The sequence below is a fragment of the Eschscholzia californica genome, unplaced genomic scaffold, assembly GCF_041429995.1.
Source record: "Eschscholzia californica isolate CP2 unplaced genomic scaffold, dmEscCali1.0.p SCAF_2, whole genome shotgun sequence".
NCBI lineage: Eukaryota > Viridiplantae > Streptophyta > Magnoliopsida > Ranunculales > Papaveraceae > Eschscholzia > Eschscholzia californica.
In genome coordinates this window covers 33847925-33899994 of record NW_028238309.1, presented here as the reverse complement: position 1 = coordinate 33899994, position 52070 = coordinate 33847925, and the positions used below count along the sequence as shown (strand labels likewise).

The following is a 52070-nucleotide window of genomic DNA, read 5'->3' as shown; positions in this document are numbered from 1 at the left end:
CCAACTTAGGAAAAGCCATTTTCTTCTAATTCATTTCTTGTTTTTGCATGTTTGCTACTTTTTCTTCTTATTCAAGTACTGCAATACCATATGAGATTGTTTGAAGTTATTCTTATCAACTTAATTGTGATTTGTAGTTTTTCAAATTTTAAAACCTTGTGTGATATTTGATTTTCATTAGAGACTCGATGTCACTTGTATATGGCATCCTTTAGCTAGATATCATCACGAGATATACACAAGTATTTAGGTTACCTACCTTAGAGTGAAGAATAGCTCGTATCTGAGATTTGGACCAAAGTGAACACACATTATTGCTTCAAGATGGATTCCTAAAATCCTCCACCCGTCTAACCCTTCGGAAGACCGTAGATTCTTTATCCTTGGTCGCATCTTGAATAGCCTAGTTCTTTACTTGTCAGGTTGTTTGTTCCTTTTCTTCCATTTGTCACCTTTTCATATCAAAATCCCCGTTACTTTTTCCATTGTAACTTTTTAGTCCGTTCTACCCATTTTAGCTCGTATCTTAGTTGCACTTGTTGCACCATGACTGGCTTGAGCATCGGAGCGGTTTTCAAACCCTTTTCAGGTTTCCCCCCTCGGGATCAGACGAACAGGAGCAAGAACCAGGAGCAAAGAACAAGGAGCGAGGAGCAGGAGAAGTAGAGAACCAAAATTGAAAGCAGATTCAACCGCTAGAGTCTGACCTGACTTAACAAAACAATCAACTTAACGGAGGTTGTCATGCATCAACTCCTTGTTTCATGCTGATAAAATAGAAAGTCATTTTTTGACATCAACATTGGGGAGGCTGAATTAAACAACAAAATCTTATTTACCTAAAGAGGTTAACTAAGAAATAAAACTTGAAAACAAGCAAAAAGAAAAATTATATCATCAATGTCAGGAGATAACCATTATAAGTAGGGGATGAATCAACTAAGACATTAAGTTCCAAATGTACAAATATTTGCAAGAATACAACAGGATCGTATAACTGGGCAAGGGGGGCCATATTCTGTACGGTGCAACATTATATGGACAGAGAGCCTCCTCGTTTATAGTACACAAGCGTATTACTCATAGGATTTGCATTTCCTGTGCATATATATTTTTCTGGTACACTAGTCACGTAATGATTTTTCACTAAGCAACTTGATGAGTACAATAGTAGTATACCGATTTCGTTCGTGTTGAATCCTTCCAATTGATGTTCCAGCAATAAAAGACGATATAGAAGTGAAAAAGTCCCGCTCCAACCTGCATAGACAAAGTGAAGAAATCTTCTACTAAAACATATAAAACAGTAAGTAATAAATAAAATAATTTGAAGTATGTTTCACCGGAGAGAAACCTTGCATAGATGTTCCCAAATACTTCTTCGGGAAAAATTTCTCTATTACTTCTGGAAAATATTTGAAAGGAAAATAAGAATACGTAATCGTATATTACGGGTATTCCAATTAACACCATAGCATAGTGCGTACCTACGTGAGTGATTCTTTGTTTGACTGAGAAGAAATTTTTTTCGCTAACCACTATAGGAGAAAGAAAATAATAAACAAGTGTTTGAAAAGTTAGGACTTTCAAGATGAGGGAAGCTCTGTATGTATAGGACAGGAAACTCTTTAAATACATTAGATGAAGTGTCAAATAGACAAAACTTGGAATGGTTGCAGATATTCCGTTACTGAAAACTTACTGTTTTAGTGATTTGGATGAAGAATATTCATCATCTTCATCTAATGTATTTGCGGCAATGAAATATTCATCTTCTTTAATAAGATTACTTTTTACAAAAGGAATATCCATCTCCTTTAAATGATAGCATTGAAGACAAAGGCAATCAATATAAGAAACATTAAAAGTACTCACCAGGAAAAAAAAATTGAACAGAAAACTTTAAGATCTTTGGAAGTATAAATGAAAAGGAACTGAAACAAAACAATGGGCAGGAGCGTAAAACATCACCAAATTTTTAGAAAAATATGGTGCCACTGAAAAATTTTTGAGAGAGGAAGAAGGTCAATTTAAATCTTTTAGAGGGAGAAAGGGGAAGAAAATTTTCCCAGATTTAAGCGGAAAAATGGGAAAGTTTAGGGTTTATGCAAGATTGGCATCTCATGAATGGATATGAATTTAATGTTTAAGTTGTCTTCAGTTAGAAATAGAAGAAGCTTGGGGATGTCCCGTCCAAGGGCAAGAGGGGAAGAAAAATAAGTGTACAGACTCTGACATCTGGACCTGTTTTGAATTTTTTTTGGGTCTGGGTTGGGTCCTTATTACTCCCTCAAATTTTGGACCTCCAACTCATTTTTCCTTATAAGTAAACACCTAATCTATAATAGTGATATGAATTTGTGATTATCACAATACCTGTAGTGATTCAATAATTCTAAATTGAAAAATGGCGACACAGAAATAAGAATGTTTACTTTAACAAGAATTTCAATGACCTATTCTTCATCTTATATAGGTTTAAAAGGTTGCAAGTACACATAAGTTATATCATATAGAGTTCGATAATTTATGATAAATATAAAAGAATCCATAGTTGAAATTATAACACCTATATGTTTATGTATTTGATTTTGTAAAAATGGATGAAATATATGCTTTCGAAATCTTGATCAGATGTAGTTCTAAATCTTTCAAAGTGGATAATGTGATGAGTTCAGCTAGGAATTCTATCAAACACTTATTGTGTCAACTGTTTGACTTATTACAAGCATACAGTAGCTAACCAGGAAATACGCATGTTTGTCCCAGTCAGTACACACATATTGTCTTAATCAGTAATATGATCATTAGTTTGGCCCTTATCATATTGATGTTTTGCATTAGAGATATATTATAAATACATAATATATATATATATATATATATATATATATATATATATATATACATACATATATATATGTGTGTGTGTGATTGAGTGTGAGTGATTGAAAATGAAAGTGTACAAGAAGTGTAACTAAAGTAAATGAAAAAGGAAGTGCCTACAGAATATATTAGGTGCCTCAAACTTTTCTTAAGTAACTCTTTTTCTCTCTTGGTTAACAAAATTACTTAGCCTGTATATACTCGAGTCACTGTAATAACCACAGGTTGATTTTAATAGAATTGAGTTTCAACTCTTTGAATCTCATCTAATTGATTATGGTATATGATAAAAACTAATTCTCTTTCTCTACCTGAAGCATTTCATCTTCTTCTTTGGTTTTGTTTTTAGTTTTCCTCTAAAATCAGAGTAAGTGAATCTTCTTCGTCAAACTTTCTTATTGACATTAATGGAGTCTGAATATCATCATCGTCTCCAGGGTCGGCCCTGACTTTGTGGTGGCCCGAAGCGAAGTCTAAAAATGAGGCCCCTTATATTACCATAAAATCGAAATTCACTTTAAGTCCTCGTGAACCTAGGCCGACCTTAGCCCCTTGTACTAGAAGAATTATTAAAATGAGATATCTCCAATAAAGATGGTCATTTAAATTTATCTAGAATAAAATGAAGTTTATCTAACTTAAATTCTCGGCATCCATTGATGAGAAAAACATAATTTGTTTGTAAAGAGGAATACTATTTGGAAGGGTTGAAAATCCTAGTGTTTTTGCAACTCCCATTTGATATATAACTCAACAGAAGGAAATATGATGGAACCATACAAAAACAATACTTAAGTTAATTGTATTTTAAAAATATAACGGAATAAAAACTATGACAACTTTAATATATAATAACAATAACGATAATGAACATTAACGAAATAAATGACGAAGTCAAAAAGAAAAATTATAAAAGAGAAAAAGGAAAAGTAACTAAAAACAGTAAAACTATGTATCTACTAAAAACTTATATTTTTTTATTCCGATTACAGAAATGAATATTGTTATAACATTACTATAGACATTCTATCTTAACAAAAAAAAAAACTATAGACATTCTGATAAAAGTACATAGAGATCTATTAAAGTATCGTGAAACAAATAGGGTAGCTCATATCCTAGCAAAATCCGCTTATGCTACTGTTTTAAATGAAATTACGAATATGAATCAAATTCCAAATTCTGTGGTAATTCAGTTAGAGACATATTATTTCAATATGGATTCAAATTCAAGTATTTTTTTTTTTAGATGAAGGAAATTCAAGTAGTTAATAAATTAAGATATTAACCTCTTTCATAAATTCTCTAAAAAAAAGATGGCTCTCAACTCTCAACAAATAAAAAAACTTCTTTCATAACTTTAAAAAAATAAAAAATATAGAGTGGTGGAGATTGGGATGGGGGTAGATTAGTGACCTAGATTTAAGTGATAGATAGGAAGTAGAGATGGAGAGGAGCCCGGAGAGATACACAATCACAACTTGTTAGCAGACACGTGTCAACATTCACAAGGTTAGATATTTTTTGAAAAAAAATTGGTGGGGACCCTTTTTGAAAAGATATAAAAGCAAGGTTGCTGCATGTTGATTGTGGGTGCTCTCATGCAGTAGTTACGAGATGGGCCAGGTTAAGAACAATTAATTGGTAGAAGTGGTTACAGGCACTTTTGTAAATATGTGGCCCCTAAAAATTTGTGGCCCAAAGCGAGCAATAAAATTTGTGGCCCAAAGCGAAACATTGCTCGCTTTGGGCCAGGGCCGGCTCTGATCGTCTCCAAGTTTTAATTCAAATACGAATATATTTTTTTTTTTTTTTTTGTTGAAAGGGACAATTACAAGCACCGGACTAGACATTAAGATCGATCAACAAGTTCTCCTTCGACTGCCAAGTACAACTGACCCCTCGAGTTCTTGCCCACTTTGCTAGAGCGTCCGCAAGCTTATTGGTTTGGCGTGGGCAGTGTTGGAATTGAATGTTGTCGAAGTGGCGGAAGCACTCTTTGATATTCTTCATGTGATGGGTTGATTGCCAGTTGAGAGAGTGCTTTTCATCTTTAAGGTGTTGGATGAGATTGTTGTTGTCACTCATGATGAGAATGTGTTGGAGCTGGAGATCAGTCGCCCATTGAATTGCGTTCAGGATCGCTAAGCATTCACATTCCTCCGCCGTCTGTCCTCGCACGGGTTCAGCTTTTGCCGTCATGAAATCTCCGGCCGTGTCATGAATAATGCAACCAATGCCCGCCATCTCAGATAGTTTGATGAAAGAGGCATCCACTTGTATTTTGACCAGATGATTGCTTTGATGTTCCCGACCCGCGGTGATGATTCCACTAGTGGAGATTTGCTTTTCCTGTAGGCTGGTTGAGTAACATAGAATCTGCCTGATCACTTGTTGTGGTGTGTGAGCCTTCCGACCAAAACTTTTATCGCATCTCGCCTTCCAGATGAACCACATGATTTTGGCGTGGATCTCTATAGTCGACTCGTCCCAATGTTGCCATGTCATGATCCACTCGTAAGCCGAGGTCACTGCATCCGCGCGAATGTTGAAAAAGAACCAAATAGATCGCGCAAAGGTGCAGTGGAGGAGCAAGTGAGTCAAAGATTCCCGCTCCTCACAGAATTCACAATTAAAGCTATTGCCGATATATTTTCCGATTTTGTCCTTGACAGGTAAACTGTTAGTGCAACACTTCCAGAGGAATAGTTTGATTCTCGGGATTGTTTTGATGGTCCAGATGAAGGACCAGTCAATCGTACTGCTTGCTTCATTTTCGTTGCTCAGAAAATTGTACATGGATTTGACTGTGAAATTTCCAGAGTTGGTGAGAGACCATATCATCGTATCCTCTGCCCCGACGTGCAGATTAATACTAAGGATGGCATTACTTATGTCATTATTAAAATATTGATGAATTAGATTCGTATCCCACTTGTTATCGGTAATCAGCTGGTTCACCGTATGGAAAGGACAATTGTTTAGGTTTGGGGTAGGTGGTTTGTGGTTGGGAATCCAGAAGTCCTCCCAAATGTTGATATTGGTGCCGTGGTTGACATCCCAAAAGATAAGGTTGGTAGTTTTGCTAATTGGGATAGCTAGAGATTTCCACACCCAGGAATGGTGAAGCTTCGGGGTAGACGGTTTGGTAGACTTGGAAAAGTATTTGGCTTTTAGGAGTTGGGCCCAGGGCGCATGAGGAGTTTTGAGTAGGCGCCATCCCAGTTTACAGAGAAAAGCTTCGTTGTCAATGAGAGGTTGTCGAAGGCCAAGGCCGCCCAACTTCCGAGACCGGCAGATGGCAGCCCACTTGATGGTGTGGATGGATTTAGATTTTCCCCACCAGAATGACCGTTGAATGGTCTCTATGCGAGAGCTTATGCCTTTTGGGATGGCAAAGCATTGCATCTGATATCGGGGAACCGCCGCAGAGATAGTCGAGATGACCACCGTGCGACCCGCTTGAGAGAGGAGATTGGTTTGCCACTTAGAAAGTTTATGGTTAATTTGATCAATGAGGGACTCGAAGGCTTGTTTTTTTTTGGCTCCAATGAACAGTTTGGTGCCTAAGTACTTGTCCAGGGAGGAGGCTTGGTGCACTTTGAGGGATTTAGTGAGCATCCGTTTGAACTTTGGGTGAGTGTTTTTCGAAAAGAAGATGGTGGATTTATTGTAGTTTATGATCTGGCCCGATTCTGACCCGAAAAGAGTGAGTATGTTGATGAGATTAGTAATATTATCAAGGGTGTTCCGCCCAAAAATGATACAATCATCAGCGAAGAGAAGATGTTTAATGGTGAAAGAGGAGCGAGGGATATTGAATCCAGTGAACCTGTGGGGGGAGTCCGAGGAGTCTAACAATCTACTGAGGCCTTCCATGGCCAGGGCAAAAAGGAAAGGGGAGAGCGGGTCACCCTGTCTTAATCCTCTAGAGACATTGAAGGTGGGGCCAGGCCTACCATTGATGAGCACAGCCAAGGACGAGGAGGAAATGCAAGAATGAATCATTTTGATCCAATGGTTGTCGAAGCCTAAGCTATCCATGATCTCCTCGAGATACTGCCATTCGACCCGATCAAAGGCTTTAGACATATCCAGTTTTAGGCCAAAGAAACTTTTTGAACCTTTCTTGTTTTTGAACGAGTGGGCTATCTCTTGGCTCATGATGATATTGTCGGTGATTTGGCGACCTGGGACATAGGCCGCTTGAAAGGGAGAGATGATATCTGGAAGAGTGAATTTCAGACGGTTTGCCAGGATTTTGGTGATTATTTTATAGGTGGTGTTAAGAAGGCTGATGGGGCGATAATCGGTCGTGGATTGTGGGTTCTTGGTTTTAGGGATAAGGCAGATATGGGTGTGATTCGTGGACGGAGGGATGATGCCTGTTTGGAAGAAAGACCTCACCATCTGGCCTATATCCCTGTTCACAGTGTCCCAGTTGGACTGGTAGAAGAAGGGGGGGTAGCCGTCCGGACCTGGAGCTGCCTCGGGTTTAAGAGAAAAGGAAGCTTTGCGAATTTCCTCATCGCAGGGAGTCGCTAAAAGAATATAGTTCTGATTAGGTGTGATCTGATGGGAGAATAGCTGTTTAATGGTACCTGTGGATAGAGTGGGGCTGGAAGCTGAGATGTTGCTGAGGTTGGTAGTGAAAATGTCATAAATCTCTTTGGTGTCAGAGCTCCAGGTGTTATCCTCCCTTTTGATAGAAGTGATAGTGTTTTTCCGATTTCTGGTGATGGCTTTAGCATGAAAGAATTTGGTGTTTCGGTCACCAAGCTGGATATGGGCCACTCTGGATTTTTCTTTCCATATACTTTCCTGAAGATTATAGACTTCTTCCAGCTGGGACATGAGGAGATGAAGGGTATCCGGGTCACAAGTGGTTTGGATGGATGTGGTGAGCTGCCTTATTTGTTGGTCCACATGCCCAAAAACTGCCTTATTCCAATGAGATAACTTGATTGCTAGGTGGTTTAGTTTATATTGAATATGATTGGGGTTTTCTATCCAGTTTTCCAGAATGAATTTTTTGCATTCAGGGTGTGACATCCAAGTTCTGATAAATTTGAAGGGCTTTGATCCAGAAGGGTAAGGGGGGTTGGTGGACAGAGTAATGGGCAGGTGATCCGATCCCACTCCCGGTAGATGTTTAATGCGGGAGTGGGGGAAGGAGGACAACCACGACAAATTAGCTAGGGCTCTGTCTAGACGCTCCTGGATAAGATTACCGTGGAATTGCCTGTTGGACCAGGTATAAGGAGTGCCACTGTAGCCTAGGTCTTGGAGTCCTAATTCCTGAGTGATGGAGAGAATTTGTTTAGCTTTGGAGGGGAGGGGTTTAGGGGAGCCACTCTTATCTGCCGGGTTCATAATAGTATTCAGGTCTCCAATGACGAGCCAGGGGGTTGGTGGGCTAGGGTTAAATTGTCTAAGGAGGTCCCAAGGACCGAGTTTATCCTTGTTATATGGGCAACCATAAAAGCAAGTTATGAGCACATCCATTCCCTTCTCATCGATTTTCAAGGAAATGTGAATCATATTTTGGTTGGCGTGGAGCACAGTGAGATCAAAGTTTGGATTCCAAAAAAGAGCCAGACCCCCTCCTTTATTGATAGGTTCTATAGTGAATTGCTTGTAAAGGCCGTGTAGGTTGAGAAGTCTGTTGATGTTGGTATTCATACATTTAGTCTCCGAGAGGAAGACTAAATCAGGTTTGTTTTCTTTGATCAGGGTCCAGAGGTGTTTACGATTGAGGAAATTACCACACCCCCTCACATTCCAAGCAAGCATGGAAAGAGGCAACGTATGGTAGGGAACAATGTCAGGAGCCGAGAGGGAAGTCAGATGGGTCAAGGGGTCGGTTCTAAGAGAGTCCATCCGGAAAGGCCCGAGAGCTGGCCACCCGAGACCGAGAAGGAAGAGAAAGGAAAACCGAAAAAGCGCACGACAAAACAAAAACAGAAAGCAAATAATAACAACTACTACCAGAACAAGGGCAAAGACAAAAAGGCCTCACACACCAGAGGCGCCCCTAAGAGAGCCCAGGACTATGTGGCCCTACCCAAGTCTAAAGGCACCACAAAGAACCTAGGCCCCGACAGACCCACAAAACTAAACTAAAAGTGCTGGTTCACCCGCAAGAGACTACAAAAGGTGGTAACGAACCCCACACTAATCACCCAAGGGGATAGCTCTTGCCAGTGAGCCAGTACCAACACAAACCAACAACAAAAAATAACGACAAAGGACAAAACAACCTGCACGAAAAGACCAACAAAAGAAAACTAAACAAAGACATGGTAGACTAATCCAGTGGTTCACGGGCTCCCGCCTCTCCTTGAGTAGTGATTACAGATAGGCTTTGATAGAGCATATTAGATTCATCCAAGAGGGCTTGGGCTTCACTGTCATTCACTAGACGAGCTCGAAGTGGTGGGGAGTGGGTTGATACGTCCGAGGAGCTAATGGACAGGTGGGAAGAGGTGGTTCGGGCTCTCTTACCCGTGGTTGAGATTCGCAGATTAACATGGTTCATGGGCTGGACCGGGGATGAGGGTGGGGCTCGAAGGATAGGTTCATCAGGTGTAGGGTTGTGGGGGTCCTCCTCCATATCCTCCATAGGTTCATAACTAGAATCGTCTTCATCGTCCGAGGGTTGACTTGGTGCAAATTCAGGGCAGTGGTTGGCTGGATGTTCGATAATCCTACATAATTGACAAATGGCACCCGGAAACTTTTGGTAACTAACATTGATAGAGCATTCACTATCCGCGAACAAGAAGTTAATGACTGCAAGTAATGGCGTTCGGACATCGTACATGAAATGAACTTTTATCACTTTGTTGTTTATGAATCCCAGGCTTCTAGGAGTGATCTCGATTATCTTCCCCATTCTCTCGAATATCACATCCAGGTCCTCCTTATTTTGGATGGCAAGGGGGAGCTTGTAAAGTGTACATCTCATTGGTTCATAGAAAAGATCATCGACCTCTTCGTTGAGTGGGAGCTCCACTTGTTTAAGAACCAGCAGCCGACCTCTCATGATCCAGGGACGACCAGCATTGATGGTGTTAAGCACGAAGAGGCTTTTTGGTTTGATTAGGAAGGTGTTGCTATGTCCCTCAATAGTGGAATAGTGGCAATCCCTAAAGAAAACAGTGAGGGGGTAGAGCATCCGACGGATTTGAGCAAGAGATGCCTCTACTGGGCAGCACCACCTTGCTACAAAACCCTCATTTGTCTCTTGGAGTTCATGGTTTATTGATGGCTTTTGGTATCGAAGGGAGAGGTGTCCTCTGGGGGAGATTGCAAAGTGGGTAGCCATGAGATGATTAGGAGTGAAGAAAGGTAGAGGGTGGAAGATGAAAAGGGGTTCGGCTGGCAGAGAAGGTACAGAGAGGAGTTTGAGGAGATTAGTATGAACACTGAGGTGAGAAAGGAAGTTAGAGGGGATGGTATATATAGTGCTAACAGTGAAGAACCCTAGGACGAAAGACGGCCAATAATCACCTTGCATGCTCAAGGATTGGTTGGAGCCCAACCACCGAGTAGTCTACTCGTCGGACAAGACGAGTGACATGCCGGAATGACACAAGAAACAGAGAAGAGAGAGAGAAAACGAAGCAAACAAATGAAATCGACTCAAAAACAGAACACTATAAGAGAGAGAAGGAGAGAGGAAGCCGGAAAGTCAAAGAAGGTGAAGGGGTTAAGTATGACGCACCTTGAATGCTTGCTTACGCGTGCTGGTGTTGTTCTCGAGCTTGCCGTCAGCTGCCTTGAATGCAATCACGACATGATACTCCACCAACGAGCTTGAATGTCTTGGGGGGTGGAAAACCTTGCATGCAGAGGTTAATGATACCCCTGGTGGTTGAGCCTAAAACTATTGGGTGGAAGTTTAATCGTTAGCTGAGATGGAGTAAGGATCTAGTGGAGTGATTAATGAAGGATTTAGGGGTTATTATGAGTGTTTCTTGGATTGAGTAGAAGGATAGCTGGACTGGTAATGGCTTAGGGTTTGCAAGAGGGAAGCTAGTGCGGCTGGGAGTGAAAAGGGGAGAAGAGGGCTGACGTCACACCAGACCTTCTCTCTCCTCAAAAAACTCAACATTCAAATACGAATATATTGATATCGAGTATTCTAGCTTTGTTTTCTGAGAAATTAGAAGAAGCTAATTATTTGTTATGGAAAGACCAATGAGAGACTATACTTTTGAGTACAGACCTTCTAGGCTATGTGGATGGTTCGATTCCAATACCAAATAAGTTCGCCAAATGAAGAAGGGTCACAAATTTTGAATCCTTCGTACATCACTTGTAGGAAGGTAGAGAGTTTCGCGAAGTGTTGCAAGAAATCTACTTAGACTAGCTCAATACCTCATTTGTTCTAGGTCTAACTACAGCCAGAGAAATCTGGAAGTTCTTAGAAATGATGTATATTGAAGAATACGAAGCCAAGATCTCTGCTCTAGGAGAGCAACTTCAAAATACAAAAAGGGAGAATCATTAGTAAGTGATTATTTGAGGAAAATAAAAACACATTAGTAGATGCTTCCATGGGCATGTGCCCCCACAACCCAAATGCGGACTGCCTTTATCATCATCTACAAGTGCTCCCAACCCATGTTTAATCAGCCTTGCTAAAAAAAAAACAAATTTAATATTTAAGCCCAACATACAAAGGTTATATGTATACACAGCTACCACAAGTTTATTTATTACTTCTTTATAACCAATCTTTTTCTCACTTGAGAAGTTACATATTTGCAACCAATTTTACATATCTGAAGCAACATCTGTCTTTAACTTGGTCATAGTTGGTTCTTTGTACCAACAATATAAAGTGGGTAGAAGATAAAAATTGCGAGAGTAATCTTTTGCCAACGATATAGATAATGATCAGAAGAAATAAAAGGAGAGTAAAATCGAGAGGGATCGATTGAGGGAGAAATTGTTCAGTTGAAGATAAAGATCGTCGAATTAAGGTAGAAAACGAGAAAGGGACAAAGAGAGAGGTACGAAGAAGACCGGTTTGTAGAGAGCCCCTTTGCACATGCAGCAAAGAAATTGAGAGATACCCTCTTTCTCGCTCTTCATCTCTCTATATATTTTTGTCGCCGATCGAAGAAATCCTCTGTCGACGACATTCTTTCATTTTTATTTTTTCGTGTTGCGTGTACACGTATGCATGTAACTAAAAATTCAATGATTTTTCTAATGAGTTTGTTATTAATGAGTAGGTTGTTTTATATATATAACTTTTCGACATACAACTTTGTTTATTTACTGTCACTAAGACGTTCCCCACGGCAAAAAATTCTTTGCCTCTCCACTGGTGAGAAAATTCATGAAAAAGAGTTATGTCGAACAACCTTGAAATGCATAGGAAAAGAGTTTATGCAAGTTGTTGTTGATACTCGCCACAAAGAGTCAAAAATAAATTTTCCTAAATTAACAACTTGAATCATTCACCACAAAGGCCAAGGTGTAGATAATACAAATGATTCAACTTATTATGTAAAAGGACTCCATCAAGACAACAATATCAGTCACAGTATAAACACCACAACTCAAATCAAATGAGTTCGAGATCAGCTAGAAACTATCAAACAAATCAGCAAAGGAACTACTCAAATTATGAACAACATAGCTCAAATAGACAACATCAAAATATCCAAAATATTCCCTTAAGCCCGCTGATTTATGAAAAAAAATATCCAAAATAGACAAATACAATCTGGAGAATGGCAATTGAATTTAATTTTACAAGATTCCTTGCCGCATATGCAGGAAATGGAGTCAGTTAGCTTCAAAGTGTCGTTTCAAATATGCACTAGATGAAACAAACAAATCTGACAATATAATAACAGCAATAATACAAACAGTTACAATCCTTCAAAGAACAAACCAAACCAAAACAAAGTTTGCTGGTCTTCATCTCTATGAAGAAGGAGAAACTTCAAACTCAAATAAAGAGGAAAACCTTATTGAGGAGAGGACTTATGAATCTCAATATGGTACTTTCAAGAGGATTGTGAATTCAAGGGAGCTCATATGGTTTCTGAAATTCATACGTCAACAGACTCCAAGGTGTGGCTTGCAGATACTGGAGCTTACGCCACGTGGAAAATGATCAAAATTCAGTACAAATCAAAGAACTCACTCTGGATCTAACTCAGTTATGGTAGGAAAACGTACATGCTTTCCCATCTCAGACTCAAGTGATACAAAACTTATCACTCCTCTTCGTAATGTTGACCTTAAGAATGTGTTTGTTGTGCCTTTTATACATCAAAAGAAACTTACTCTCTATTTATAAGTTTATTAGAGATAATCAGTGTTTGGTTAAATTCTCTCCTTGGAAGTACAAAATCTTACATATTTGGTCTGATAAAGTTTTAAATGAAGGACAAGTAGTCAATGATTTCTATTCTATCACCTTTGAAGTGGATAATTCCACATCTCATGAAGCTTACATGACTCAGATTACTGCATCACCTTCTATTTGGCACAACAGATTAGGTCATCCTTCTGACTTAATCTTAGATTTTTCTAATTAGGAATAAATCTATTTCTTTGGAATTCAAACCACAGAAAAGTATCTGTCATTTTTGCCAACTTGAAAAGAGCAAGTGTCTTCCTTTTTCAAATTCAGCAAGTTATATAAGAAGTTCCTTTATACCTTATTCACTCAGACAATTGGGGTCCAACTCCCATTCATACTAAGAAAGGTGAAAGGTACTGTATTTTATTCCTTGATGATTGCAGTACACAGTTATTGATCTACCTCTAAATAATAGATTTATTTTGTTTAAAAATTTTTAAAGTTGCTTCTGAAAATTATTCCATACCACCATCACGTATTTTCAAAGTGATGGCGCTCTAGAATTGGCAAAGGGAGATTTCAAGGGTTTTCTAGACAAATGTGGTATCTCATTGAAAAACTCATGTCCCTATACACCACAAAGGAATGGAAGAGATGAAAGAAGAAATAGGCAAACTAAAGACATTGGTAATGCACTTGTTTTTCAATCTCATCTGCCTAAAGAATACTGGTTTGATGCTTATTCTGTTGCAACCTTCATTAGTAACACATTGCCTATCAAGATACTAAATTGCAAATCCCCTTATGTAATGTTGTTTTTCAAAGAGCGTGATTATTCATTCTTGAAAGTATTTGACTGCCTATGCTATCCTCATTAATTAAGGACACACTAGACCTCAAAAACTTAGTCCAAAGTCCTCTATGTATGTGTCTTCTTGGGTTATAACACTCATCACAAAGATTATAAACGCCTTGATATCTCTCTAGGCATGTTGTTTTTTTATGAGGAAGTATTTCCTTTTTCCTCTATTACCTTAACATCTGCCGCCGCTTATTCTTCTTCTCATAACCTTCTTCTATCTGATAGTATTGATATTGGATCACCAATTGCATCTTTGTCTTCTCATGCACCTGCAACATCACCATCTAGTTCACTTAGTTCAGTTCCAAATAATATTTATCAGGCCAACTCACCATATGAGAACAAGGCTAAAAGATGGAATTGTAAAAACCTAAGAGGTTACGTAATCATATTGCATATTGTAACAACTATCATCCTCTTTCTCGGTGCTTTTCGTGTTTTATTAGAACATATTCCAGAACTAACCGCAGCAGACCCAAAATGGTGTAACGTCATGCTTGAAGAATAGTAGGAACTACTAAAGAACAACAGTAGGTCTTTAGTACCAAGTACTTCTTCAATAAACAGTTTGGCTATAAATGGGTTTCTAAGGTGAAGTATAAGGATGATGGTACAGTGGACAGATACAAAGCAAGATTGGTTGCCAAAGGATTTCATCAGAAGGATGGTCTAGACTATTCAGAAACCTTTAGTCATGTTGTTAAGGCACCCATAATAAGGATTATTCTCAATTTAATTGTTTCTAATAAGTGGGTTACATTGGAACTTGATGCCTCCAATGTTTTCCTTCATGGCATTTTAAAGGAAGGGGTCTTTACGTCACAACCACCTGGTTTTGTTGATGTTGTTTGCCCTTCATATGTACGTAAACTCCATAAGAGTCTCTATGGCCTTAAACAAGCTCGAAGGGCTTGGTTTAACAGATTTGGCTCTTTTAGTAGATCGTCAAACTTGAGACTTATCTTCTGATCATGGTGAAAGCGGCGTGCCTTCTTCGAGGCAATTTGATTACCTTTTATATACTTCTTTGACCGACTGGTTATAGGCGGTGTTGATGGGGCGGCTGAGATCCACCTTATTGTATTGAAAATTATATTCGTACTCTGAAAATATCAGGATTCCCCTTTGGGATTATCCTGGATCTTTGATATTTAGAAATTACCTTGTTTAAGGATACTAAGTGTTTAGGATAAATCGTGTTTCCTAGGGCTAGCTTTTATTGGACCCAAAGTTGGTCAAGGTACTGCTACTGGACAAGTCGTAGAGGGACAACCAGAGGCAAAGGATAAAATACGAGGTACGTTGTTGCTTAGTCTGGCTTTTATGGAAGCTTTAACAATTTATGGGTTGGTCGTGGCATTAACACTTTTATTTGTGAATGCTTTTGTGAACTTGTAGATTATTAGGAGAAGTTTCTGCTGATGTCAAAAAATGGCTTTCCGTTAGATCAGCATGAAATAGGGAGTTGATGGATGATAGCCTCCGTTATGTGTGGTTGTTCTGCTAAGTCGAGTATTGTTCTGCTCAGTGCCTCCACTTCCTGCTCTGCTTTCTGGTCTGCTTACTGCTCCGCTTCCTGCTACGCTTCCTGTTCTACTCCTTGCTCCCTGCTCCTACTATTGGGATTTACACCCTTATACTAATGTCAGTGGCGGAAATAAGACATCTAATGTCTACATTATTAGTATTCCCAAGATCACATGCATAAGCCCATAATAATACTAAGCAAAACTAGAAGATGAATACCTTATTCGCTAGTTTTTCCCTCGAACCTTTCCAATTTCTTTTGAAATGACCAAGAGCTTCAAACGTAGCTCCTCTACTTGGGACAAGAGCAATCAACTTGATCTCCCACCTTGTTGTTAGCTAGCACACCAATGGTGTTTGGAATAAGAACACCTTTTTTCTTTGACAAGATAGATAGTAATGGGAATTAGCTCACTTTCTCCTCTCTACTTGATGTGGTAGAGGAAGAAAACTTAGAGAGAAATTCCACACCTTATTCTCTGCCCTAAGAGTGTTTATATAGAACCCTAGTAAGAGTCCACCTCCTTTTATGTTTCCTAAAACACGCTTTAGAATAAGATTTGGAAATTGTCGAAAATAACAACTATTGATATTTTCTCAATTCCCTATGGAGATGAAGTCTAAACCCAGCCAAAAATGGCAGATTTAATTTTCATAACATAAGGAAACGTCCCTCCAAAAATCAGCCCAATCCGAGCCCTAAAAGTGCCCGAATCGGTTTAGGCCCGAAACCTCGTTTTTGGGCTTTTTGTACTATCTTTGCCTAATTTCTCTTTAGGCCTATGAGATATATTTATGGGACTCTCCTATTATTATATCTCCCACTAGTCATATCCTAGATCAAATTGACACTCTTATGTGTAACCCGTTGTAGGATCCGATCGAAGTTAGCCGCGAATTACTTCGTAATTCGACGATCGTAGTTGATCTCTAGCTAAAACTCTACGATCCCTAAATCAATTGGACTTGATGATCTTCTACATCAATTGTCCTATCCGACAAATTATTCGCATTGTCACCTTGGTCGAAGGACATCTCCTTCAACTCCTTCACCTACTCCTTGCTTCTGCTCCTCGTTCCTAGTTCCTGTTCATTTGCTCCCAAGGGGGGAAAACCTGCAAAGGGTTCGAAAATAGCTCCGACGATCAACCTAGTCAGGGTACTCTTTGCAGTAAAAGAATGAATATTGATTGATTCTTTTGGGGGGCGAGTTGTGGGAACAAATGAACCTATCTGTTATGGCTCTCCCCTTATCATTACTTCTACTCCTTGCTTCTGTAATAGACTTAACTGAGTAATGAATCTATCTGTTATGGCTCTCCCCTTATCATTTGTTATCTTCAGACTAATGGCCACCTTTTCGTGGGGGAGCAATGATTCGTCTCCCTTACTTACTGCTTTGCCAATATTTTTCGATTGAACTTGCTGCTCGTTCTGTCTTCCCACGACCCAGGCCTATAAATATGGCTCGAATGGGCGTATTATTTTATCCATTCCTTCATGGCCAGTTTGTCTATCCAGGGGTTTCTCCCTCGTGATAACCTTATAATTAGTCTTCGCTTGACACTTCTTGCTCCTGGATTTTACATCCGTCGCTGTCACATTGTTGTTGAAGGCGAAGGTCCGATCAGGGTTTTCCGATTCATCGGCTTGTCGGTCTTTGAGAATCTAGAGGCCATTCTATTCGGCGAGCCCTTTTGCCCCCCTGCAACTCTCCCAAAGAGGGGTGTTGGACGACGGCCGGCGAGTGCCCTTTGAAGTGGTGGGATACCTGGTTCGCTTGTTAGACGGTAGTCTGGTGGAAGTGATTATACGGACCTCTATAGAATTAATTCCTTCTGATGTAATCTCCCTGTCTTTTTCTCCTGTTTCTTCTTCTCCTGTTTCTTCTTCTTCGTCTAACATGTAAATAATTGATGATGGGTGTTTCTTGGCGCTTTTCCTTTTGATTCTGTTTTTATCTGCACAAACTCAAACATGGAATAGTTACTTGTTTAAATCCCTAGTCTTACTAATGCATTCCTAATCTCGCTACGCATGCTCGCCCCTGCAAAAACCAAAGAAAGTTATACTTAATCTATCATGCTCTAATCTATTTCCTTCTGCAAAATAAAACCCAAATTAGCATAACTCCGAGAATCACAGTGATTTTCGAGTCTGGTTTTGCCCCTGATCATGGCTATCGCTCTCAAAGATGTCTTTTATTAGTCTGGTCTCAATCAATTTAGCTAGAATTTCTCCTTGGACCCCTGTTCGTTGCTTTCGCTACCAGGGCTGGTTTCGTTGGCTCGAGCACAACTAGTTTGGCTATGACTTCTCCTTAGACCTCTGGTCGTAGCATGGCTACCAGAGATAGTTTCGTGGGCTTGAGCTCGACTAGTTTGCTAGGACTTCTCCTCAAACCTCTAGTCGTAGCTTGGGCTACCAGAGCTAGTTTCGTTGGCTTCAGCACAACTAGTTTTCGCCGGGACTCCTCCCGTACCCCTGGTCGTAGCTTGGGCTACCAGGGTTGATTTTGTCTGCTTCTGCATGACTAGCTTCGCAAGAACTTCTCCTTATACCCCCGGTCACCTTTGCCAGGGTTTTAGGTTAACTAGGACTTCTCCTTACGACCCTCAATGGGGATCGCGTTTCAGTCGAGTAAAGTCTTCTGGTAACTAGGACTGCTCCTTGCCAGGTTCTCTGGTCGTTGCCTTAGCTACCAGAGCTACCTAATTTTGCCGGCTTGAGCACGGTCTGTTTTAACTAGGACTCCTCCTTGGGACCTTGGTGAGGGGTCCTTTTACTCAAATGAAGTTTCAGTTTGACTAGGACTGCTCCTTAGGGCCTCTGGTCGTCGACGTGGCTATCAGAGCTATCCTGTCCCTGGTTGTGGCTTTCGCCAGCAAGGTTGTTTTTATATTAGGGCCCTTGGTCGTTGCTTTACCAAGGCTACCTTTGGGTCCCCTGGTCGTCGCTTTCGCTATCAGGGATACTTGTTCGGCTAGAGCGAGATGAGCTTAACTAAGACTCCTCCTTTGTAGTACCGCCTTTTTGATAAAACTTTTTGTTTATTAGTAAAATATGTAGCTGGTAGCGCTACTTCTTCTACCTAACGGCTTTTATTCTGCAATAATAAAAAGGGGAAAGATTGATGGTAACCTATGTGGTCATCAGTTCAGTCTTGTATGTCTGTTGTGGGGTCTCCATAGAAGACCTTATCTCCTCCCACGGTGGCCGGGTTGGTGGTTTCCTCTTCGCAGCCCTGAGCAGAGATTAAGTAGCATTCCCTGGCTATTTCTTGATTCTCTCTGACCGTTCCTATGAGATTTGTTCCCAGGATTGGGAATTTCATCATGAGGTGGTTCATGGAGATTATTTCCCCTGGCTCTCTCAGGAAGTTCCTGCCTAGTATAATGTTGTAGGCATGCATCTGGTCGACTATAGCGAAGTTTAGCATTATCACTTTCTTTGTTTCTCCTTCTCCTATCAACACGGGTAGTAATGTTGTCCCATCGGTTTCGACCTGATTATCGCAGAACCCTGTCAAACAAGACTTATGTGATCTAAGATAATGTGGACTTACCCCGAGTTTTTGAAAGCACGTTCGGCTCATGACTTCGATCGAACTTCCTGTGTCGACTAGGATGCGTCCTACCCTCCAATTGGCGACTACCGTTGTTATCACCAACGGGTCAGAGTGTGGGGTTATTACTCCTACTAAGTCGTCGTCAGTGAAGACGATAGGCGGTGTCTCCACGGTAGGTATTATGAACAGAACTGGCTGATTTTTTGCCTCATTTACGTATCTCCGTAGTTCTCCCTTCGTGACTCCGCCGAAAGTTGGTCCTCCTGAGATAGTATTGATATTTCCCATGACTCCGGAGGGCTCATATGAGCTTTTAGTGGCGTTTTTTATGGTCGGGCTTCGCTCGTCGGGATTTAGCCCGAAACCAATTCCAGCTCTGCTTGTTGGCCCCTTATTCTTATATTCGGAGGATCGCTGCTCCTTCCGGATGAATTTATCCAGCTCGCCTTCCCTCACCATTTCTTCAATGAGATTCTTGAGGTGTCGATAGTCGTCGGTTTTGTGACCGTAACCTCGGTAGAAGGCACACCATGCGGTCATGTCTCTGAGCCCGGACTCGTCCTTATCGTCGTTAGGTCTAGGAAGTTCTACTTTTCCCTTGCCACGAGTATCTGTAGAATCTCCTCCCTGCTATTGACCAATGGAGTGTAAGTGGCGAAATCAGATCTGGGTCTTCTATTTCGTTCTCGCTTTTGTGAGGCCTGGCTTCTTCTCGCTTCCGGATCGGCTCGCTTTCATATGGGATGTTTGCCACCTCCTTCATCCGCTGGTAGTTTTCTTCTTTCTTGATGAGTTGTTGCACCCTCTCTATTAACTCAGCCAGGGTGTCTGGTTCTTTTCCGAAGATGTCCCTGATGACGTCATCTTGTCGGAGACCTCTCAGCAGAGCTGCGAAAGCGACTTTTGGTTCCAGATCAGGGACTCGCACCATGAGGTTGCGGAATCTTTGCAAATAAGTTGCCAAGGTCTCTCTTCTCCCTTGGACTACATTGAATAGCCCGTCCGTCTTTCTCTTGATTGTAGTGCTTCCTCGAAAGGCATCGCAAAAGACCTGGGCGAGTTGTCCGAAAGACTTGATTGAGCCCGAGGCCAGTGCTTGATACCATGCTTGGGTTGGGCCTTTCAGGATTGTAGCGAAGACTACACACCATACGTTCTGGTTGGTCGTATACAGGTTCATTACTGAGTGCAATTGTTGACAAACACTACTGGATCCTCCAACCCGTGGTAGTGATCCAGTGTTGGACATTTGAAGTTTTTTGGCTTCTCAGATTCCAAGATTTCTTGACAGAGGAGAGGTTGATGGATAACTACTTGTCCTCGCAGCTTTTCTTTCTCCCTTTCTCCCGTCAGCTATCCTATCTAATGTATGAGTATCTCGCAAACGGTTGGGTCGTCCATGCATCCTTCACCAATTCCCTTCTTTTTAGGGATGTATGGTTGGTTGTGATATAATGCTCCGTACCGTTCCAGGATGTTCTCCAGACGCATCTGATCTCCCGGTTGTAATGTCAGATCTCTGGAAGAGAATGCGTTGCCTGGCGAGAAGAGTTTTCGTGCATATTTCTCGAATACTTCTTCTCTCTTCTCTAGTGTCGTAGCGTTTCTAGCCGTTTCTGCCTGACGAAGCTTCTCCTCCAATTGTCTCGCCTTCTCATCTCTCCGGAGGTAGTCAGCTTTGACCTGGGCTAGCTCGGTCATGAGCTCGTCTGTGCTGCGGAGTCTGTGTGGCAATCCGTGTGGGGTGTGCTCCTCCGAAGACATATTTGCCTAAAGGGGCTCAAAGAAATAGTTAGTCTACAAAGTTTTGAGTAGGGTTCGGGTTATCGAAGTGATGATTTTGTTGGAGATCCCCTCCTTCTAGCGCCAAATGCTGATGTCAAAAAATGGCTTTCCGTTAGATCAGCATGAAATAGGGAGTTGATGCATGACAGCCTGCATTATGTGTGGTTGTTCTGCTAAGCCGAGTATTGTTCTGCTCAGTGCCTCCACTTCCTGCTCTGCTTACTGCTCGGGTTCCTGCTACGCTTTCTGTTCTGCTCCTTGTTAATTCCCTGCTCCTACTCCTTGCTCCTTGCTTCTGCTCCTGTTCCTGTTCGTCTGCTCCCAAGGGGGGAAAACCTGCAAAGGGTTCGAAAATCGCTCCGACGCTTAAGCCAGTCAGGGTCCTCTTTGTAGTAAAAGAATGAATATTGATTGATCCTTTTGGGGGCGAGTTGTGGGAACTCTGAGTTTTGGGTGATCTTTTTAGGTTAAGAGATCGTGTCCTTTGAAGGACGATGTACGGGGCCTTTTATAGGCGATGTTAGGCCGACTTTGATTAGTGGTGGTGAGTCGGTTGCCGTCAGACCAAAGAAAAAGTTTCCTCTCTCGAGTATCTAGGGTTTCTCTTAGAGTCTATCTCGGATCTTTGATAAGTGAAAGTTCCTAAATTCAAGGATTCTTCATAGATATCTTGCCGATGTGATTGATCCTAGAGGAGAAGTTTCCTCCTTCAGTTATGTGGAGTCCAAGCAGACTTAAACACTTCGAGATGTGTGGCCGACTGAGATCCTTCTGGAAGGTTCGGGCTTAAGTCGATAGATCGCCGAGCGCTGCTGCCTTCCCAGTTCTGGGCGTCAGACATTGGTCGGATCTGTTTGGACCCCCCTTACTCCTCTGAAGACCCCAGGGCTGGTCTGTCCATGCCAAAGGCGTTTGCAGGGTTGGTCTCTTCTGGCCAACCTCCCAGTTAGGGGAATGTTTGGTGACCATCAAGGGCTCAGCGATTCAGCTACCTTAAGCCGGGTTGACCCAGTAAACTTCAGGTCTGATCTTGACTCTTCAGACGTTAGTCAACGTCTTGACATTTTTATGCATCATTAGTTTCCTCCTTAGGGGACTCTTGAAGCCCAAGTTTGATAAATATTTAAGATCTTCACTGATATCTCTGGAAGGAATTGGGATTAAGTCGGTTATCATAGGCACGTTTACCCTCATGTTTCGAGATTAAGGTATCAGCCCCACTTACGTGGACCCCCTATTCTTCTGGTAAATCCCATGGCAGACCTGGTTGTATTTGAGTCGATGCATGGCTTAGGCACCTAAGGCCATAGTATCGACCCCGTAATTGTGGGCGCGAGTGGCAAACCTCTTTCGGACTCAACCTCTCTGTTGACTTGACATGGGTTGACCCATCAGACTTTTGGTCTTTCTTGACTTACTAATTGTAGTAAACTGGTTACCATTTTTTGGATCATCACCTCGCACCCCCTGTATTAATGGAAGAATTAATACATGAAATTTTAGGTTTTGAGAGTGATGAAAGATTTTAGGTATTCTTTTAATCAACTTTACTAATATTGACTCAGTGGTGAGTGTGAGTGAAATTCGACTCCGTCGAAACAAATTGGCCAAGTCAACCTGAATGGGGCTGTGGTAGGTACATATGGTGAGCGGTGAGCCTATACGACAAAATATCCCTGAGAACTATCTATTTTCTGCAGGCGCCTTCTTTTCTTTTCTTTTTTATAGGCACGACCTACGAGGCCATTCATTTATTTTCGTCCGGACCAGAAATATCCAACAATCGAGTTTCGTTGCAGCGAAAAAAGATTCATCTCTCTGCCGAAGAAATTATTGGTACAGTTTTCGAACCCTAACCATTATCATCTTTTTAACTGATAACTCTAAACTCAAACCTGTCGGGAATTCTAATCTGTAATTTGTTCATTACTAATTTTTACTCTTTCCTGAGCTTCCATGATGGATTATATTACTAATATTTGTTAGAAAATTAACCCTAGAACTACATAGGTAAACGTTCATTAGTGATTTTAGCTAGAGAGAGAATATGCTTGGCGGTCTGTATGGAGATTTGCCTCCTCCTTCTTCCGCACCTTCTGCCGATGAGGAAAAAGGCAGTGGTAGTAACTCGGCTGTGTGGTCTAGCAGTGCGAAAATGGCACCGGCAGCTTTACGAAAACCTTCATCTCTTTTCGCACCATCTCAAACGGTGTTGAAATCACAAGTGAAACCCAAAACCCTAAATACATCATCACAGACGAAGCCTGTTAGTTTGGTTACGGCATCGTTGCACGATGAGGGTATAAGAAGCCCTTTAATTCAACAACAGCCTGCACTGGTTGGTGTTACCTCTACTGTAATGGAGGAGTACGATCCAGCAAGACCTAATGATTATGAAGAGTATCGGAGGGAGAAAAAGAGACGTGCTATGGAAGCTGAGATGAAGAGGGAGCTTGAAAAGAGACGACAAGAAGAAGAGGAGAGAGAAAGGGAGAAAGAACAAAGGGAAAGAGAAGCAGCAGAGAGAGAAAAAGAGAGGGGTTCGAATGAATCAAGACCATCATCATTGAATATTTCTGGTGAAGAAGCTTGGAAGCGGAGAGCAGCATTGAGTGGAGCAAATGTGGGTGGATCTGCACCTAGATCACCGTCTCCTCCCTCTAATACGGATGGGTTTAGCATCGGAAAATCTGGGTCTGTTGGGTTAGGTGTTGGTGCAGGTGGGCAGATGACTGCTGCACAGAGAATGATGGCGAAGATGGGATGGAAACAAGGTCAAGGGCTTGGTAAACAGGAACAGGGGATAACTACTCCATTGATGGCCAAGAAGACAGATAGACGAGCTGGGGTGATTGTGAATGCTAGTGAACCTAAATCTGAGAAGAAGCCAAAGAGTGTTAACATCAACGGTCCACCTACTCGTGTTCTCCTTCTTCGGAATATGGTACGAATAATACCTTCTCTAATTTATTTTCTGTACTATTATCTAGCAATTTAAGAGGAAAGCTCAGTAGGTAGCAAGAGAACCAAAAAGAAATGAATTAAGCTCTTTAATCTTTATATACCCAAAAGAAACGAAATGAACAGAAATTCTTTCCTTTAATGTAATACGTTTTTGTGAATTGCGCTATACATGTTCTGTGGATGTAGTTTTAGTCGGTGTTCTAGAGCTTTGTGGTGTCTGTCATATGTGTTCCTTTTTACTCGTAGTAGTGGTAAATATATAGTACTTAGTGAAAGCATAAAATTACCTCCGCAGATATATATTGAAAATGTTTTGAACTATTGGCTGATGATAGTAGGTTACAAGAAATTGTGTTAACAATTCATATTAAAAGAAGCATAAAATATGCGATTCTTGCTGATTTTTCTTCAACTTTCTTATATGAACCGAACCCCCTTTGGGAAGAACCATATGGAATAAGTAAATATAAGTTACGTATGGTTAAGATAGATTTAAACCTTGGTCCAGATGCAAACAGACAGTGTTCAATGAGAAGATGAAGGAATTACATGAGGGAATAAATAGACTTGGTAGACGCGAGTAAGCGGATAACCTTTCACAGGGCAGAGTTTCACATTGAAGGAAATGAGAATGGAACTAGAAAAACATCTTAGACTTACGGATAAGTATGATGTAGAAATCGAGGGTGTAGTGGATGGAGTCAAGAGACAGGGAAGGAGATAGAAACACTTGCCATTTTTGCAAAATAATCAACTGTAGAGCTAGGACAATTCGCCTATCACATTTCAAATAACAAAGAATAGACAATGGGGCAATTATACATAGGGAAGGATTGGGATGGGATCTCAATCTTAGAAGACATTTAAGCGATTAAGGTTCCAATTCTAATGGAGCTTTTACATATACCAGATCTAAAGGAAATCTTGGAGGACAATGACAAGAAAGTATGGAGAGATGCTGTCTTGACGATGAGAAAGAACTGTCAAGAATGAAATCAAACGACTTAATCAAGATGGGGAGGATACACCTTTCCACCTTGATAATAAAATTTGGAAGAAACCAATCCCACTGTGATATAAATTGTGTCCATATGTGGTGCCCCTAGCAGTAGTGGACGGATTCTGTTTAGATTTACTTTATTTCTCTTGGTTAGTTGGTTAATCTACGAGTAAAAAGGAACACATTTGACACATTGGATGGATTCTGTTTAGATTGAAGGTAAGAACTCTAAATTTGAGGTATATGCAGGGAAGTAACATTAGAAATAGGTATACGTCATGATATAGTAATAAATAATAATTTTTTTCCACATAAACCTGACTCGCCAAGTAACTCGGCTTGGCTCTTCGCCGAGTTCGAGTTTACAGCATAGATTTTATGCACATTCTTAGGCGAGGTTTCAGTTTTATAGATGATATCATGCTCACTCATAAATGAAAGTAAAATAGTAAAAGTGCTTTATAAGAGTTCGATTAAGTCTAAGACAACATACCTTTTTACTTCGAGCTAGTATGAACCAAGTACGCATCACTGAGAGCTAATTTAACAATGGGAGCTGCTTTGATATCGAGGAACCCATTATCAGTTTATTGAGTATTGACTACGTCACTACAAGACTCTACATTGCTCGATCGAGTATTTCTTCTAAATGTGATCGTGAGTCGGCCAATTACCTTTTCATTCAATGCAAGGAAACTTACGAAGTTTTGGTCCCACTTCTTGGATTGTTTAAACTGTTTGTGGTGCTTCGTTGCTACACCCAAGACGTCCTCATGCAGTTGGGATTGATTGAGGTTCCTAAGAGGGGAAGGCAGCTGTGCGACCTCATTACACATGCAATCATTTGGTGCATTTAGAAGAGAAGGCACCATGCTGTATTTAAATATAGGCATATGGAGTATTCTTCAGTAAGCTATATGGCATGAGAACCCTATATTACTGGAGTCGGGGTAAACCATGGACGGAAGGTTCTTGTCTAGATTTTATTTACTGTTGGGAGACAATGTAATGAACAATGTTTCCTTATTACTATCGTCAATGCACCAAAATCTTGTTTCTCTGCTTTAGCACTTCTCTTCATTTTGTCTTGTTCGTATATTCTAAGGGATTCTAGTAAAACATTTATTCTCCATTAAACAAATAGAAAATAGTAAAATAGCAACTTTTCAGCTTTCGATTGGATAACTCTCCTCTTCTAGGGTCGTATATCTCAATGCTATGTTAAGCTTCAATTAGGTTTCTTGGTATACGCCGTCATACTGGGGAATAGTTGCTTTTCTTGTGGTTTATGGTTGCTTCTGTTGAAAGTTTGTTCTACCTGTTAACAATTTTATTTAACCTAAATTAATAAGGATGAAAAATGGCAGCATATATTTTCTTGAGTAGTGGATTTTCTCAATTATGTCTTCTTACTGGAACTTTTAAGTCTCCCTAATGTACATTAACATTATTCTGTTTCACTCATAATTTCTGTTACTACTTTTTATGAAAGGTGGGACCTGGAGAAGTGGATGATGAGCTGGAAGATGAGGTAGCATCGGAGTGTGCTAAGTATGGAACAGTTACTCGTGTCCTGATTTTTGAAATCACGGAACCAGATTTCCCTGCAATTGAGGCAGTCAGGATTTTTGTGCAGTTTGAAAGATCAGAAGAAACTACAAAAGCGCTTGTTGATCTTGATGGTCGTTTCTTTGGTGGCAGAGTTGTCCGTGCAACATTCTACGAGGAAGACAGGTTCGGAAAGAATGAGTTGGCTCCGGCACCTGGAGAAATTCCAGGTTACACTTGAAAGACAAACTTAAACGCAAGATAATAGTAAGTATATTTCTCTCTTCGGTAATTTGGCCAAACTCCCTACGCCATTTCTTTGTCAAAAGGGGCGTCAAATCTTTTTCTTTAGGCATCTGTCTGTAAGGTTTGACTTGTCTTATAAAGGAAAACCGATTTCCTGTTCTTTTTAAACGAGGAAGTCTGTTTTTATCATTGGCTATTCCCAACTTTCTCTGAACACCTGGAGAAGTCCAATTAACTTTGTCCCCGTCTCACAGGTCATACCAAGTACATGCTTGAATATCGGTGGTATCAATTTGTTGGAGCAGGAATTCATCCTATCGTTTTCATGTGGTGGTGAGTTAACATAAATTGTTTGGAGGCTGCTTGATATCGAGGTACACCACTCTGATCCTGACATCGTTCTGAAGAAATTGCAATTCAAGAACTCCACTGAAATTTCAAAAACATTTCATCAAAACAATGCTGGCTAAAGTAGAACTAAACAGTTAATGTTGTGTTTTGTTAAAACTTTATTTCAGTGTTTTCCCCTGATAGAAAAAAGAACTATTTTCGGACTTTGTTTTATCACTTAATTGGAATGGGCACTGGATGTAGTGAAGTATTTTTCTTTGTTGTCTAATTTTTTTTCACATTATGTGGAAGGGATAACCTGACTATTTTCATTTACTTTCATTTCCACGGTAGACCTAGGGTTTTGTTCATACTCTGTCCTGGCGGGTGCTATCAAACAGAAGGGTTTTCTATTCGTCTTTTCCCATAGAAATCTTGGGATTGATACAGTCAGTGGAAAATTTTGGATTTTGACTTGTTAAAAGTAGAAGTAATATTTATCAACTATATTATAATTTGGTGCTTGTGAACAATTATGATGTGAATAGTCAGCTATGAGTATCTACTTTTTATTTTGTCTCGTTTCGTATTAGATAGTTAGAAATGGCACGACAATGGGGCATGTCAGTGGAATAAAGAGCTGGGTCAATTAGACTTAACTGAGGGGTAACTTTAATTTAAGTCTAAATGTTTACTTGATTGCATGTTTGCCCCTTAATCTCGTTCTCTTGCTTCTTTTCTTTCTCTCTCCAAACCATTCTCTATCTCTCCCCCTCTAGCTCTATCTCCCTTTTTGTGATCTACTCTGATCACAGGTTCAATTCAAGGTTGAAGTGAAATCTATCATTTATTAATTCATAAATGATTAGAGTTAAGGTGTATAAATTAAAATGAAGTTTAGAACGAGTTTTCATACCCCTACGATAGTCATAAAAACTCTATATAGCTGTTAGGGTCTTCATATAGTCTTTAGGATCTAAAATGTCTTAGTTGATCATAGTTCCAATTTTTAATTCGTATATTTATTTGTAATGTATCGTCGGGTTACATTTTAAATGTAACGATTTTTGGAGTCCATGCAAAGAAAGAAGAACGAAAGAACTAGAAACCAATTGAGTTAATTTGTAAGGTTGGGTAGTATAGTTAATTAACTTTGTAGTATTGTAATTAATCTTACATCTGAACATTTAATCATGATTAAAAATATTAATTGGTTAAGGAAGAGATGAAGCAATGTTCCTTTTTGGTTTATTTTTCATGGATATTAGAAGAAAGTCGGTGAACATCGATGAAGATTTGTATCGTTATAAAACATGTCATGTCGGTAACTTGGTATCAACAATAATATCAATGGTAGGCTCCCTACTTGTGATATCATGAACCAAATGAAAGCGCAGTATTATAGCATGACAACGACAGAAGGAATGTCAGATGAAAAATCATCTTTAGAGTGAAGTGGCGAAAGGCTAAAGTTGTTAAGCCTTTGAAAGCTGAAAGACAACTAACTTCCGCTGCTCCGACCAACTCTTACCTCTACTTGTATACTATTAGAAATAAATGACATGTGTTGTTCGTTCAACTAAGGTCGATATGTCCGAGTGGTTAAGGAGACAGACTTGAAATCTGTTGGGCTTCGCCCGCGCAGGTTCGAACCCTGCTGTCGACGCATTTTTTGCATCACCATCCATTGATTCCGCTCGCCACCTCTGCACTACTTCCGAACTCAACAGCCATCATTTTTTCCTCCTTCAGATCTCTCTTTCTCCGTCTGTCTCGGATCTCTATCTCATTCCGACTGAAACTACATGGATTTCATTCTGAGAGAGCGAGAAAGAGATCCGAGTGAGGTGATTAGAGGAGAGGACCTGAAAATATATCAAATATAGTTGAAAATGATAGTTTGCATGCAACTCTTGCTGGCGTCAAGAGAATGGCTGTGGGGGCACGGGTGGAAACAAAATAATTTGCCCAAGATCTTCCGCTCAAAATTTTGTACCCTGAAAAATATTTTTGTTTCTTAAAACAATTAAAGTCTGCTCTACCATTACATGGAATAATAATCGAAATTTGATCAAACTAAGAGGATCAAATTGACTTTTAGGGAATTGTTATTTAAGATGGTTTTCAGGCTCAAGATCAGTTGTCCGTATACTCTTTTGTATTTTAAAACCAATCACATGAAAGACAAATAATAGTACGGTTAAAAATCTCACAGTAATATTCTCAAACAAAATTTTGATTTCCAGAATTCAAATAGAGAACTGTCTAAACCTCAAAGCAGATGCTGTAAAATCAGCTCTCACACTCAGTTTTTGATCAAGCATTGCATGCAATGGCTTGTCAAGTTCGCCTTAACCGATCCGACATTACCCTAACATAGATCTGTTAAATAACTGCAGTGATCCAAATCCAACAGGCATTTGTTGCTTGTTCCTTCATACTTTGAAATTAAAGTAAAATGGCTTGAAGAGACCAAGAAGTGCTTCACCTAACAAAATTGCACAAACTCATCCCAGATGAACATATTATTGGACTTGATTACAGTCCCTGTAACTTTACTTCAAAAATGGTTTCTTCTTAGACCTTTTAGATGATCCATTAGAAGAATAGGTTCTGAGCTTCTCCAGGATCCTTCGCTCGCTCACACGTAACACCAGAGAATGATATAATTTCCTATTTTTAACTGGAGATGACTTTTCAAGTGTTTCTATATCTTCAATGATCAAGTTCGTACTGTAAGAGCTTTCCCGAAAATCTGCGATTGACACAAGAGCATCACGAACCTTTTGCGTCAGCAACAAATCCTTGCCCATTTCGGGCGATTTCTTTGCAACTCTTTTCTTATTATTTTCTAACAAAAGAATGCTTATTGCTTTGTTTATATCCTCAACAACGGTTTGTACTTTATGGTTCAACTTATCATAAGTCTTCTCAGATAAGGAGATGATGTAGATTAGAATCAGAAGCTCGAGTTGAGGCTCCCCATCTGATGAAATTTCAAAATATTCGGAGTTTCCGCTGATACAACCCACACATCCTAATCTCCTCCATAATGACAGCCTTGCTCTACTTTGTCGTCCAGAGAGTAGCGATGAACTCCACTTAAGTACTAGCTTCAGATCAATATTCACAATGTCGAAACCGTTATCGAGCTCTGTAAATCCGTATCTATGAAGCAATGCTGCATTTCCCATGGTGCCATAAGTATTGTACACCTAGAAAGAGACATATAAACTGTAAGCAAACAGAAATGTGCTATTCGTATTATCTGTTTCATACAGAAATTAGAGAAGGAATCCAGAACTTATACACCAATCTAAAGAGTATAAACACAATGGCTACTCTACTAATCAACACTAGACCTACTTCTTTTAATCGACCGGAAATTGGGAACAAATAACTGATACTACCATTATATTGATCTGGATTCTGGCAGCAACGAAGATGTTGAGATTGCTCAACTGACAATACTACACTATGGAGGATGAACTCTGTAAAGCAAATGATAGCTTTATGACGTTCTTATGCAAGAGGGACGACATCACATAAGGTTTCCTACTTTCAGAAGCTCTCTAATTTTCTATTGATTCTCTTCATATAATACAACAAAAAATGATTTTATTGTTCACTTTGTTTCCCTTTGCTGCCAAGCAAAATCCGAAATACTTTCAGAAAGATCTGATCATTTAAATATGTTATGGGTGTTCGCTTTTCTTCACGGTTAGTTAATGGTCCACCAAATTGTTCTAGAATTTGCATCACTAATTGATGCAAATTTTGCCACTATCCATTGGATTTAAAACCTAAAGTAAACTCAAAACATTAATTTTAGCTAATAGGTGGTGCAAATCAAGATCTTGTCATTTGATACTTCAATTAGTATTTCCTAATTAATTGGTTTGGCCAGTCTCGTGACTCTCGTTTTTGATGTTGAAATTCGATTCAGCAAAAGCAAGTCATGTCTACCAATAAAACATGCCAATGAACTTTAAGTTCAACTTTCCAAGTTATAAAAAAAACCAAAACCATTTAAAGAAGATAGTAAAATAAAAAAAATCAATTTAAAGACAACAAGAAGATGATATTCAAGAAAAAGGAGTTAAAAAGATCAGACACATGTTTTACCTCATTCCCAGCTTTCACACTCTTAACAACTATCATTTCTAGGGTTGTTGGATCATCTTCTGATGAACCATTTATATTAAAGTCAACATCTTCAACTGTTGAGCTATCATAAGAACCGTCATGATCGTCATCCTGGATGTCCTCAACATCGCTGCCTCCATCTGAGTCGGAATCAGAAGAACGGGTGAAATGAACATTCTCAGCTCCCGTTTTGTGATTGAAGCTGAACGAAATGGAATGGAATCAGAAGAAAGAGTGAAAAGAGAATATATATATATATATATATATATATATATATATATATATATCATGTTAGGTTGTTTAAGCCTCTCTCTCAAGGGGTAGTAGGCTATTATATTCTACCTTCACCTCAACCTAAAGTTCAACTTACAGGTCTGCCAAGGGAACCATCCCGTATCCATGATATTCGTCTATCTCAAAGGATCGTGAAGAAACTAGACTTTTGGCAGCAAAGTATTGTTCAACACCAAAACTCTTTTGGTCATGGTCCAATTGCCCTGAAGCTAGTAAAGGCAGTATGTTCTCTTTCCAGTCCTCATAAATAAGAGTCTTGTCTTCTTTAATTGTCTGCCTAGCCATGTAACGAAACAGACAAACAGCTTAGAATAACGATTCACAATAAAAAATAAAAAGAATAAAAGAAAAAGCTAAATACGTGCATGCAAGACCAAACAATGTGACGGAATTTGTAAGAGCCCTTTCCTGAATTTGAATCTTTACAAACTTTCATAGTAATATCCAAGACCAATAATATAGAGCTTAGTATAATGATTCACAAGTCGCATGAGTATAAATATTGCTAAGATCTTCAGAGGTAGTACCTACTGCAAGGGATTCAACCTTTAATAAATAACCCGTCCATCTGACCAATTTACATTGGTTTAGTAGTTGCATAATCTAGCTTCATTGTTTCGGTGAAGCATAAACAACTCTTATGCAGTATTAACACGAGGAATGCTATCACCACTAAGAGTTTGACTCAAAATTTCACTCAATACATCGATGACACAATTTGTACTATTGATTTTAAATCATTAAGATTTTCCAACAGTGGACATAGAGATGTCACATCAAGTTCCAAGTCAAATCAAATGTACCGATTGAGTGATCAATGCATCGAGTGAGAGCTACGAGTCAAACTCTAAGTGATTGTAGCATTTTTTTTTATACTAGAAATGCATTAAAAAGACCTAAACCCTACAACAAAGTCTCACTCAATATATTGATGACACAATCTGTACTTCTGAAAATCATTACCCAGAAGAGTTTTGGTGTTTACCAATCACTTCGAGTTTGAAATCAAAGGTTCAGATTATGTCATCAATGTATCGAATGAGACTTTGGTGTGGGTGGTTAAAATACATTTCTGGTATGAGAAAATGCTACAATCACGTAAAGTTTGACTCAAAGTCTCACTTAATACATTAATAACACAATTTATACTTTTGATTTTAAATTATTAAGATTTTCCAAAAACAATATGTGGGCATCGAAAAATATTACAATCACATAAAGTTTGTCAATGACTCTCACTCATTACATTGATAACACAATTTGTACCTTTGATGTTAATTAATAAGGATTTTCCAAAATCAATATGTGGACATGGAGATGTCACATCAATTTTTGGGTTAAATCAAAAGTACTAATTGTGCCATCAATGCATAGAGTAAGATTTCTGAGTCAAACTCTAAGTGATTGTAGCATTTTCCCCGTAATAGAAATGCATTTAAACCAACTAAACTCTACATCAAAGTCTCGCTTAATATATTGATAACACAATCTGTACTTTTTATTTGAAATCATTACCCACAGAGTTTTGGTGTTGGCCAATCACTAAGAGTTAAAACCAAAGGTGGAGATTACTTTATCAATGTATCGAGTGAGGCTTTGGTGTGGATCGTTGAAATGCATTTCTAGTATCGGAAAATGCTACAATTACGTAAAGTTTAACTGAAAGTCTCACTCAATACATTGATAACACAATCTGTGCCTTTAATTTGAAATCATTAAGATTTTCTAAAAACAATATGTGGACATGGAAGTGCCACATCAGCTTCTGCGTCAAATCAAAGGTACTAATTGTGTCATCAATGCATTTAGTAAGATCTTCGCGTCAAACTCTAAGTGATTGTAGCATTTACCAATAATAAAAATACATTTGAACCACCCTCACCAACACCAAAGTCTCACTCAATACGTTGATGAAACAATTTGTACCTTTGATTTTAAATCATTACGACTTTCCAAAATCTGTAGGTAGACAATATATCACGTCAGCTTGTTAGTTAAATCAAAGGTGTTGATTGTCTCATCAATGCATTAAGTGAGAGCTTTGAAGCAAAATTTAAGTGATTGTAGCATTCTTCAACACTAGATATGCATTTATACCACCCGTTCCCAATACCAAACCTTGCACCATCACCCCCAATACCGAACCAAGTAAGAGCATGCACAGGTAAGTATTTTCAACTATAATAAAGAGTTATTATTTCTCCAAAACAACTAAATTAAATGTAACCCTTAATTTAGTTTTGATACCTTGTGAAGTTCAGTACCAGATAAAAGCTCATCTACTTCATCCAAAGTCCAAACCAGAGGAACACATTCTCTCTCTGGTAACAACTGAAGATACCCTGCCCAATTTGACGCTTCACCTAAACTTATCTCATACATTAAAGCTACTGAAAGCCCTAATGATCCACCCAATTTAAATTCTTCAATCAATTCAGTAGCTGCCGATGTTTTTATAGTTAAACATGCATTTTTTGGTATAGTTGCAACAAGATCTCCTTCGTTTAAATCAAAAGTTGCTTTCACTGAAATCCCTCCTTCATCTTCTATAAATTCTAATCCATCACTCCATTCAATTCCTTGAGATTTCATCCATCTCTTAAATGCTCTTAATCGCCTAATAAAGAAAAGAGGAAAATTGAAAGATTTATAAATCATACCCAAGTTATAAAAATTGCATAGAATTATAATAATGCTTGAATTTCAAACAAAGATATTAGAAGAAGTTGAAACAATTTTAAGAACCAGCTCATTACAGAAACTTTGATGGGTTTGAATTCGTAATTTTTGTTGTGGTGGCGAGAAAGTGAAGTTAGGGCAATCTCACGTAAATGTAGTAAAATTTGGACACAAATAGATTTCAAATTAACAAAGAAAGGAATTGCTAGTAAATGAAGTATTATAAGGTCAGTGCTTTGAGAAAACAAAAATATTTTCAGGTAAAGCAAGACCATTTAGGTGGAAAAATTTTATTTCCCCGAAATATTTTTCTAATCTTCTTCTTCCTCTTCCTACCACCTCCACCACTAGCCAGAAACTGGTGGTGGTCGTCCACCACCACCATTCCCGATTATCTTTCTCACTTACTTTTTTTCTCTCCCCTGACTCCTCTCTCTCTCCTGGCCTCTTATTCTCTCTCTCTCTCTCACTCTCTCGCTTTCTCTCTCTCCCTTTCAAATCTCTCTCGCTAGTTTCCTTCTCCAGCAAGAATCCCCGCCGAACTACACTTGGAGTTCCAATCTTCCACAAAAGGAGCATTCGTTTTAGTTCGACGGAAGCAAAATAAAGTATGATTTCTGCTTCAACTAACTCATTACATATTTGTGCATGCGATCTTAGAATAGTTAGTGTTAGACGTCTGAGATTCCTCTTAGAACACTTGGATACGGACCTAGGGTAAACCCCAACAACTTCGATTTTTTAATGCCCTCTAAATCGAACACTTTTAAATTTATATCCTAATTTATAGCTTTGTTAAAATAAAAAAATTTTGTCACATGTCTACCTTCCAAGCTGGTAAAGGAGATTTAATACTTGCTTTAATTCAAACCTCATGTTATGATAAAGGAACGAAACTAACAAACCACAATTATCAACTATGGTTCAATGACATTGGTGATGCCATCATCACATCTTTGAAGTTGTTCGCTCTCTTCACATTCAAGCAAATAATCCCCTTGTTTTTTCGAGGAAAATGCGTTTTTAGAGTAGCTTATGTTATTAACAAAATTCCACCCCAATACTAAAGGGATTGTCTCCTCATTAGAAGCTTCTGATTTTTCTCACGTTCGTGTATATGATTGCTTATGTTATGTCGTAACACATTCATGAAAACGACCATCTTCGCCATCAAGGCTTGGTCCCTTAGCTCTATGCCTCTCTATCTCTCTCTCTAACCTATCAATTTCTACAGATGCACAGTAAAGTTAGCTTGTAAATGGGTGCTTATTGAAATGAATACTGCATTAGCCGTAGCCGGATTCAAGGCAAACCCGATGGGCTATCCATGCACCCGCCAAAGAGGCCCCCCCTTAGGCTACCCGAGTCGCCCGATTGAAACCCACCTGGGTCCTGCGTTACTAGGTAGCTCCTTTCCACCTTCCACGTAACCCCTCTCCATTTCCCTTCTTCCACAAATACTTCTTCTCTGCAAAACCTCTCTACAAGATCCAATCTTCCGAAATGTTTTTCAGGTTTTCCAAGAAGTATTTCTTCCTTTCACTGACGAATTCACAGTCCTTCTCATTTCAAACAAGGTAAAAGCAATAACCTCCTATTTCTTAGGTTCCAACTTAAATTTGATGACCATTTTGATCAACTAGTGAATTAAAATTTGAACTTCCCTCTTATTTGCAGTTGCCAAATAACTTAAGCATACATTTTCAATTTCAAGGTTTAATGTCTTCTGGAGGGAGTGACTCGATATCCTTTGGTTCGATGTATTTGGGGAAAGCCTTATTCTTCATTGTTATGTTCACACCCAAATGCCAATTTGTCTCTGATGCAGTTAGAGAGAAAAGATCACAAAAATTCTTTGGTACTTAATTGGGTTGGTATGTGTTATGGTGGGTTGTACGTATGCAGCTATATAGAAGGTTTTGTCAAGCTACTGGATAAGGTGGAACTGTTCAAACTTCAAAGACCTGAGGTGAGTTTTAATTACTTGTTAAAATTTTGATTTCTTTGTTGAACTAAGATTATTAAAAAAAAAATCAAATTAGGGTAACGAAACTTACTTACAGAAAATCAGATCAATAGATCATACCTCATCTCTATCTTCTTCCCTTTCTGGTTCATTTCTCCGTATTTCTTCACCATTTCGTCTCACTTTTTCAGCAAATATCTTCACTTCTTCAACAGATCTGTTATAGTAGAAAAGATTATCAAATTTTTAGGGTTTTAGTTTAAAGGGGAAGAAGTGAGGAGTGGGTTAAATCTTGGTGAATCTTCACGGCTGATATGAAAATTTAGGGTTATTAGGGTTTTGTTTAGGGGACACTTTTGTTTTGTTTCTAAAAGCTATAATAGGGTTTGCGCCAAATGCCCAAAATCACGTGGGCAATGAAAACAAAATTCTGCACAGAACAGAAATGGGTTGCAAACACTGAAAAGTTTTAGGGTCTGTTTGATACGTGAGAAAATTATGTGAGAAAATTGATTTTCTGTACAGAAAGTCGTTTTCTGTTGGAAAAAAAGTTAGAAATAGGTTCAAATTTTTCTCACAAAAACATGGGAAAAGAGATTTCCCGCCCTTACCAAAACGCGCTCTTTCTCCTCCCATCAGAGAGAGACACCAACCCTTTCTAATCTGTTACTTTCTTTCTCTCTGCCTATATCACAGTATCTTTGTATGTAGCATCTAATCTCCAATCTTCAATTGGGTAGACGCTAAAAAAAAAAAAAAAATTAGGGTTCTAAAGGATTTTAACAGTAATATCTGAATTGGATTGGTGTTTTTTATTGAAATTCTATACTAGATTTTCTTTTCTAGTTCAGTAATGGAGTAGAAGATTCTAGCCATCTTACTACTAATTATAGAGTAAGATCTGGTTTGATTTGTACTACACATCCGCTGTTCCTATAGTTCTCGGGTTGTTTTAGAAAGAGAAAGATGGTTCTGGTTGATTCATTGAGTCTACCAAGGGCTTTGAAAGCTACGAAATGACAATGGTGCTAAGCTTGGATTCATGTGGGAACATCAACATTATAATCATACATAAACGCTAACCCCATTTCTAATAATAGATGAAAAAAAAACATCTAGAGAGAGGATAAGGGTTTATACCAGTGCTTCTTGTAACCCTAATAACTGTTATAAACCCATTCGATTCCTCAAATTCATATTGAAGCAAAGACTAATTTGATTCTTGTAACCCTCAACATCGTTATAGACCTATTTGATTCCTGTAACTCAAATTGAAGCAAAAATCAATTTGGTTCTTGTAACCCTAATTGAAGGATCGACTATGGAGGTACTAGAAGTTTTGGTCGATTTTCGTGAAGAGGATTTGGGAATTTCTGAAGGCGCCCAATGTCATTACTTTTGGCGCCGCTATAATTGTAAAAAGGAGCCTGAAATACTAATGTTGGGCGCCTTTAGAAATTCCTCCTCATGTTTTCTCCTTCCATGTTTTCTCATTACTTTTGGTGCCGCTATAATCAGAATCAATTAATGATGGACCACAAAGGATGAAATGTTTTGGGCATCAAAGGGCTATGAGAATAGATCAAAAAATGATAGGACTACGATAAGAAAACTTGGGGTTCATAAAAGTCCAAATACGAAAGACTCTAAAAGAGAAATTTGACCGAAACTCATGGTGCATAGCTCGGCAAGACTCAGAGTCGGGGACCCTGATGAGCAAGCACACATGAGGAATATTGTTATGCTATAAGCATAAAATCGGTCATCTAGGACATGATCTAGCATTTGCCCAAGACATCTCGAATACTGGAGTATCAAGAGGTGTTAACATCTGAACTCAGATAAAACAATCTGAAATCACACTGACATCCTAAATGGCTGGTAAAATTGCTAAGATGAGTTAGAGTGGAGAAAGTTGAACATGTCAATGCAAACTCCAGACATGGAAGGAAAGTAGGTTGAAAGTGTTTCTAGTCGGGAACTGTTGCAGACTCTACAAAACGAAAGAATAGAAGCCTTAAATCTAGTAAAGCATTACTAGAGCTTAATTAGGTGATTCGGCTCACATGCAATCTCCTTAGCCCAAATCGTACCCAACTGTATCCCGAAATTCACTTAATTAGGTGATTCGGCTCACATGCCATCGTTTCACCAATTTGTTGGATATAACAATTGGTGAAGATGATCATCAAAGTCTTACTTGAAAACAAGAATGAAATATAAATCAAAGGAATCGGTCTTCGATCAAGTTGATAACAAGCAAGGTTTAATCAGACTACATCAGTAGTCAACTAAACTATCACCTAAGATAAAAGTATGAGTGTCATACATAAGTCTACGACATAAGGTATAATCTGAGAACAAACTTGACTAGTAAATTGAGTGTGTAAAAGGGATTTTACAGAAGAGACTCAAATATACAAACTCTCGTTATTAGAAATAAATTAGTTATTTTACAATCGTCTAAATTTGGTTTAGTATTTAAACGACCGTCCACGGATAATAAAACATTGCAAATAGGTTTGTCAGATACGTGATCTGATAAATAAAACTCTATTAGGTGAACTTGGAATATTTAATTATCATTTTCCTAGTCCAGGTCATTGCATAGACAACAATGACTTAGGAAGACTAGCACGTGAGGTCGACGAGATAGCACTGTTTCATGGGCTATAAAAATAGGAGTATTTGAATCGACTACGTGAGTGTACATTGGATAACCCTCAAATGGGTGCATCAATCGTGATGAACGTCAAAACGCTTCTCATTAACAAGATTGAAGAAATTCCTCAAAACATGAGTACTACACTCATCTTATGTAAGGAATGCCCGACTTTGGTTACGCCAAACGCCGCTCCATAAAAGGAGGTTATAAAAGCGGATACTAGAAAAGACATGATAGACATGAAGCTGAGTGGGAACACAAGAATGGATTGTGTCATCCTAATTACATTAGGAAAAAGTGTCTCAAGGCCGCTTGATGAGTAGCAACTGAAAATGCGTGGTCGCGCTCAAATAGATTAAAAGTTAATCATTTTTCTTTGACAGTTGTACTCGGTATCAAGAAAGTCTGAAAGATGTGACGTATCAGATGGGATACAAATTGACATGGGAATCGAGCATTGCACTTGTTCTAAGCACAAGTGGGAGTCTCAAGGAGATGTTCTTCGACAAAAGATGCAATGCGAGCAATTTTTCGGATAGGACAATTGATGAAGAAGATCATCAAGTCCCGGACGATTTAGGAGTTGTAGTGTTTAGCTAGAAACTAACTATGATCGCCGAATAACGAAGTAATTCGCGGCTAACTTCGACCGGATCTTACATCAGGTTACACATAAGAATGTCTATTTGATCGATGATATGACTTGTGGGATGAGACATATAATCATGGGAGAGTCACATAAACATGTCTCATAGGCCTAATAGAAGTTTAGGCAAAGGTATCACAAAAGACCCAAAAGAAGGGTATTTGGTCGGACACCAAATGAGGGCATTTGGGGCCCAAAATGGCACGGCCAAGCTTGGCCTTGTGTCCCTATAGGGGCCGGCCAGATCTTCCCAAGATGGGCTTGATATGGCCGGCCAATAATAAGGAATTAGGAAAATAAAAACTAGTTTCTATTTTCGACTATTTCCTTAATTTTATCCAAAAGGGACTTTTAGGAACCTTATTAGGGTTGGACTCTAACTAGGGTTCTATATAATGTCTCTTAGGGACTTTAATAAGGTGTGGAATTTCTCAAGAAGCTTTCTTACTCTACAACATCAAGTAGAGAGAGAAAGTGAGCTAATTCCCAAGCTATCTAACTAGTAAAAAAAAGAGTTCTTCTTAATTAAACCACCATTGGAGTTTCTAGCTAGCTACAATGTGGGAGAGCAAATTAATCATTCGGGTGTCTTGAGTAGATGAGCAACATGCAGGGCTCTTGGTCTTCGCATTCGATTGAAAAAGTTCGAAGAAAACTAGCGATTAAGGTAATCCTAAACTCTTAATTAAATATTTAGCTTATGCATGATGATCTTAGGACCACACTAGTGTTACACATGAGATGCCCGAGATTCCGCTTAGAACACTAGGAAGGCACCACAACCCAACACTAACGACATGGTTTTTCCACCCTGTCCTTTGGGAAAAGGGCCTACCAAATTGTTTCCCCATTGTGCAAAAGGACAAGAGCTGACAATCGGTGTCTGGTCGATCGGATGTTCTCTGTAATCGTTAACGTACTTTTGACAGAGCTCGCAATATATCGTACATTTGATGTAGTCTTTTAGCATCTTTGGGTAGTAGTACCCGAGTAATGTCAGCTGTCTTTGTAACATTATGGGGTCAGCATGATTCCCTGCGGGGCCCTCGTGCATTTCCTTCATTACGTACATTTGTTCATCTTCTACCAACCAACATCGTCGGGGGTGTATAAAAGACTTTATGTAGAGGAGGTCTCTCAGCATAACGTACATCAAAGCGTTGCGCTTGATTCTTGTTGCCTCGTTGGAATGAAAGTTAAGAGAATCAGATGAGAAACTTTCATGTCTCATCACTGGTCATCGGAGAAGAAGAATCGAGAAGAAGAAGAAGAAGGAAAAACCCCCCGAAATAAATTTCTGTATTTTTTAAAGGGTTTTTTAGTATGTGACCCCCATTTATTTAGCTATATTAGGACTACACCCCTAAAAACATTTTTGTTTAGGCGTTAACCCTCAAACCTATTTTCCTGTCAAATAACCGTTATGTGGGGGCGTGCGAGTCACATGCTCGATCTCAGACCAAAATACCCCCGTCCTAATCCCACGGCTAGAAACTTTTATAGTATATGACCCCCATGGCTATATTAGGACTACACCTTCGGCCAAAATACCGGTTGTAACTTCACAACCACCTATTTCTTAAGTATCTTCTTCATCTTAGCCATCAACTTCACAACCTGCAATACATAGGGAAGGTTATTTAACCTATTTTGGGAGGAAACCAACTAGACCTATTGGTCAGGTGTTTAGGCCATCCAAGAACATGATGGATTTGTAAACATTATGGGTTTTATACATGGGTTTTTTATGGCATGACAGGAACCGGTCGACTAACACTTGCTTTTACTTCCCAAGATATCCAAAGATTTTCAAGTGAAGGTGAATGACATGTCCTAAGTTTGGGTTTTATAGAGGATGCGTTATGACCGTTGGAGGGGGTGAAGGGCAATCTGGGAATGATGTTCCAACAACTACAAAAAGGGGGGATTAGATCAAGACCCTTCATCACGTTAGTTTCCTTCCAAAGTAGGTTAGACAATCTACTTTATGTACTGCAGGTTGTGAAGTTGATGGCTTAGAGGAAGAAGATACTTGAGAAATAGGTGGTTGTGAAGCTCCAAGTGGTATTTTGGTCGGTGGGATAGTCCTAATATAGTTAAATAAATGGGGGTCGTGTACTAAAAATCTTTTTAACCGTGAGATTAGGACAGTGTTATTTTGGTCCGAGATCGAACATGTGACTCGCACGCTCCTCACATAACGACTATTTGACGGAAAAATAGACTTTGAGGGTTAACACCTAAATGAAAATGTTTTTGGGGTTGTAGTCCAAATATAGCTAAATAAATGGGAGTCATATACTAAAAACCCCTTTTTTAAAAGAGATAATGAGTTTTAGTGGGCAAGGTTATTTTGGGAATGAAAAATAAATGACCTTATTGATGATTATCAATATTACTTCAAACTCTACCTATTATTACACATAAAATTTTGGTAACTTCTGCTTAATAGAAAAAAATCTAAGTTTTTTTTGTTATTATGATAATTTTTTCAACCAAAAAGTCATTTTCTTAACCAAATTACGTAAAGACATACACAATAGGGGCAATTATTTGATTTCGTTTTGTAATAAGTTTTGGACTTGAAAGCTTGAAGATGAATTATTTAATCTCTTTTTGTGTGTATGAGGATGATGATATCGGGGAGGATTGTTTTTTTGTTTTTGTTTTTGGTGTGTAAGACGTTGATGATGATGATGATCAATAAAGGGTTGTTGTTGACAAATTTGATGTTAATCTTGTTAAAATTTGTACGAAATTAGATAAGTGTATAGGACAGTTATATATATAGTACATTTAGTTATTTAAAATATGTAACAAAATGTCCTATACTTTCTTCTCAAAAAGTGTAAAAAATTAGAAAAGCGTATAGGACATAATCATATGTACAATACATGACATTTGACTATGTATTGTACATAACAAAACGTCATTTACTTTCTTCCAGAAAGTGTAATAAATTTGAAAAGTGTATAGGACATAACTATATGTTCAGTATATTTAATTATGTACAATACATAACAAAACTTCCTGAGTCGTTTAATTATATGTTCAGTATATTTAATTATGTACAATACATAACAAAAAGTGTGTAGGACATAATTATATGTTCAGCATATTTAATTATGTACAATACATAACAAAAAGTATATAGGAAAATTTATTATGACTGTTGATAGGTCATGAAAATGTCCCATCTGAGTCGTTTAATTTAGGCAAGTTAGTCTGTTTTAAGTCTTTACTGTAATAATATGGTTGGTTTTCTTGATTAGGTGTTTTTTTGCAGAGTTAGGGATGCAAAACGGTTAAAATGATACACGAAGGATATTTTGGTCATTTGGAGTCACATATATTCTGGTAAATCGGCCAAGGCTAGTACATGGGTGAAAATTAGGGTCCGCGATGGACTCGTAGGTGAAATCGAAAGTTAAATCGGAGCCCCGAGGAGCAAATAAGCCGAAGTCAAAGTTGGGGTCTGACCAGGTCAACATTCGGGATACAGTTGGGTACGGTTACGGCTAGAGAGATGGCATGTGATGACATGGCGCACTTAGAAGACTGGAACATCTTAGTTTTGTGGGTAGTAGTTGTAGCAAATGTCGCGCTCCTTTGATTTTCCATTGAGAGTTATCAGCTTCTCTACGAAGCGAATCACCTAATTAAGCTCGGCAAGACTGAAAGATAAATCACCTAATTAAGCTCTAGTATCCCTTGACTCCTAACCAATAGTAGAGTTGGTTTTCGTCTCTGCGCAGGTCTATGCTCTTATCTTTTATTAGTAAGATTTCAATCTTCTTAGCGTGTTAGATAAGTAGTAATGACCTTCAAGGCTTATGACAAACGAGATACTCTCAACACTTGAGATATCTTCTTTTGAGTAACTTTCAACTACTTGATAGTTCTCTGACGAATCTCCATTCGTCTTGCGAGGTAGGTGTTTGTCCTTTTCCTCCCACTGTTCTATAACAGTTTTGTTGCTCTTGGTCAAAGCATTCGACTTTTCCTCACACTTATCCTACGTAAGTAATTATTCCTTTCGGAACTAATTATTAAGAGGATACCATCACGAGCACAAACACTTTGTTCTCTTGATTGGTTGTGTGAAACCCAAATTTCTATTCGAAGAAATTGCGTCAGATTTGCTAATTTATGTCTTTTAATCATTATACATGGCCCTTTTAGCCTTTAGACGGATTTCGGTTATGTGTGGGAAGCTGTGTCTAGATATAGTGTTTAACAGAGGACAGAGCTTGATTCGTACTCTTCAATTTATATCCTTTTGGACGTTCCAACTCGGATAGGTTATAAGCGATGATCAACTTCCGTATTTGACTCGAAACTTTCTTTCTTGTTAATTTGATTCTTCGCATCTCATGCTTTCTTGGTTATGTAGGAAACACATTCCACATCTCTTTGTCATTGGGATGATCCCCTTGTATGAGTCACATCCTTATGTGTCTCTTTTACAAGTATAACCAAGTTTAAAATCTTTTCGGTATATGTTGTTAATTTAGCACTTTTAAGACATCTCAATTAAGAACTAAATTCTTTTATTGATTCTCCGTAATACTTAGTATAGAGATGATGTCTAACTAGAAAAACAAATTAATCTAGACTAGTGCCTAAAGAAGATTCTGATCCCTTTCAGTATCCTTAGCAGTTTTGGATTCTGTTCCCTCTTGGATCTCTTCTCCTTTATCCAATTACTTAGTTCCCAACTCCTCTTGTACATTCACAATGATAGGGCACTAGGTATCTCATACCAATTGGGAAATTTTCAGTATTTCATAAATTAATCGCCAATACCTGCAGCGGAAACAACTATTCCATTCTTCTTGTCCTCCAGAAACTTAGGGCAGTTTCTCTTCCAATGACTCTCGTCGTCACAATAGAAACATTTTGTATTAGAAGGTGGACTTTTGTCCTTGGATTTGACAGTTCGTTTGCCTTTTCCTTTGGATACAGTTTTCTTCTTCTGCTTTCCACTCTTCTTAAACCCTTTCTCCTTTTGAATCATGAGAACATCCTTCTTATGATCCACTATTGCTACATCATGTTTGGCCCTCTGAAGCGTCGTATGAAGTTCCTACAGTGTCTTGTCCCATCCGTTCATGTTGTAGTTCACCTTCAATTGATTGAACCCACTATGGAAGGAGTGAAGGATAGTACGCTTGTTGGCTATAAGGAAAACCCAGCTTAGCCAACTTACTAATGAGCCTGATCATTTGACGAACTTGAGGCCCTACTGGTTTTCCTTTTTCGAGGCTCATGTCTAGTAACGTCCTGGAGGTTTCAAACCTCTCCAATCTCGATGGCTTTAGGAGCATTTCCCTAAGTTGTCTAATCATGGAGTAGACATCCATGTCTATGAACAGCTCCTGTAGAGTGGGTTCCATGGTTTCCAACATCAGGCATGTTATCAGTTCTGCCCTTCTCCGAATATTCTTTTCATGGTCCTTTTATTCAAGGGTCGAAGTAGCATCCAATATTGGAATTGGAGTATCTAGCACATTCAGCTTGCCTTCCATCCTGAGAACTATTCTTAGGTTCCTCTCCCATTCAAGGAAGTTGTGCTCATTCAGTTTCTCTTTGTCGAAAAGTGAGCGAAAGTTGAAGTTCTCCTATGTCATCTAAACCTACATGAAAGAATCGCAAAGTTTTAATCTCGATATCGTTTTTCGGAAAAATTCAGTTTTCCCACATTATTCATTAAAATCGTCCCTAATCGAATAACTTGATTCCAAGATCCCAGTAATCCAAAGTTAAGCGGACTAGGGCCCTGCCCTCAACTTCGTCGTCCTAGGTGAGCGAACTACTTCACTGATTATGCTCTTATGACTTTTAGTTGATAGATTGCATTAATGAATGTCAAATCTATCCTTTTGCCTCGAGTATCCAGAATTCTTCTGTTGATCTCGTTGAGAAAAATCATTTAGACGTGTACTAAGCTCGAAAAATCGAAAATCGGGACTAGTCGGCAGACCCGGGCCTAGCGACTAGTGGGACTAATTTAAAGCGAAATACTGATATGATAGTTAGAAATCAAATTTCAAATAAACCTAATAAAAGTAGTTCATATTCATAGTCATACAATCCATAGTCAGAATTCATCATAATGCCGAATGAAAGCAAAAGAAAACGACGCTAAATAACTCAATCTAAAGTTGCAAAGTGCGACCCATCCACTTCAATATCAGCATCGCTATCTTCATCAACAAGTTCCATCGGAGGACGTGATGTAGGAGTAGTTGAAGAACTAGAAGCCATTTGACTTCTCGTTCTTCGTCGTTCAACACTCGTAACTCCTTGTGCCTCCGAACATCTTCCCATCTAAGATCATCGCCCCTATTGACGAAATCTTGTAGTTCTTCATCAGTTGGAATAATCCATTCATCATTTTCTTCTACCTCTCTCAAAATAACTGGATCAATTGAATCATCTCTTGTCGGTCCACACACATTGTTTCTAGCTATATTTCGAATCTTCAACTTCATATTGTATTGGATGTAGACAACATCATTCAATTTACTTTGCATCAAGCAATTCCTCTTCTTTGAATGCACCTGAAAAAAAAAAAAAATACAAGTATAATTAAAGAAGTATTTAACTTATTACTTAACGGGTAAAAATAAGATGGATTAAAGTGTAACTTACATGATCAAATGCACTCCAATTGCGCTCACATGGTGAAGCACTACATGTCTGACTTAAAACTCTTTTAGCAAATGCTTGAAGGTAAGGTAGTCCCTTTCCATATTGTGTCCACCATTTATCTACATTTCGTCACAAACGAAAACAACCATAAGATCGCCACAAAAGTGAATAAATGTAACACTTTAAAAAAACTTACGCGGTAAATATTTGTTGATTCCTTTCCTCGCAAACTCATGTCCCAACGATCCAGTTGCACTCCTATAGTGAAACATCTCATTATTCATTTCCTCCAAAGCATGCTCATCAGACACCAATTTACTCATTGCAAAAAAAACTTGATTCATAACCGCATCAGTCTCAACCACTTCCCAACCCTTTCCGTAGTAAATCGAGGGATTCAAATAATAACCAGCTGCATGTAAAGGATGATGAAATTGATCCGTCCATCGGTTATAAATAATTTCCCAAACTTTGGCTCGTGTCATGTTGTCACTGCCAAGGTTCTTCTTAATTTGGTCCTTGGCTATAACCATTGCTTCATATATGTATCCCATATTTGGTTTCTCTTCAGTGTCCACCAATCTTACCACATCAACTAGTGGAGCCAACACTTGACACGCGAATTGCACATTATCCCAAAAGCTATTTTTAGCCACTATCCTTGCACATCTATTACCATCAGCCTTTTTAACAAAATCGGATTGTGTCCATTGATCTGACACAAACAACATTTGTAAATGACCCCTGTTCTTATGAATACTTTTGATTGTGTAGAAAGCAGTAGCAAATCTAGTCACGCAAGATCGGTGTAACTCTTTCCCACCAGTAAACCTCCTCATCAAGTTTAAAACTCTACCATGGTTATAGATGTACGTTGTAACGACTTTAGACTCACTTAAAGCACTCTTGATCTTCGGCAATTTATCACCAATATCTTGCAACATTAAGTTGACACAATGTGCCGCACAAGGAGTCCAAAACATATTAGGATGTTGTTCCATTAAGATCTTGCCTGCAGCCTTAAAATTTGAACCGTTGTCGGTAATAAACTACATAACAAAAAAAAAAGTAATTAGTTTAGTAATTGATGTAAGGAGAATGCAAAAATAAATGAAAATTAACATATATACCTGAACAACATTCTCCTCGCCTACATCTTCAATAACTTCATTGATCATGCCTACAATGAGATTTGCATCCTTAATGTATTCAGATGCATCGATAGACTTTAGAAAAACTGTTCCTTGCTCACAACTAACTAAGAAGTTAATCAAGCATCTTCCTTTTCCATCAGTCCAAAAATCAGACATTATAGAACATCCATAAGACTTCCAGTGTGGTCGAAAGGATTCAATGAAGTCATCTGTTTCTTTCAAAATATCCTTAAACAAGGTTGTTCTCACATGGTAGGGAGATGGTGCTGGCAACCCTCTTCCATACTCACCAACAGAATTTAAAAATTTTTGGAAACTTTCACCTTCACAAGCATTGAAAGGTAATCCTTTCTCGATTGCCCAACGAGCATAATCCTTCCAAGCTCGGTGCTTTAATCCAATTTTAATCGGATTATTCTGCTCCAATGTACTTTGCTTCATTTTTTTGTAGTCCGGACTAAAGACAGTATCCAAAGGACCTCTAACATTACTTGATCGCTTCAGACTTCTTCCACTAGAACCACCAACTACCTCAGGTTGCTTAGATTTAGTTCTTTCATCTTCAATCTCTTGACACTCAATGTCTTCTTCTTCAATATCGCCACTTACCAAAAGATCATGATCTTGAATTATACTACTAACGCTAGCCTTCTCCAATCTTTTCTTTGTTACCTCAGTCATGATGTTTTGAACTGCTTTCTTTATCTCTTCAGTAACCTTGCCACATCCCTTCACATTCCCTTTTCTATGAGCAAGATGCTCTTTCAATCTATAAATGTCTCCGGACATCTTCTTGTTACATAGTTTGCACCAAACTAAATTCAAATTATTAGCATCCCGACATTCTCCCCATTCCCATGCCATATCTCCCGATTTCCTTACCAAAGCAGGAGCACTCGAAGCACCAGAACCAATAGAATCCATCGATGGAAACTATGAAAAATACCTAAATAACAAAAAGAAACAAAAAGAGCAAAACAATAAAGAATATCAACCAATTATAGAAGTTACTAGTTAGAGAACAAAATTAGTCAATAAACTTATATTATATCAAGTTATCAATTATAGACATGATTTATACATTAGAAATACAAACCTACAAAGAAAATCAACTAATTATAGAAGTTAGAGAACAAAATTAGTTCATAAACCATAAACATTATAAAGAATATCAACTAACTATAGAAGTTAGAGAGCAATTCAACCCATAAACATATATTATATCAAATATAGAAGTTAGAGAACAAAATTAGTCCATAAACCCTAAACCCTATCAAGAATATCAACTAACTATAAAAGTTAGAGAGCAAAATCAACCTATAAACCTATATTATATCATTTATAAACATGATTCAACCATTAGATACACAACACAACTAATTATATATGTTAGAGAGCAAAAAAAATAGAGAACTAAAGATGAAAAACAAGTATTAAGTTGTTTAGAGAGAGAAAAAGAAGAAAAACTATTTCTAGAGAGGGAAACTTACTTGGATGGAGGTTGTGGAGCTTCAAATCTTTGCAAGAAATAGTAGAGAGAGGGGGGGGGGGGGCGGCTGGTTTAGGTAAGAACTTAAACCCAAGTGAAAAACTTAGGTTTTTAAAAAAAAAGAAAAAAACGAACCTGCTGTTCTGGCCGAGTTAGTCGGCGCCTAGCCGACTCGGCCCTAGTCGGCTTCCAGGCGCCGGCTAACTCGGCTTCTGAAAGCGACTAGGACTCCGAGTCCTAGTCGATCGGCAGCAAGCCGATTACCGTGTAAGCGGCGCCTAGTCGCCGGCTAGGCGCCGCTTTTTAAAGCATAGGACGTGTAGACCCTTGCCATGAGTCTATCCGCATTGTCGCAAGATAAAGGAGGCACTTTGCGAAGGCCGACCCACTATCCATGATCAAGGTCGTAAAGGATGTCTTAGTCTGGGTAGGCATTATTCTCAAAATTACTTTTAGAGACTTTTACGCTTAGTCTGGTATGTGATATAGTGAACTATTTAGCCAACTAACATCCACGACATAATGCGTAAATAAATAAGTAAAATGCGCGCGAGAAAATAAATCAAGCACATATGGATCCTAGTATGGACCCTAGTCCTAAAAGATCTAATCTTCTTAGGATTTCTTCTTGTTTCGCCTTTTGGTTCACCAAGATCGCCATCTTTGAACCACCATTGATTTCTCCCACTCGAATTAGGATCTCCATCCTTGAGTTTCTTCAATGGACTCATAGACCCTAAACTCTAATTACAATACTCAAACGATTCGCAGATCGTATAAACTTGAAATTAAAATTATTAAATTGCACCCATCCATGCTTAAAACAAGAATGAAAGAAATAACTTTCTATGGCCATACTAGTTCCCGCATTCACATCACATGCATTAATATAATATTTCAAGGCTAACAATTATATATGCATGATCATCCGGGAGATACTTTTGTCGACATCTCTATGTCACATTACGCTCCTTAAGTCTAAATTCGAAGAATTCGACTAATGGTGCGTTCCGATTTTATCTTTTACTAGGGCATATCCCGTGCCCTAGGGCACGGGCACTTGTATCAATCAAATGTCACGAAATTTAATTGAGAGAGAGATTTTTATTAGTTATTATTTTTTTGTATTACTTTTTTTGTTTCTTTTCTCTTAAATTAGTTATTATTCTATTAAGAGAGAGAGATTTCAGTTTCTTTTTAACCCTTGAAATTTATTTTGTTTCTTTATTTCTTAAATTAGTTATTTTATTTCTAAGAAGGAAAGGATTAATGCTTTTTAAATAGGTAACTTTATTTCTACGAAGGACTATATTTTAAATTTTGAGAAGGGCTTCTAGACAATATCCTTTATTAAAAAAGCTCAGTCATCATTTTCCCTTCTGTTTTATTATATAGATGATTCCTAAAATCAAGTTCAAGAAAAACTCCGTTTGGGCTTTTGAAGAGCCCGGGTCAATTTCGGAAAAATATGGTTTCACTCTTAATGATTTTCAAAATCAATTTTAAGAAACCCCCGTTTCGAGCCTTCGGGTGGACCTAAACAATTTCGGTAATATTTGGGTGGGACCGAGAGAAAAGTTTACACTTTCGTCAGAAGAACTCTCACTCGGGTCAAGACCCGTAAAACTTCGGTCCATGGTCCTAAGTCAAATTCGAAATAGCGCGGTACAACCATGTCAAGGCCCAAGACCTTAAGGTCAAGGCCCAGTCATGATGGTCCGGCCCAAAAGAGAATCAGGTGGTGCATAGGTCCGACCCATGCTCGGTTCGACTCAAGGCCGAGAGCTTTGGGTCGGGAGCTTTGGGTCGTGCCCAACACGCTCTGGCCGAGACCAGACGCGTCTAGACGCATCTCGGTCTCGGACTAGGCTTAGGACGCGTCTGGCCTATGGCCGAGCCTTTGGGATGTCTCGGACCAAGTTCGAGACTCCCTAGGCCGCCCCAGACGCATCCCAGACCATCTCGGTCCTAGATCGAGATGCCTAGGGCATCCCAGACGCGTCTAGTGGTAATCCATGCATCTCGGGTCAAGTCTGAGACGCCTCGGAACTCCAAGGGATGCGTCCTAGACGCGCCCAAATCATGGGCATGCGCAACCAGGAAGCTTCCTGATCGCGTAATGGAAGCTTCCTGGTCGCGTCCTCGCCGCAGGCCAGCATCTTCTCAAGTTTAGAAACTTCTAAAACTTCCAAATTTTTTTTTCTTTTGCTTCCAAAGCTGTTGTCACCTCTTGTTTAGAAACTTCGAAAAACCCAAAAACTTGTCGTTTTTCAACAATTTCTAAAATCAATGAAGAACAATTCTTTTGAAAACAATTTTCAATATCGAAATCAATCAAAAATCGAATCTTTTGAAACTCTTTTCAATCATCAACTTTGAAAATCAATTTGAAAACTTTTAAATCATATTCAAAATCATCAAATTGAAGCCTAAAACACTTTTAGACATAACTATGTATTTAATCAATCATGGATTAGTCCGAAACTTAACAAAAATTAGCTATTTGCAAGAGGCTCTGACGCCACTGTTGCGTTGTGGTGTCTTCCCAGTGTTCTAAGCGGAATCTCAGACATGTCATGTCTAACACTAGTATGGGCCCAAGATCATCATGCATAAGCTAATAATTAACTAAGAGTTTAGGATTATCTTAATCGCTAGTTTTCCCTTGAACTTTTTCAATCGAATGCGAAGACCAAGAACCCCACGTGTTGCTCCTCTACTCAAGACACTCGAATGATCAATTTGTTATCCCACCTTGTAGCTAGCTAGAACTCTAATTGTGGTTTGATTAAGAATAACTCCTTTATTTTAACTAGTTAGATAGCTTGGGAATTAGCTTGCTTTCTCTCTCTACTTGATGTTGTAGAGTAAGAAAGCTTCTTGAGAAATTTCATACCTTATTCAAGTCCCTAAGAGACATTATATAGAACTCTAGTTAGAGTCCAACTCTAATAATGTTTTCTAAAAGTCCCTTTTGAATAAGATTAAGGAAATAGTCGAGTTTCTATTTTCCTAATTCCTTATTATTGGTCGGCCATATCAAACCCACCTAGGGCAGATCTGGACGACCCCTATAGGACCACACGGCCAAGCTTGGTTGTGCCCTTTGGGCCCCAAATCCCCTCATTTGGTACCCGGTCCAAATACCCTTATTTTGGGCATTTTGTGCTATCTTTGCCTAAACTTTTTTTAGTGTTATAAGACATGTTTCGGGACTCTCCCATGATTATATGTCTCATCCCACTAATCATTTCATCCGATCAAATAGACATTCTTATATGTAACCCGATGTAGGATCCGGTCGAAGTTAGCCGCGAATTACTTCGTAATT

The 52070-nt window shown here is 38.8% G+C and overlaps 3 protein-coding genes and 1 non-coding gene across 7 annotated transcripts; 2 read left to right on the top strand and 2 right to left on the bottom strand.

Annotated features, from left to right (window-relative positions):
• Window positions 1-22676: 22676 nt before the first annotated feature.
• Window positions 22677-27335, top strand: DRT111 (D111/G-patch domain-containing protein). Its single transcript, XM_086658347.1, has 3 exons — window positions 22677-23902; window positions 26415-26737; window positions 26971-27335. The coding sequence occupies exons 1-2, from the start codon at window positions 23006-23008 to the stop codon at window positions 26709-26711; spliced, it is 1194 nt and encodes a 397-aa protein (XP_086514473.1). The 5' UTR covers window positions 22677-23005; the 3' UTR covers window positions 26712-26737; window positions 26971-27335.
• A 1295-nt stretch (window positions 27336-28630) lies between these two features.
• On the top strand, window positions 28631-28712 carry TRNAS-UGA (transfer RNA serine (anticodon UGA)). The gene has a single exon. It is a non-coding gene; the product is annotated as a tRNA-Ser (tRNA).
• A 474-nt stretch (window positions 28713-29186) lies between these two features.
• Window positions 29187-36567, bottom strand: LOC147557497 (SET domain-containing protein). 4 transcript variants are annotated; one of them, XM_086658335.1, is made up of 6 exons: window positions 36252-36524; window positions 35551-36129; window positions 33734-34103; window positions 31563-31759; window positions 31172-31394; window positions 29187-30261 (listed from the first exon to the last, which is right to left on the bottom strand). In XM_086658335.1, exons 2-6 carry the CDS (start codon window positions 35604-35606, stop codon window positions 29602-29604), a joined length of 1506 nt encoding a protein of 501 aa, XP_086514461.1. In that variant the 5' UTR covers window positions 35607-36129; window positions 36252-36524; the 3' UTR covers window positions 29187-29601. The 4 variants fall into 4 exon arrangements, with proteins under 4 accessions (XP_086514461.1, XP_086514462.1, XP_086514463.1 ...); XM_086658336.1 differs by having other exon boundaries at window positions 36223-36483; XM_086658337.1 differs by lacking the exon at window positions 35551-36129 and having other exon boundaries at window positions 36252-36567.
• An 8912-nt stretch (window positions 36568-45479) lies between these two features.
• LOC147557496 (uncharacterized) lies at window positions 45480-48196 on the bottom strand. The gene is made up of 4 exons (XM_086658346.1): window positions 47227-48196; window positions 46293-47145; window positions 46097-46215; window positions 45480-46005 (listed from the first exon to the last, which is right to left on the bottom strand). Exons 1-4 carry the CDS (start codon window positions 48172-48174, stop codon window positions 45601-45603), a joined length of 2325 nt encoding a protein of 774 aa, XP_086514472.1. The 5' UTR covers window positions 48175-48196; the 3' UTR covers window positions 45480-45600.
• Between the last annotated feature and the right edge of the window lie 3874 nt (window positions 48197-52070).

Coding starts and splice junctions, on each gene's coding strand:
- DRT111 (XM_086658347.1), top strand. CDS start 23,006: ATGCTTGGCGGTCTGTATGGAGATTTGCCTCCTCCTTCTTCCGCACCT. Junction 23,903..26,414: donor TTCTCCTTCTTCGGAATATG/GTACGAATAATA, acceptor TTTTTATGAAAG/GTGGGACCTGGAGAAGTGGA.
- LOC147557497 (XM_086658335.1), bottom strand. CDS start 35,606: ATGGAGAGGGGTTACGTGGAAGGTGGAAAGGAGCTACCTAGTAACGCA. Junction 34,104..35,550: donor CCTAGTAACGCAGGACCCAG/GTGGGTTTCAAT, acceptor TTTCTTTATTAG/GCGATTAAGAGCATTTAAGA. Junction 31,395..31,562: donor ATGGTTCCCTTGGCAGACCT/GTAAGTTGAACT, acceptor CATTTCGTTCAG/CTTCAATCACAAAACGGGAG.
- LOC147557496 (XM_086658346.1), bottom strand. CDS start 48,174: ATGGATTCTATTGGTTCTGGTGCTTCGAGTGCTCCTGCTTTGGTAAGG. Junction 46,216..46,292: donor AATCAACAAATATTTACCGC/GTAAGTTTTTTT, acceptor GACGAAATGTAG/ATAAATGGTGGACACAATAT. Junction 46,006..46,096: donor ATTGGAGTGCATTTGATCAT/GTAAGTTACACT, acceptor TTTTTTTTTCAG/GTGCATTCAAAGAAGAGGAA.